This window comes from Neophocaena asiaeorientalis, unplaced genomic scaffold, assembly GCF_003031525.2.
Source record: "Neophocaena asiaeorientalis asiaeorientalis breed wild unplaced genomic scaffold, Neophocaena_asiaeorientalis_V1.1 scaffold326, whole genome shotgun sequence".
Classification (NCBI taxonomy): Eukaryota; Metazoa; Chordata; class Mammalia; order Artiodactyla; family Phocoenidae; genus Neophocaena; species Neophocaena asiaeorientalis.
This window is the reverse complement of record NW_020173654.1, coordinates 924706-996794: the sequence shown is the minus strand read 5'-3', so window position 1 is coordinate 996794 and position 72089 is coordinate 924706.

Sequence of the window (72089 nt, the reverse complement as noted above, 5' to 3'; positions counted from 1 at the left end):
ATTCTTCTTGCTCAGAAGAGGAAGAAAAACAAGCAATCCATGAAAAATTGTCTCCCCGAAATCTTGACCTCATTGTTCAATTTGTTTCACATTTTAGGGTCTTAATTAATTGTGACCTCCCCCCATTTTTGTTCTTTGTTTGTTTGTTTTGGTACATTTTAATACTGAAAGTTACACAAGTGTCATTCTAATCCCTGGAGGATGGGATCTTCCTGATGATGAACCTGGTGAAAGATGCAGAAGTTCCTGATGACTATAAACTCTATTTTATCTTTCAGAATGGTGATCTAATCTCATTACAGAAGAGCTATTGAGTAGTGAGAGGTCAACACTTTGCTCAGCACTGACAGGACCCCTCGACTGTATAATGGTGAAGAGTTACAGGCAAGAATGTATCCCTTTAGGGACCAAAGATGACCTACATAGATGATCATACCATCTACCTACTCTAAAGTGAGCCCCATCTGTCCCTGCTTTCTGTAACTACCTTGTTTTGCTGTAACCTGTCCTTCAGCCCTCATAAATCCAGAATTTAAAGCGGGAGTGTGGATGTTATCTCTTCCTAAATCAATAACTTGCCTGCCATGCAGCACTAGTCTGAGATGTGCAAACATTTTTTGGTAAACAGTGTAGAGCCATTAGAGATTCAGGCATGCTCCTAGTGACACAGAAGGATGATTCAACTATAAGCAGATATACGATTGATTGGAATATGAGAGATGATGAATTGAGAAATATTTTTATAACTTTGAATATGATATAAAAATTAACAACCTTATGTTTTCTTATATTGTTTGCCTCAAATAGAAAAAAAATTCATTTTATTTTCAAAAACAGTGATACACGCACTTATTAAAAAATTAATACCAAAAGCACTTTGTTAAAATAATGCAATTGCTTGCACCCAATGTCTCTCAGCCAATTTTGGCCTCTCAGAAGCAACGATATTCAACTCTTTCAGCTGCTTCTTTGGGGATTCTTGAAGTATAATTGACATAAATAAAATGAGTATTTTTAAAGCATAAAATCTGCAAGATTTTACATGTGTACACACTCATGAAACCATCACCATAATCAAGATAATGACCACATTAATCACCCACAAAACATTACTCATGCCCCTTTATAATCTCTTCCTTCTGTTATATCCCTTTCTCTTATATTGATATCTCTGAGGTTTTAACTTGAATTTCACCAATGATTAATGATGGTGAACATCTTTTTCTGCCCTTAATTGAAGTACATCCACCATCTTTCATGAGGATCTGTTCAAATCTTTTGCCTGTTTTTTTTTTTTTTTTTTTGCGGTACGCGGGCCTCTCACTGTTGTGGCCTCTCCCGTTGCAGAGCACAGGCTCCGGACGCGCAGGCTCAGCAGCCATGGCTCACGGGCCCAGCCGCTCCGCGGCATGTGAGATCTTCCCGGACCGGGGCACGAACCCGTGTCCCCTGCATCGGCAGGTGGACTCTCAACCACTGCGCCACCAGGGAAGCCCTTTTGCCTGTTTTTTATTGGGCTTTTTTTTTTTTTTCTATTATAGAATTTTGAGAGTCATTTACATATTTTGGGAACAGTTCCTTTGTCATATCCCAACCCATGGCTTATCTTTTCATTTTGTTAAGAGTGTCTTGCAAAGAAAAAAGTTCTTAATTTTGATGAAATCCATTTTAGTAATTTTTTTATGAATCAAACTTTTGGTGTTATATCTAAAAAACTGTTGCCTTACCCAAGGTCCAAAAGATTTTCTCCATTGTTTTCTTCTAGAAGTTTTATAGTTTTAAAATTTAGGACTATGATCTATTTTGAGTTAATTTTTGTATATAGTATGAGATATTAATTGAAGTTTATTTTTTGCTTGTCAGGTCTAATTTTTCCATCACCATTCGTTAAACAGAATTTCCTTTTTTAATTAAATTGCCTTTGTACCTATGCCAAAAATCAGTTGACCATACATTTGTGGGTCTATTTCTGGAATCCCTCTCCTGTTTCATTGATGTATTTCTCTGTCTTTTCACAAATATCTCACAGTCTCAATTATTGTAGCTTTATAATCAGTTTTTTCCTTTTACTTATTTTTATTTTATTTTAAAAATATATTTATTTTATTTTTGGCTGCTTTGGGTCTTTGTTGCTGCATGCAGGCTTTCTCTAGTTGCAGCAAGCAGGGGCTACTCTTTTTTGTGGTGTGCAGGCTTCTCACTGTGGTGGCTTCTCTTGTTGTGGAGCATGGGCTCTAGGTGTGTGGGCTTCAGTAGTTGTGGCTTGCAGGCTTTAGAGCACAGGCTCAGTAGTTGTGGTTCATGGGCTTAGTTGCTCCATGGCATGTGGGATCTTCCCAGACCAGGGCTCAAACCCGTGTCCCCTGCATTGGCAAGCAGATTCTTAACCACTGTGCCACCAGGGAGTTCCCTATTTATTTTTTAAATTGAAGTATAGTTGATTTACAATACTATATTAGTTTTAGGTATAGAGCATATTAAGTCAGTATTTTTGCAGATTATACTCCATTTCAAGTTATTATAAGACATAATCAGGGATTTCCCTGGTGGTCCAGTGGGTAAGACTCCATGCTCCCAATGCAGAGGGCCTGGGTTCAAACCCTGGTCGGGGAACTAGATCCTGCATGCATGCCGCCACTAAGAGTTCGCATGCTGCAACTAAAGATCCTGCATGCTGCAACTAAGACCCAGTGCACCCTAAATAAATAAAGATATAATCGTTTTTTTAAATTACATAGTGAAAAATCTTTCAACATTGTCCCACTTTATTAAAGTTGATCTTCCAGGTTCTTTGCATTTCCATATGAACTTTAAACTCAACTTGTCAATTTCTACAAAGTGCTAGAATCTTGATTGAGATTGCATTAAATCTATAGAAAAATTTAGGAACAATTGACATTTTAACAATATTGAGTCTTCTGATCCATGGACACAGTATATGTCTCCAGTCATTTAGATTTTCTTTAAGTACTCTCAGCACTGTCTTGTAGTTTTCAAAGTATAAGTCTCGCACATTTTTTTGTTGTATTTATTTATACGTTTTCATATTCTTGATATTATTATAATTTGTGTTGCGGAGCACAGGCTCCGGACGCGCAGGCTCAGCGGCCATGGCCCACGGGCCCAGCCGCTCTGCGGCATGCGGGATCCTCCCAGACTGGGGCACGAACCCGCGTCCCCCGCATCGGCAGGCGGACTCCCAACCACTGCGCCACCAGGGAAGCCCGTGGCATTGCTTTTTAAATTTCAGTTTCTAACTATTCATTGCTAATGTATAGAAATAGAACTCATTTTTTTATATTGACTTTCATTTGTACAACCACGCTAAACACACTTATTAGTTCTAGTAGCTATTCTGCATATTTCATCACTTTTTCTACATACATAATTATATCATCTTCCAATAATGACAATTTACTTTTTCCTTTTCAATTTGGACGCCTTTTGTTTTTCATTCTTGCTTTATTGCACTGGATAGATGACCTTCCAGTACTATGTTGGTAATAGTGGACATTCTTGTCTTCTTCCTTAGAAGAAGGAAGGTCTTCCTTCTTCCTTCCTTAGAATGCTTAGGGGAAAGCGTTCAGGCTTTCATTAAGTTTGATGTTAGCTGTAAGTTTTTGTGGATGCGCTTTATCAGGTAGAGGAAGTTCTATTCCTAGATTGCTGAATACTTTCTCAGGAATTGACTTTAATTTTTAAAAAATATTTTTCTGCATCTATGGAGAATATTAAAGGGTTTTCTTTTTTAGTTTGTTAATAAGGTGATTTGCATTTATTGACTTTTCACAAACATGAAAACAATTTTGCATTCTAGGAATGAACTTCCCCCCATTTACATAATGATGCATAATCCTTTTTACACACAATGTCAAATTAAATTTGCTAAGATTTTATTTGGAATCTTTGCAGCCATAGTCATGAGGGATATTGGTCCTTGGTTTTATTTTCTTATAGTATCTTCGGTTATGTGATCACAGTAATACTGACTTCATAGAATAAGTTGGGAAGGATTCCCTCCTCTTCAATTTTCTGGAAGAGTTAGTGTAAAATTTGTGTCATCTTTTCTTCAAAAATTTGATAAAATTTACCAGTAGAGCCATCTGGGTCTGGAGTTTCCTCTTCAGGAAGATTTTAAACTACAAATTCTTTTTTTAAAAAAAGATATAGAATTATTAGGTTATTTAGTTCTTCTTGAGTGAGTGTTGGTAGTTATCATTCAAGTAAGTTGTCATTTCATATTGTTGAAATTATTGATGTACATTTGTACATAGTATTCCCCCATCATCACTTAAATACCCGTAATTTCTGTAATGATGTTACCGGTCTTCTTCCTGGTATTGGTAATTTGTATCTTTTGTTTTCCTGATCAGTCTTGTAGAAGTTTATCAATTTTATTGATCTTCACAAAGAACCAGCTTTCAGTTCCTTTGATTTTTTTTCTTTTCTTATTTTTTTCTATTTTCTATTACTTTGGTTTCTGCTTTGATCTCTGATATATCCTTACTGCTTACTTTGGGTTTAATTCTTTTCATTTCTAGATTTTTTAAGGTTTGAAGCTGAAGGCTTTGATTTGAAGTCTTTTTTTTTTTTTTTCAGTTATAGGTGTTGAAGGCCAAAAATATCTCGCTAAGTACTGCATTAGCAGCAGCCCACGCTTTTGATATGTTGTATTTTCATTTCATTCAGCTCAAAATAGTTTTTAATTTCCATTTTAATTTCTTTTTTGACCTACACATTATTTAGAAATATGTTATTTGGCTTCCAAATAATGGGGGATATTCCAGATATATTTCTGTTATTCATTTCTAATTCAATTCCATTTTGATAGAGAACATACTTGGTATGAATGGGATCCTTTGAAATCTATTGAGCCATGATATACATTCAGAATATACTCTCTTGTAAATGTTCCATGTACACTTGAAAAAGTATGTGTATTCTCTTTTAAACTTATTTCTGTTTATAAACTTAATCAGTTCAGTTGTTTTCCCAGGGAAAAGCAAAACAAAATCTGAGTTATAATGCCCTAGTAAATAAATTTAGTCAAGTAGAAATTTACCCTACAAGTTTCCTGAAGATGATCACCACTGTTGAAACTTTACTAAATAGGACTCCATTCCAACTAACTTGGAAACTTTCAGACATGGAGCTTCTCTTTGCCTTGAGGTTTGATTTAAATCTGACTATTGAATTAAACTGGAAACTAGATATTTAAGAAGACAGAGGATGAATCAAATCTTGTTACTCCAAAGCACATATAAAATAAAAAGATTAGGACTTCCCTGGTGGTGCAGTGGTTAAGAATCCACCTGCCAATGCAGGGGACGGGTTTGAACCCTGGTCAGGGAAGATCCCATATGCCACGGAGCAACGAAGCCGGTGCACCATAACTACTGAGCCTGCGCTCTAGAGCCTGCAAGCCACAACTACTGAGCCCACGTGCCACAACTACTGAAGCCTGTGCACCTAGAGCCCGTGCTCTGCAACAAGAGAAGCCACCACAATGAGAAGTTCACGCACCGCAACGAAGAGTAGCCCCTGCTCGCTGCAACTAGAGAAAGCCTGCGTCCAGCAACAAAGACCCAATGCAGCCAAAAATAACTAAATAACTAAATTGATTTTAAAAAGATTAATTTTATTACTATCGACATGTTTGAACTGTCAACGCTTTCTCGAATCTCCTGTTTAGCATTACATAAACAGAAAATAACTTGTTAAAACATATATACATATGCATGTTTTGATCAACTAAAGCACAAGAAGATAGTCCCTTTGGGTATCCACATTCATCTCATTTCTAAATGATTATGTCAGTTAATTTACAGGGATGGAATGTGAACTTCAAGATGGTTTGCATTTTAAAGATGAGATGAACCCCAGAGATATTAAAAATCATAAATCCAAAGTTAGGACTACAAGTTTGTTCTGATAATACCAAATCTGATGTTTTTGCACTGTTATATCACAATTTCAAATTTCACAGAGCATTAGATTAAAAAGAAAAGGAACCTGACATAGGGTGTTGCTGCTTATTTATTGACAAGTAAGTACATTAAAAAAGAAAACAAAAGTGGTCACTAATGTTCTCCAATATCCACGCTTCTCTTTCATAGGAAAAGAAACTTGATTTTTATCAGACCAAAGGATTTCACTCTTACCTGGGCCCTCAGTGTTCCTCAACTATTCTTTTCTCTTTCCCCATTGGCTTCTTCTCCAATTCTCAAGGCAGTTTATCCACATCGTTCACAGCTTTCCCTAACTGTCCCTCTCATTCTGAGCCAATGCTTTTATCTTGAATTACAACTCTATCAATCAAGACTTGTGCAACCTAGGGTAATTACATCATTTCTTAAATTTTCAAATTCCTATGTGGTAGAATGGAGTCAGTAACAGTACCAACCCTGTTGGGAGGAATTAATTAAGGTAACACATTTAAAGCTCTATATTTATTTAATATAAAATGGGAAAAAGTCTCTTCAAGTGGTGCTGGGAAAGTTGGACAGCTGCATGTAAATCAATGAAGTTAGAACACACCTTCACACTATGCACAAAAATAAACTCAAAATGGCTTAAAGACTTAAACAAGAGACAAGACACCATAAAACTGCTAGAAGAGATCATAGGCAAAACATTCTCTGACGTAAATTCTACCAGGGTTTTCTTAGGTCAGTCTCCCAGGCAATAGAAATAAAAACAAAAATAAACAAACAGGACCTAATCAAACTTACAAGGTTTTGCACAGCAAAGGAAACTATAAACAAGATGAAAATTCAACCTATGGAATGGAAGAAACTATTTGCAAATGATGCGACTGACAAGGGCTTAATTGCCAAAATATATGAACTCATACAACTCAACAGCAAACAAACAAAAAAAACCCAATAGAAAATGGACAGAAGACCTAAATAGACATTTCTAAAAAGAAGACGTACAAATGGCCAATAGGCACATGAAAAGATTCTCAACATCACTAATTATTAGACAAATGAAAATCAAAACTACAATGAGGTACCACTTCACACCGGTCATAATGGCCATCATTAAAAAGTCTACAAATAACAAATGCTGGAGAGGTTGTGGAGAAAAGGGAACCCTTCTACACAGTTGGTGAAGTGTCAGTGGTACAGCCACTATGGAAAACAGTATGGAGTTTCCTCAGAAAACTAAAAATAGGATTACTATATGATCCAGCAATCCCACTCATGGGCATATATCTGGACAAAACTATAATGCAAAAAGATACATGCATTCGTATGTTCACTGTAGCACTATTCACAATAGTCAAGGCATGGAAACAACCTAAATGTCCACTGAGAGATGAATGGATAAAGAAGATGTGGTACATATGTACAACAGAATACTACTCAGCCATAAAAAAGAATGAAATAATGCCATTTGCAGCAACATGGATGGACCTAGAGATTATCATACTAAGTGAAGTAAGTCAGAAAGAGAAAGACAAGTACCATATGATACCACTTATATGTGGAATCTAAACTATGCCACAAATGAACCTATCTATGAAATAGAAACAGACTCACAGACATAGAGAACAGACTTGTAGTTAACAAGGTGGGTAGGTGGGGGAGGGATGGACTGGGAGTTTGGCGTTAGTAGATGCAAATTATTACATATAGAATGGATGGGCAACAAGGTCCTATTGTATAGCACAGGGAACTATATTCAGTATCTTGGGATGAACTATAATGGAAAAGAATATATAAAAGAATGTACATATGTGTATAACTGATTCACTTTGCTGTACAGTAGAAATTAACACAACATTGTAAAGCAATTATACTCCAATAAAGATGTTGAAAAATAAAATAAAATAAAATAAAAAATAAGAAAGAAAAAAAGAATGTAAGTCTAGATTCCTAAACTACCTTAATGTTTTGCCTTTGGACTACACATTAGTCTACAATCTCACTTAATCCCATTTAACCATTTTGTCAGTTTTCTAAGGAAGAGGCCTCCATCTCTAGTTTTAGCTAATCTGACCTTCTGCTTTTTCAATCCTTCCCTCTTTGAGATCTTGTCAATCATCCATCCCTTTTCTTCCCCACAGATTCCTTCACTTCAGTTAATGGAATATCCTCAAATCTGTCCCACAAAGAACGAATGCTCAGAGCAAGTTTCAGCTCATCCTATATTACTGTGGCTCACATACTACCTCTTCTGTTAAGATTTGTTCACCTTCCTCCGTTCTGTCTGGCTTTACCTCTTTGTTAGGCAATTCCTCTCCTTTATTCCCTTTGCATGTTTATCACTTAACTGTAATTCTTTCTACTTCCTCCCCATCCCCCCCAGTATTAACTCCAAGAAGGCAAAGACTTAGTTGAACCTTCAGCAGCTGTCAGATTCTCAGTACTTAGTGCTTGTGAAATAATTCTTGAATTAGAATGTGAGAAGTTATAGAAATCATCCTCATTTACGTCTATTTTCTTTGTCTTGTCTTTGTTCTTATAGATTCCTTTGACTTCAAAAGAGCATTATTTAACTTTTGAAAAATTTGATAAAACTGAGAAAGGGCAAAAACTCTTAATTTTCTGTAACTATAAAAAGAGCTGGAATCTAAAAGACACATGGAAGATGGATGTTTTCCCATTTTTTTTCCAGATCACCATCTGTCTGATTTTCAACAAATATTCCACTTTAAGAGAATTTTGGTAAGGCATGAACTATAAAGGGATCAGAGTTATGTATATGGAAGATATCTGAAAAAACAACCACCAATAGACACTTCTTCCTCCCAATTAAAAAGGACCCTGAGGCCAGGGAATTAAAATATGCAATAGGAGAAATCATGTTTAAAATGGTGAACTAAAGCTTACCTTATTATTCTTTCTGTCCGCGTAGTGAATGCAGATGCCAAGTTCTTCTATAGTTTAAGCAATCTGCTACGTGTTCCAGCATGAGATGGGAGTTACTCTCTTTTTTGCCCTCTCTTCACTCAAGGCATTTTTACAATTTTTGGTGCAGACTCTCTCACCTAGAAGCTATTGCAAACACTAGTACAGCAGCTTGCTGTGGACAGGGATCATGGGTTGGTAAATTGATTCTTTAATTGTTTTTAACCTCTTCACTGTGTCCTATTGTTTGTGTGACCAGATTAGGCAAGAATATGTTCCTTAGGATTTTACAGAGATCTGTAATCAAGTGCTAGAAAGGAATGTTCTGCTTCAACCACTGGAAGCCTATATCGAATCCTTTCATGTGCTTACTATCAATCCTTGCTTCCTTTGAGGGTTTAAAGCAAAAAAAAAAAAAAAAAGTAACTTTACAAACATAAAGTAGTGTAAATTAGTGTTCCCAATTTGGCATAAGATTCATCAGTTAAAAATATAGCTTTCAATTATACACCAATAAAGATGTTTAAAAATATATATATAGCTTTTCTGGCCCCCCTTTCAGACCTACTAAGTCAGATTCCCCATAGGAGAGGCCTGAGTACCTGTATTTTTACTTGATGAGTCTTAGGACAGAGAAGTTTGCGAAATTCTGTGGTAAAGGAAGCCACGGAATGGGAAGGAACAACTAGTGTGGCAATGGAACAGGCAATCAGGAAACGGTCTGTTGTTCACTGCTGAAGACTCTACCAACAGGAATAATAATGTTGCTAAGATTATGCACCAGCAATTAACACTCAAATTGACCGATAAAGAAATAGACATGGTACATTAGGTACAGACCTAAAAATATGTCAGAAAACAACTAGACTTGGCACAATGCCATAATAACAGACAAACCCCCTGGATATCAGATTATCAGAATAACATCCTGATTCCTTCTTTCCTCCTTTCCTCCCTCTCTCCCTCCCTTCCTTCCTTCCTTCCTTCCTCTTCCCTCTCTTTCTTTTGAACTGACAGTGCACTTTCACTTACTGACATAGATGTCTTCTTTAGAAGAAACATTCCTAAAATATTTTATCACAGAAAAGTAGCTGTGGCAAAGGACATGAATCATATAAGGAAACAGTTGCAAAGTAAAGCCAGTTCTCATGTTGATATTCCAACTGATGGATATTTTGTAGGCTTGGTGGATTGCAAAGGACATGAATCATATAAGGAAACAGTTGCAAAGTAAAGCCAGTTCTCATGTTGATAACTGAGATGATTTATTCCAACTGATGGATATTTTGTAGGCTTGGTGGACGGAAGGCAATCTGTCCTATTTTCATTATGTGGGAGCCAGATTTCCTGACTCTTACCATATGGCAATAAGATTTTTATTATTTTGTTTAATGTTTAATGCATATTGAAATAGTATTGTTTAGGAAGTCTCTACCTCTTTTGAAATGGAAAACACATGAATTACAGAAAAGAAAAAAACAAACTTCAAAAATGTCGCTCAAAAATATTACCTTTAATAGAAGAATTTGGTTTGGCAACAGCAGACATAGACCCAAAGAAAGAACACTAACAATATGGTGTGATAGGAATGTATTTCCTTTTGAATAATTTAATAAACTGGTGTTAATAATAATGATGATAAGTAATACTAATAATAACTTATCATTGCTGAGGGCTTATACCTACGTTGTCTCAGGCATTATGCTAAGTAATTTACATGGATTAATTTACTTCTCACAAAACCTCTATGAATTGGGAATTCTAACGATCTCCACTATTTTACAGTCAAGGAAGCTGAGGCTTACAAACTTAGAAAGCTGGCTAGTAGTAGAGCCAGCATCTGAACCCAGGCCTACATTATTAACCAGTACTCTGTAGAATTAAAGATTTGCCTTTGCTGGGAGCATTGCGTGCCTGACTGAAATCTAGTCTGAAGTGAGCAGTGGATGGGGAGATAAACTGTGTGCTCTTTTCTACAGAACTTCTTTTTATATCCATACCTCTTGGGTCTTATAACCCAGGGACATGAGGTTCTTAGTTATAAAGCGAAAGTTTAATATCTAATCCCCAAAAGAGATTGGTACAGAATCGGTCAATAAGTACTATAATTATACGTTAAAGTCAGATTAATATAATTTCCAAAAATGATGAGCTAGTAAACTGACATATTATTTCCTATTTTTGCTCTAACATATTATCACAATTTTGGTATCTTAGAACAATACAAATCCATCATTTCATAGTTTCAGGAAGTCAGGAGTCTACTGGGCTAAAATCAAATTGTCAGTATGGCTGGTTCCTCCTGGAGGCTCTAGGGGAGAATGCTTCCTTTTCTGGCTTCTAGAGGAAGATGCCTTCCTCCATCTTCGAAGCCAGCAGGATAGCATATTGAAATCTCTCTCTCTCTCAGACCTCTGATTCCACCAACACATCTCCCCTTCTCACTTTGGTCCTCCTGCCTCCCCCTTGTAAGGACCCTGTGATCATGTTAAGCCCATCAGGATCATTCAGAGTAATCTCCCATCTTAAGAGCCTCAGCTTAACCACATCAGCAAAGTCTCTTTCCCATGTAAGGTAACACGTTCACAGGTTCTGGAGTTTAGGATACAGCATCTTCAGAGGGCATTATTCAGCCTACCACAACAGGATTGATAAACTCAAAGACATTGTGTGTATATTTTATTTATCCTACAGAATTTTATTGCAGAAAAAGACTAATTTCTACTGATGGAGAAATCGAGGTCAAGAAAGAATAAGAGAGTGTTGAAAAATAGCTTAGGCTCTTCAAGTTTCTTTTAAAACCTTAAATTAGAAGAGAAAATGGAAACTACGTGACAGCATGTTTGCACACGAGCCAAGTGAAAATAAAAATAAGAGGCTGGCCTAGATAAGCAGTTGTGCAAAAAATATGCTCCCATTTCTTTTTCCATCCTAGATGCTTTTACTGATGAAACTTTTACAGTGATAAGATCATGCACCGACAATTCTTGTCTTTTGCAGAATCACTCAAAAACGGCAAATTTTATGCATGCAGTCCAATTTGCTGAAGCGTATGAATCCCTAGATTTAAAACTCACTCTGAGGGTACAGCACAGTAAATTTAAAAGACCCATGTCAAGGCATATTAGAGTAAAATTACAGACAGTAGGGCATAAAAGGAAGATCCTAGAAATATCCAGAAAGAAAAATGGCTCTCATGCAAGAATCAATCCCAGAAGGGTACCAAATTTCGCTAACACTGGAAGTCAATGGAGAAATACCTTCAAAATTCTGACGTTTCTAAACCCAGCTAAATTATCGACCAGACGAAAAACAGAATGAAGACACCTTAAAAAATACAAGAACTAAAAATAGTATCTAACTTGCACTCTCTTTGGGAAGGTACTGAAAGATGTGCTTCTGCAAAATGTAGGATAAAGAAGAGATAGAAAAAAAACATAGGATCCAGGAAATGGTGATCCAGTAAAGGCACTCTAATAAAAGGAGGTTCCAATCAGGTTCCAGAGGGTGGAATTCTGGAAAGAGATCGCAGTGCTGAGAAGGGTGAGATAAATTACAGATTATATGATGCATTTGAACTGGAAATATATTGCTTAGGTATTTGACAAATTAGTTGGGGCATTTGGGGGAAGACAGGAATGTATATATAAAACTAAGCAAGTGAAGAAATAATGGATATATAGACTCCAGCCAAAAAAAAGTACAAAGGAAGACACAAGCATAGTTTACTATTTGGCTTAAATGTGAACATTGTTTACATTGTCAAAATAATCTAAACTCTGCAGCTTTAACTAAAAGTTGCAATGTAACTATATTGAGAGCATGGATGTTGAAAAGATATAAGAAATGATGGCAGAAAGGAGTTCAATCCTCATAACATGAAACCAATAGACGATGATGGCTAAAATTGAAATATCAAGAAATAGAATTATGAGCATAATTGTTTGGAAATATGGAGGTAAATACCAGAAGGAATAGACTAAAAGTGATAAGAGGTACTTCTACAGATCAATACTGGACGAAGGTGGGGACAGGTAGGATAAGAGTCTGCTGTTATTAAATATGTTTTCAAATACAATTTGCTTTTTAACTTTATACCAGAATAACTTTGACAGAAAGGAAAACTTTAAAAGAGCACTGGAAACAAATTAGTAAAGCAACCAGCATCCTATTAAGTATACAGTAAGCACTCAATAAGTATTCTCCGCATTCTTATTGTTGCCCTTTTCTGGAGGGAGAAGACAGGAGTAGGAGGAGAGGTGAGTGCCTCGCAGACTCATTGACACTTTGGGTGCCTATGGGAGTCTTCCATCTGGTTGAGGACGACTGCCACGCTCAACCTGGCTTCGTCCTCCCTGCTCCCAAATAGTGTACCAACTTGAAAGGATGAAAAGAAAACCTACCACCATTCCAGATTCAATATACATTTACTAAGCAGCTACTGTTTTCAAGGCACTAGTGATTCAAAGATGAATATGACACCATCCTGCTTTCCAATAACTGAAGACCTACTGAGCAGTATAAAGGTGGCGAGTTTTGCTAATTGCTGAAGTGAAATATAAGCAAAGTGCCACGTGTGAACCAAAGAGAGAACAACTGGTCAAGATTTGCCTTCAAAGGTGGATTCATGGAGGAGGAGGTACATATTTTATTTAGGTCTTGAGAGTATCTTCATGGATTTCACTCAGAAATGGAGAAAAGGTACGGCCAAGAAGACAAGTTAAGCAGAGCCTCTAAAGGGAAAAAAATGTGAGAGAAGCCTCATAGTTTTTTGTATGAAGGCACAGAGAGATTTCAACAGTTCTATATCTGATTCGGTGATGATAACATGGCTGTGTCTCGATCTGACAAAACTCATTAACTGCACACTTTAATCTTTGCATTGTATTGTATAGAGAGTATACCTCAATAAGGAAAATATATTAAAAAATTAAAATGTTAAAAAATTTCAGATGTGAAAAGAGAGACAGAAAGAGAGAGAAAGGAGAAAGGAAGAAGGAGGCTGGCTTGACATTGGAGAGATTGACACCGAATCCAGAAAGAAAGCATCAAGATGAAAGCAGCAATGGAACGTAGTGGTGATATAATTGATAAGAAGAGATCTGAAACTGAGATGGGGCAGAGGTTAGGGAAGAGGAGAGACAGTGATTGGGCAGCAACAATGAACAAACCAGGAAAACACCTAACTGACCTCCAGGCCCAGTTTCCAAAGGTCTGTGGGAAAAAATAGAGGCACCTGGATCGGCTGAGGTTTAATTAGGTAAGCAGAAACACTATGAATGATGTGGAAATGAGAGAATTTATCATATGGCTTAGACCTTACACGTTGGTAAGAACTGGAAAAGAAGTCTATGGAAAGCTCTAGAGTTTGCATCTGGGATGGCTAAAAGTCGCTGTAGGTGAGCGGGGCCAACAACTGGGAGAAAAACCTTGAATGGAGGGTCACCAGAACCTGTATATTTTTCACTGTTTCCAACGTTGACAATGCAGGTGACCTGCAGAAGATGGGAAAACCCAAAACACTGGTTATTTCCAACGCTCCACCTAATCTACACTGCAACTAATCGAAGTTGGAAAAAGACAAAACCATGCTGAGTGATTTAACTTCAAATTCATGGCTAGGAGCCTCAGGAAGATTCCTTGGCCACCATACTGTAGTTTTCTGGTCTATGCACTCTCCTAGAATACTATTTCATACCTACTCTTCTCTACTCAAATCTCCAACATTTTCTTATTTTCATTTTCAACTTTTGCTCTCACTTCCTACTTCACTGAGAAAATTGAAGCGATCAGAAGAAAACTTCCACAAACTCAACACCACATCTATTTATCTATTCAGTCTCTATTCTTATGATCTCTTCCCTCTGGAAGCTGTAATCTTAAGGTTGAAACCTATACTTTCAAATAAATCTCCCCCCTTTCTCTACTCAAATGCACCATCCAGTAATTTTGCAACCCCTTTCCCAGATTACCAATTTTTCCTCATTTAATAGGTAATTTTTTATCAGCCTACAAACGTACTTTTGTCCCTTCCACCTTAAAAAAAACAAAAAGAGAAAACCTGTTTCAAGTACACTTCCCTTTTAGCTACTATCCCATCTACTGGAGCAAAACATTTCAAAAGACAATAACTATAGACCTGTAATTGTTGCCTCTAAATCCTCTCCTCTCATTCTTTCTAGAACTTAACTGCGATTAGGCTTTAAATCCCATCACTCCAACCAATTGCTCTTGTCAAGGTCTCAGTCATTGGAAGACCATTCCTTATAGGTCTACAGTGTTTCTGTAAGTTTTGTGAGAAGAGGCACTGACTCTCTTTTCTAAAATATCTTTTAAGGATGTTTGTGTAGTGAACAACCTTGGATGATAGAAATAGTGTCTTTCTCTGGGACAAAAGTCAAGCAGGATTACTACTCATTATAAAAGTTTTGGATACCCTCGTTTAGGGATTTTTCTGCAATGTAACCCACTGCCTGTGTACTCATTACCTGGCTCTCTTTACATCATCCTGTGGAAATTAGGGCTTGAGAACAAACACTGACACTCTGATTCATTTCTCCATCAAGTCTCTGCTCAAACTTAAACTTCTTAGAGATTTTTACAATGAATATCTCATCAATTTGAAAATAGCATCATCACACTTTTTTTTGTTTTTGTTTTTTGGTTTGTTTTTTTTTTGCGGTACGCGGGCCTCTCACTGTTGTGGCCTCTCCCGTTGTGGAGCAACAGGCTCCGGACGCGCAGGCTCAGCAGCCATCATGGCTCACGGGCCCCGCCGCTCCGTGGCATGTGCGATCTTCCCGGATCGGGGCACGAACCCGTGTGCCCTGCATTGGCAGGAGGACTCTCAACCACTGCGCCACCAGGGAAGCCCATCATCACACTTTTTAATCCCCCTTACCTTGCTCATTCCCCCTCCCAGCACTTATCACATTTTCCACATTATACCATTTACTTATTTATTATGTTTATTGATCAACGTCTGCCTCCCTCATCTTCCTGGGGACAGAGATCTTTTTCTCTTTTGTTCACTGATATATTCCTAGTGTCTAAAACAGGGTCTGGCACATAGTAGATGCTCAATAACTATGTTAAAACAATGAGTAAATTCACATTTATTCTTGCTAGATTTCTACTCCCAGCTTCTTTTAATTCTGCTGTGAAAATTTTCTATGCACACAAGTCAAGGTTTTGAAAATTCATTCAAAACAAAATAGTAATTCTTAGGATTTAACGTAAGACACAAACATTGAAAAGAGATTGTCAAATGAATCTTCCAGCATTGTTTTTATTTTTCTGTGATTAAATTTTACACATTTGATAGGATTTGATGTAACTGCATGGTCATGAATAGAAATTTCTACTTCCCCTCTGTTCCACTCTTTAATGAATATCCTGCCTGCTAAACTACATCTAAGAATTTGCTTCACAGGGAATCCAAACTGACCAGTGATACTTGATGCCAGGAATGTTCTGAGAAAGCAGGTGCTAAAATGGGGTTTGGAGCTGCATCGCTCACTGACTGCTGGCAAAGAGGACCCTAGAGCTGGTAGAAGGTAGAAAACAGATAGCCCCCCACACTAATTGTTAAAACTTTTACCAGTAGTGAATTGGTATAGTATGCAAATGGAAGGACTGAATTAGCTGGTGTAATGTATCACGAGTTGGAGGTTTATGGGAGAAATAATAAGTTTAAAGAAAGTAAGATGCTAAAATGGCCCAGCCCTCCCTATTCAAATGAGCCACTCCTTTTGGCTTCAAGGTAATGAGGCTTCTCCCATGCAAGATAACGTGTTCCGTCTTCAGGATCTGTTCCTATTCCCTACTTGGTCACTGGGTCAATAGCTAGGCTTAACTCACAAAACAGCTCAGCTGGGAATGTGCTGAGAATGATAAGTGTGGAAAATGATTCTATATCTAAGGACACACAAGGCCTTGCTAGAAACATGCCAACAAAAGCCAAGAAAGTATGTGTTGGCTTGAACTCAGGGTATTTGATCAAGTGGGCCAGTGCAGGGCTTCCCTGGTGGCGCAGTGGTTGAGAGTCCGCCTGCCAATGCAGGGGACACAGGTTCGTGCCCCGGTCCGGGAAGATTCCACATGCCGCTGAGCGGCTGGGCCCGTGAGCCATGGCCGCTGAGCCTGCGCGTCCGGAGCCTGTGCTCCGCAACGGGAGAGGCCACAACAGTGATAGGCCCACGTACCACAAAAAAAAAAAAAAAAAGAGGATCAGTGCATAAGGTTGGATAAAGAAAAGGTTATTAATTTGAGATCACTCTCCCAGAATACTGGATTTAACACTCTGGTGATGACCCTAGGAGATGGTGCAAATTTGCTAATAGGATGGCTCCTAGAAGCATGGGGTAATCAATGGCCTGGGCTAAGTGAGGATGAAGTGCCAGACATTGCTTTGGCAGAGAACAGAAAATGTGTTTACGGGCTCAGGGAAGTGGGCTGGCTATGTAAAGCCAAAAGGTGTACCAGGTGATTATGCGCCATAGGAAGACCCAGAGGGTACACCATTTACCAAAGCTATAAGGAATGCTGCTGAGAGTGGCACCAGCATCACTGGGATTAGTGGTGGTGGTTCTCTGTAGGACAAGGCTGGTGATAAAAGAGGGTATTAGGGAACTAGCATCACTAATAGCAACAGGACCATTGCTAGTGGATGACAGGCCTGGAGCAGTGGAGGAAACCTGGTAGGGTTACCTGTTGGAAATCAGGTGGATGAAATTTTCATATTTAATTGCAAAGTAGGAGAAGCAGAAGTTCACAAATTTAATAGAGCATGAAGACCCTAGGGACAAAATAAGTGAGAAGTAAACAAAGATACATTCAATCTGTAACAGCAAAAGAAACTAAAGGTGGATGATTATGAGTTCAAGGGCAATTTCTCCAATATAAAGCTCTAATGTTCTTCCCAGTTTCTCTACTGAGCCAGTTTTTGCATCTGGAGCCCACTGATGAAAGAAAAAGCTGCTTTCCCTGGAATAATGACCCTGAAAGATTATAGCAAGTATACTTGGTAAAGGTTCCCATCCTTACCCAATAGGGACCAATTTCTTGGGTAGAATTGTATGGTAGAGACTGGGGAATACACAAGTATATCAAGGGCTACAATATATAGAATCTAAGTTATCACTAACACCTGGAGAATGAAAGCGTCATCACAGAATCCTGCTAGAAATGGGGCATGTATGGGACAGGGGACCAGCTCCCATCCAGGCGTTCATCAAAGTCACCTCATTAGAACAAAAGACACTGCTATCACTCAGCAAATTCCAAGGGATTTAGGAGCTCTGTGTTAGAAACTGGGTCCAAAGACCAAATGTTAGAACAAAAGACGCTCTTAATGCTTTTATCACTTAGGAAATTACAAGAATTTTAGGAGGTCTGTGCCAGGAACTGGGAACAGAGACCAATACGTATATTTTCTATTATCTCACAGTTCTACTCACCTTTCTCTTCTAAGTGTCCCTCTAGGAGAGTGGTCTATTGGATTCTTGCAGGACCTTTTCACAGAATGTGTATGAATTGTGACTCCCAAGTAGCACAAGGAAAGGGCTGTAGCTGACACTGTGATGTTCTGCCCAGATCCCTCTTCAATGAAGTACTTGTTACTCCAGCTGCTAAAAAAGCTGCTGGGAAGCCCTTGGCAGCCAGACCTCTTCTGAAATTGCCTTGACCCCAGAAAGCCTCCTTGTCCAAGATCACAACACTTCCTGATTAACCCACACCCAATGACAGACCTCAGACTGACCGTGGCTACTCTGAAGAGGACCTTCTAGCCCGAGACTCCCCCATGGGCTTAGCTGAGGCTGACATTTGTCCCACATCAGAATTCAACTTATCTCTCTGTTCATTTTTTCTTCTTCTTCTCCCTTCCACAGATACCCCTTAATAAATATCCTACATGCTAAACACCATCTCAGAGTCTGCTTCCCCCCAAAAGTTAATCTGTAACAGATATCTTAAGTATCCATTGATTAAAATATGATAAAACTATATAAATTCAGTAACCGTTTGAATAAATTTGTTTTCTTAATCATACATACATGAAAATAGTAGTACATATACGCTTGCGTACATTCCTTATTCTGCCTGTGGCAGGAACATGAGTTTGAGAACTGCTTGTAATAATTCTTTAGTCCAGTAGAGATATACTGCCCATAGGTTGGAAATTGGAATAGAGGTGTCTCATTGTTCCATAGGTATCTTTCATCTACGGTACATAATTTCGTTACCTGTTAGACAGAACACTACTCCATGTCACTCATACAATTTAGACGGTAGACTCCAAATTAGACGATATGACATCCATATGACAACCATGAAGGGCTTTCAATTCAAAATTCATCGACTATATATGGCACAGGAAGACCACTTGAAGCAACACAGCCTAGTGGACACTGTGAGGACAGTAGTGGTGGCCGAGCGCAGGGCAGCTCGTGGAGCATCAGGCTGGTATGGGGGGCTATTCTTGAACAAAGATCCAAGTATGTTACGAGTCTAAAGGGAAGGACGTGCAAATAATACCATGTTGTGTAAAGAGCAGCTGGACTTGTAAATCAAAGGGCAAATTTTATGGGCACAAATTACTGAAGAGGTTATGGCATAGTTATTGGCCTTTTCAGGGAAAATCATTAGTATAGTCCTTCAGCTATGGAGAAGGGCGATATTTAGACATTTTATATCTTGGTTTCCAAACTCAATCAAAATAATGGTTGTAACTGGCTAATTGATTGGGTAAGTAACTACTAGGAAGGAAAATTATAACTTTTATATTCTAGATGTAAAATTAAGGTTGATGTGTTGCACTCATCTTTTTGATGTGATTGTTAGTTAGCCTTTAATATACAGTATTTTCTTTTCCTAACTGGATAGTTCAACTCCTAAGGGCAAGAACTACATTTTATATTTATTTAAAAATTTTATTAAACCTACCAGCACCAAGCATTCAATAAATATTTAGTGCTTCCCTTTTTTTAAAGTTGATATCTCAAAGTGGGACCCATAGAATGTAGTAAGTTAGTACAGAATCTGGAGTCAGACCAAGGTAGAATTTTTAGCTCTTTGATTCACTGTGTGACTTTGGATACGTTATTTAACCTGTTTTATTAGTCTGTTAATAATAACTACCTTGCAGAACTTTTATGAGGATTAAAGATTATGTTTACCAAGCACCTAGCACTCTGTGTGGAACACAGCAAAGGTTCAATAAATGGTAGCCACTGTAATCAGTTCTCTCTTTTTTACAATGTATTATAGGACTTGGTGAAGAGAAGAAAAATCAACTCCATTATTTTTATACGCTTGTACATTTTGAATATTTTATATATATCCATGAGGATAAAACTTCATGGATATCATAACTAATGATATATTTAAAAATTTACATAATTTATGTCTGAAGTAATCTGCAAATCACTACGTAAAATCTCCTACCCAATGCATTATCTATAATGTTCCTAGGACCACCCAGTTTCTGTTTAAACACTTCCAGAAATAGGGTTTCTACCACCTCAAGTCTTCAGTTTTGGGGCAGTTCTTAATATTAGAATACTTCATCTTTAGGGACTTCCCTGGTTAGTCCAGTGGCTAAGGCTCCTTCCAATGCAGGGGGCCCGGGTTCAATCCCTGGTCAGGGAACTAGATCCCACATGCCGCAGCTAAAGACCCCTCATGCCACAACAAATATCTCACGTGCCACAACTAAGACCCCGTGCAGCCAAATAAATAAATACATATTAAAAAAAAAAAAAGAATGCTTCATCCTTAAGGTGAAAACAAATTAGGAAGCTGGCGATCTTCCTCCTACTGGCCTTAATCCTGTCTTCTGGAACTGTGTAGAGGAGACTTTATTGCATACAAGGTCTTCAAAGAACAAAATGGAAAGAATAGTAATATGGAGAAGCTAATGTTAACTGTCATATTCATATCATTAATATGAGGGGGAGGTCAATCAGGGAAGACGTCAAAGTGTGGGCATTTCTGAAGTTGCTGCTAACTCCTATTGTCCTTCATGTCATCACTCTGCCCAGATAGGATTCACACACCTATCCTTTGTGTTCTCACAGCCCCTGCACGTACAGACCGATGAGCCCCTAGATGGTGGCAAAGAGACTTCCGTGTGGTGAGTACTCAACACATATTTTACAAATAAATGAATGAATAAGGTAGATTAGGGGTAGAGGCATTTCAGGAAGCGGGAACCATGTGGAAAAACCTGAAAGTATGAGACTGCATAGTTATTTGAGGTAACTCTAGGTAGTTATACGCAGTTATCTGCACTAATGAATATTAAAGTTGTCAATATACAAAAAAAAATCATTTAGAACGGTTAACACATGGGAACTGCTTAGAAGAGAGCCTTGCATGTTGGCCCTGTTTTCTTTAGGTCATGTCTCTGGGTTGATGGGTAGCAGCTAAATATGCCTCCGGTTCCCAGAGGATGCTTAGCCCCGGTTTCTCCACCCTCTGACTTGTGAGTCAGCTGGACAGGGTACAGCACAGAAAGGTTAGCGACTTGCTTCCTAAGGATAGTCAGCCATATTTAGCAGAGTGTGTGTAAGCAGAGAGAGAATTCAGTGTGGAAGAGGTCTGTAATTCTACCTCTTCACTAGAAATCTGGCCTTGTCTTCGGGTTTCCCAGAGACTCATTCTGATTTGTAATACAGATCTAGCTAATGAAATTCTGAGAAAAATATCTCCTGCATTGTATTGTTTTGGTGAATTTCTTTCATTTTGCTAAGTAATATGAAACGATGTACTTTCTTTGATAAATATCATCTTTATTGCAGAAAAGAGTGATTTATTTTTTATCAGATATAAAACGAATCAGCACCTCTCTCAGACAAAGGATGGACTGTTTTATAAGAGGAGGAAACCAGCATGCCTATTATGTATACTTGGGCTGTCCTGGGCTTATTGGCCCTCAGGTCCACTCCTTTCTCTTGCCCTGTAGGGCTGGCCTGTGCAGGCTGCATTTCCCAGGCTTCATGTCAGCAAGCCTTCAGCTGGGTGCAGCCAATGGGAGGCACTGCTGGAAATTGCAGGGTGATATTAAGGTTGTGGAGGGAGCGGTGAAGAAGGAGAGGAGAAAGGTGGAGTGTTTTTCCTCCTCTTTCTCCTCCCCCTGGGGCAGCTCTCTGGTGGGGGCCATATGCCTTCTCTGTGGTTCCAGCTCCCGGTGAAGTCCTGCCATGATTCTACCTTCATGCGGTTGTGATTCTGGCTCTTGCCCTTTGATAAGGGTACCTCTTTTCTTTGTCTCTCCTGCCTAGGGGTGGTGATGGTTTCATGTTGGTCCTAATATCTGACGTTACTCACCATCACCTATTTGGCTTTCTAGTCCTCCATCATCCATGTAAAAAAGAAATCTCTGTAATAGACTCCTTCTGTTGTAAATACTTTTTGAGGGCTCTTTCTTTCTCATTAAAGCCTCATTGATACAATGTCTTAGTAAAGCAACACAAAAGAAGACATCTTTTCTTCTCACGGTGTCAGCACCAACAGAATGACAATATTTTATAATATATGATCATCTAATCATAACGGAATTAATCTTTACTACCTTATATGCCTGATTTTGGGGGAATAGAATAGGTTCTGATATAATGTATTTTGAATGGCTAGGAATCTTTAGAAACAATAATTGAAACTATGGGGGGGAGGAGTCTCAAAGTTAACATACTTATATTCCTACAAGAGGTTACCATAGTGACAGAAATATTTTAGCGATAAATGCATATATTCAAAGTTGATATTGAAGGAAAATTTTAAGTGACACAGGAAAAGGAAACTTCAATCAGGATGGGATACAAAGTCAAAGAAACATACAAATTGTCTACTTTAGATCTTCCCTTCCCAAATGTGTATCATTTTACAGATAATGAAACCGATGCTCAGAAAAATTGATTTTCTAGAGGCCACACTGCTTAGATTAGAGCTAGGAGTAGAATTCAAGTCACTTGAATTCTATACCACTTTAAAAAATTTTTTTATTTATTTAATTAATTTATCTTTGGCTGCGTTGGGTCTTCTTTGCTGCATGCGGGTTTTCTCTAGTTGCGGCGAGCGGGGGCTACTCCTTGTTGCGGTGCGCGGACTTCTTATTGTGGTGGCTTCTCTTGTTGAGGAGCATGGCTCTAGGCGCACGGGCTTCAGGAGTTGTGGCACGTAGGCTCAGTAGTTGTGGCTCGTGGGCTCTAGAGCGCAGGCTCAGTAGTTGTGGCGCACGGGCTTAGTTGCTCCATGGCATGTGGGATCTTCCCAGACGAGAGATCGAACACGTGTCCCCTGCATTGGCAGGCGGATTCTTAACCACTGTGCCACCAGGGAAGTCCCAAGGTCACCTGAATTCTAGATGAGCGCGTTTTCAACAACTCCATACTGCCAATCTTCTTTTTAGTGGAAAATATCTTTGTAAGCATATTGACTAGTCTAATGACAAGAACAATAAACTAAGACTAGATAAGAAATTAGGTAAAGTTTGCTTTGAAATTTAAGGGAATGGTGCCAAAAATATGTGATTATTGGAAATATCTAACATGGAAGATAGAATTTAGGAAAAATAATAGGATAACTTGGAAAATGTTTTGTATGTAAATGTAGGAAGATAGAATTACTTAGGGAAATAAGTGCTTTAGCTTATGAAAGAAGCAAGATATGAAACAAGCTGAGAGGATTAAAATACACAAATAAAACTAAATAGATGATTAAATCAGGAAACTATTCCTCAAATATAGTAGGCAATGAAGAAAAAAAAAAGAGATAGAATTTTATTGCTCTGCCAGAGAAGAAGGGAAACTAATAACAGATAATGGTACTGAAGGTTTTCAATGTATACATTCCTGACACTTCAGTTATTTAAAAATAAAAAAAAGTTAAAAATAAAATAAAACCCAACTATATGTTACTTTAAGAAAGCAATGACTGGGTGAATCAATTGGCAGTTATATTCAAAAGATGTAAGGCATATGTAAGGCATAACTTAGTAGGAAAATATATACAGTACTTGGATATATTCCTATTATTAAGAGGCATACTTAAGGAACTACATTGTTATTAACTTCAAATTTTGAAATAAAAAATACAGAATAAATTCCTGAAAATTAATAAAAGAAAAATAATGTGTTTATCTTAAATAATTATAGAATAGGAAGAGAGGATTATTCTTGGAAATTACAGAATAATCAATCTAAAAAATATTACAACCAAGCACAGGCAGTCTCACTTTGTATAGCCTGGATGTGCACACATTTCAGTTACCACATTTTAGTTAAGTAACACCAGGCCCCTAGCAACACGGTTCAAGTTTCAGTTACCCTATATATTAACTATAAATAATTGCATAAAGGACAAAATTAGCTGATAGCTCTTCAGTCCACAAATCACCACATAAATAATAGATGTATATTATGATCAACGACCAATCACATCTCTTTTCTCAAAATCTGTGGCTAATTGATCACTGTGCATCTGTTGTTCAGTTCCTGCCCAGGCAGCAAAGTGTGTAGTTATGTTGCTTACTTGTTCCCCAATGATAAACCTATGTGACATTTTATGAAAATGGTAGTTGAAAGAGGGAATTAACCAATAAAGATGAAAGTGCAGCAAAGAAAACAAAAGTGATAACACTGGAAATGAGACTCACACTGAACAGTGGAATTATAATGGCTGGTAACGGTGATTTATAACTGCTGCCATTTGAAAGACTCTAGTTATTGAGCCAGAAGAACTTGGTGAAGGTGAAATTATAGACACAAAGGAGGAATGTGGTTGTGATAAAAGGGATAAAAGTGTCCTAGAGGAAGTGATGCTGGCAAAAAAACTTCACTTTCAAGGTTCTCTTGGAGATATTTTCTGACACTGAAAGTGCAAAAGATAAGTAAATTACCTGATCCAAACTTAGAATGGAGCGTTATGATTCTTTAAGGCATAGACAAGATGCTCACTCCAGTCATAAACTATACTGTGAGAAGAAAGCAAGTACTGTTCAAATTACTCTTGATAAGTTTTTTGCACAGAAATAAAACACGTCTCAATTTTCTAATGTTTTAAATTAGAAATTTATACATTTATAAATGTTTAAATTTATATCTAATGTTTAAATTTATACATTATAAAATGTATAAAATACACACTTATTTTACTCTTTTTTACTTCCCTCTATATTCATAGCCAACAGTAAGAGTTCTTAATATTGACAAAATTTTTAATGGTCTTTGAACAATCATAAATTTTCCCATAGATTTTTAAGATTGCTTTGCATGGTTTCAGCTTGCACAGTCATCTTCATGACTCTGCATGACTTTGCAAAGCAAGAACTGCCGACATTAAGCAACTGGTTCGTATGTACCAAGAGTAATATAGTATAATGCCTAATTATTTTTGTGAAGAACAAGGAGCTCAAGATTAATGTTGCATTTTATCTATCTCATTCCTACTATGGAATGAGAAAGGGATAGACATGTTAGATCTCATTTGACTGAACACTTAGATACATCTCTCATAAATACTGTAACACTTATGGGGTTACTGAGTATTTACTGTGTGCCCTCTATTACACCAGAAAGTGTGGAGAAAACTAAAGAAGCTTTTACTTCACTGGCTTCATAAAATAATCATAAATATAAATGAGCACAAATGAAGCAACTAGAGAACAATTAAGTGGTGAACTATGTTCATTTCTGATACAGAGTGATTGATGTGGTGTTATGCTTCCTGGGGAACTGGGCTCAGGGCAGAGTGGGGATTTGAGTTAAGATGTGAATCATGAGATGGATTTGGAAAAGTGGAGACAATTATATTCTAAGAAGGAGATGCATTACATCAGCATAAGATCATAAGTGGCTGTTGTCTCTGTCTGTGTGCCTAGTATCCCTAGGGCACAGAATAGCAAAGGAGTTTGCTAGAATACACAACTAAATACTTGGGAGTCCACAGATGAAAGAGAGCATAGATCGTCTGGAGCCAAATGTGTTACCCTCTGTAGGTCAGTGCCCAGGTCAGAACAAGAGAAGAATCAGTGTGAGAAAATAGAGGGTGAATTTACCACTTCCCAAGGACCACACAAAGTAGTTGTTGAATTCCAAAGGCTAGAAAAAGAGACAGGAATTCGAAGGATAGCAAAAACTCTAAGAATACTATTTTTGTACCTGACCTTATATTTACACTCCATCAGGAAATACATATTTCCTTTTAAGGAAGGCATCAATTCATAATTTCCAGTTGTATTTCACCCAGGACCTGAAGGTGGCAGCATTGCACTGGTGGGTTTAAATAAATGGGGGTAAGACAGATTAGAAGATTAGAAGGGGATAAGACAATTGTTGACAGAGTATGAGAAAAAGGGCCAGATAAATAATCATACTATGAAAAAGTGGATGGAATAACACTTAGTTTTCAAATGATAGCTCGTAGAAGACGATACATGATTCTCTAACGGCAAGAGTGTCAGAGATAGTTTATCTAATATATTAGAGCAAAAAGGTCTGCACAGAGCTGCTTTATGTAATCATGAATAAGATTCTAGGAAATAAAAAGAAGTCAACTCCAAACAGTGAAAATCAGACTGGTCTTAGACTTTTTCACAGCAACATTCACTGCAAGAAGGAGATGAAGCAAAGTCTACTAATGAAAGAAAATCTGACTCTAAAATAGGCATAAATGTAGAAGGCAGATTTCCTTGAACATGAAGCTCTCAGGTAACAGATCAGGGATGAGCCCCCATTAAAAAAAAAAAACAAAACTACATGATGGTAACACTCCCAGCCAACCAAGAGGATCCAGAAATGGAAAGCATGTGGCAAAGAGCTGGTGGAGAACACTGAATCCACTTAAGTCAAAAGCAAACAAACATTTTGAAAAGTTTGGGTTGCGTAACCAAATATAGATATTAAAAAATTCACTAAAGTAGACACAATGTAACATATGTGACAGGATAGTGGGAGAGAAAAGAAGGAGAACACATAGCCATGCTCATCATCTCATCTTTTACAGTGGAGAAACAGCATGTAGTTAGAAGTCACAATGGTTTCCTTTATTCTTAACTTCAGAGGATTTTTTTAAGGAAATAATAACTCATATCATTTTAAAATATGTATCTGAAAAATTAACTGTATTCAACTTATCTCCAGTTTTTCTTTTGTGAACTGTAATTAACAATAAAATTTAATAGAATTTAACTTCAAAAGAGTATATATGGTATTAACACATTTCTCCCTTCTCTCTTTTCTCTTGTTCAATATATATGAATAGAGATGGATCTTGTATGTTCTGCAAATGTTTAAAGTGGTTTTTAATCTGCGAGTGTTTGCAGTTTAAGATGATTTTTTCCTTGACATTTTTATATGATTTGAATTTCTGTGTTTTGTACTGGTACTATTTTAATTTATTAAGAGTCATGGTGTAAAGTAATATGTACCCAAGGTACAAACTTTGGAACCCAAAAGAAAGTTGAAAAAAGTCACTCATCCTATTATTTAAAGACATTGCAATTAAAATTGTGTTTCCTAGATTTTTCCAATTTTTTTCCTATTCCTAAGAATTTCAGTAGAAACAAATTTGTTATTACTTTGTGTATATTATGTATTACTCTACCACAGCATTAATTTCCCATGTCATTATAAACTCTTCATAAGCACCCCTTTAATGATTGTATAATATTTCATTGTGTATATATACCGTAATTTAGATTAAGTACATCTAATACAGTTGAAAGGGCAATTACACAAATAGCCTTGAATATGCTGTAGTGGTTCAAACATATGATTAAAGGAACAGTGACTGGCATACTAATATTCAACTTCTTTCTGAATTATATTAATTTTTAACTATGAAATCACCAGTAGAAGCTATAACTTTTCTTTACATGTCTTGAAGAACAAGGTCTTGGAGAGTGACGTTGAATGCACAAGACTCCTGGATTTAAGATGAAACATATAATTCATAAAATTTTATATATCCATTTTATTAATCAATAAATTTAATTTCTTATTTTCAGAGTCAGTGTAAACAAAACGAGGGATCAGGTACTCAATTTTTACCCTTAGGGTATAAGGAATCACAGAGGATTTAATAGGACATCAATGATGTACATATATACGAATCAAAATAAACTATATGCTACAAAAACAAATGATCCCCCGAATATTAGTGGCTTATATAAACAAAGATATATTTCTTGCTCACCATAGATATCCACAGAAGACAAGCTTCAGATAAGCTCTACATTATCTTTACTCTAGGATCCAGACTGTTAAAGAAGCATTTATCTTTAATAGTGCCCAAGGGAAAAGAGATCATGTGAGCCACAAGGTAGCCTTTAAAAGTTCTGCTTATATTTCATTGGCCAGACCAAGGACCAAGAGGTAAAGAGGTAGCAACGTATAATGACAACCGTTCCATAGGGAAGGGTACTGGAGTGAGGGAAAGTAGATTATTTGGCAGAAGAGTAGTTTAGTCATGTTATGGACTAAATTGCATACTCCTCCCACCAAATTTATGTCTTGAAATCCTAACTGCAAGTATCTTAGAATGTGTCTGCCTGGAGACAGGGCCAAAGAAGTAATTAAGCTTAAATGAGGTTGAATGGATGGGCTCTCATCCAACTGATAGGTGTCTTTATGAGAAGAGGAGATTAGGACACACGGACAGACACGAGGGGTGTGTGTGACAGCCCTAGCAAACCAAGGCATGTCAAGTATAACATATCTTCATGAAAGCTTCTGTGGGTATTTTACTGATCTGTGTAGCGTTATGGAGCCTAATTCGGAAATAGGCAAGAAGGAGAAAAATAAGAAAAAAAATAAAGCAGGAAAGCAAGGAGATAATTTAGCCATCATGTGATTTAGGACCTACAATTCTTTGACAATTTATATGAAAACACCATAGTGTATAACATACATTTCTCACTATACTTAGTTCTTGTAAACTGTCCAATGTGAAAAGTGAGATTGATTTTCGAAGTTAGTTAATTGATTGCAACTCGCTATTTGCAGAAGTAAACTATCTTTACAATAAGAATTTGATGTTAGTTGTAGGTTTTTTGAGTCTCCATCCCAGGAAACTTAAAAAAAGGTGAGCTTGTGGGTGTGGGTGGTATAACCTCATAGACAACTAAATGGAGGCTTTCTGGGCAATAGAATTGGAAAATTCCAATTTTTGAGCACAACACAGAATAAATTCCTTTGTAAATAACATTTTATGAATATAAGTGAGCCCTGTGTTAAACCTTAATCTCTGAGGATTTACTGGCTTTGGTGATATAGCTACTGTGCTCCATAGAGGGGAAAAAAATCACTTTAATCAATCAGTAAAAAGACCACAGTGTGTTAAAGTCAAAACACTCTGTAAACTTCTGAACTATTCAAAAAAGATAAGCTATAATAGAACATAAATGAATATAATACATTAAGAAATAAGACACATATTTTGGGTAACTAAATATATTTCCTAGGATTTACTGTAGGTTTTCAAATTATTATACTCTGCTCAGCATTCACACTGAATTAGACATTACTAACTTTTTTTTTCTTTAAATGGATTCTTTTCTTACATAAGAATATAAAACCTATTTGAAAAATCACACAATTACATAGTCATTCCTTGGGTACAGGCTGCACTTTGGTATGTTAAAAAAATTCACTTTATTCAGAATGAAATTTCTAAGTTGTAGCAAACAAGTATTGTAGGAATAATTTTAAAGATATTTTTGAAAGCTTGATGCACAGAAAGCCAAAAAATACCTCATTATGTTGTTAAAATTCTAGAAGTTCTACGCTATTGAGTTCTAAATGTTCATCAAACTGAGTTATCCTTGTTAGAACAATCTCATTAGAAAGGAATATATTCCAGAATCACTTAAACCTATCAGGGAAGAGAATTAATGCAACTATATCACCTAGACTTTCAGAGTGCATACATCCTGTTAATGCTAATTATGTTTATAAAATGCAAATTACTTACTTCCCTTTGCTCTGTGTATTTAGGTTAACGTGAACAATTTAAACGAAGGCAAAAACACACAAGCTGATAATGTTCATGTAAAACTAAAGTGATTCGTTTATTTAAAAAAAATAACTATTGTAATGGTGCATATCCCCCAGTACTCTAAAGCTCCAATTTTCCAGTTTATTTATTTATACTGTTTCTTTTGACCCTATAAAAATGAAAGTATCTGTACAGGGTTAAATAGTTTCTGGTCTCTAAGTTTATCTAGGGGAATGTAAGTATCACTTTTGGGATTTGGCTAAGAGGCTGAGAGATAAACAGAAAACTGACAGATGGGAAGAATAATATTGGTACTAATTAACTGAATCCGAAGATGATACAACCTAAAAATTATCTCAAATGCTGCCTTAACTAATAGGTAAGCACCATACAAGAGCACAGGGTAATAGTGCCCACCTCTGGGGACAGACTGATTTAGATTCTGCTCTTAGCTCTGTCCTTCATCAGTTCTATAACTTTAGGCAAGTTTCTTAACATCTCTAGACTCATCTATAAAAGGATCTAATAATCATATAAACCTCTCAGGGTTGTTGTGAAGATGACAGAGGATAATTTAAGCCCTCAGGGCTTAGCAGCAGTGCCTGGCAATATAATAATTGCTCAGTAAAATTAGCTATTATTATCACGTAGCAGCAAACCACATAAAAAGGGGACACATAAATGCAGTAGCTAGATCATATCAGTGGACAATTATCCAAACATTTAAGTAGCTAATAGCAAAATAAAGTAAATGAATCTCTGTATCAACACATGACACAGAAGAGAGGGGTGGCTTGAAGATAGAAGAATGCCTTCTTGAACAGAGTGAACAGAGTCTGGCAGTGATGCTCAGGGTTGGAGTGGGATGAAAATGGAATGTGGGTGTGTGAGTACAGGGGAAGAATACAGCAGGTGAGATTATGAAATAAACCCCAAGTTCTAAACTACCCAAAATTCCTAGTTATTTCACTTATATTTAAATGTATTCTCATTTCTTTGAACATTCAGTTTTAAGTTTTTTCTACTATGAAGAAACAAACATACATAGTTACTAGTTTAAAAATATCACCACAAACCCACAGCTGTAAATTGATGCATTATTTTTTTCCCTGAATTTTCAATAAAGAAGTCAAATTCCAGGATGCATGCAGCTTTTCTTATGCCTGTTCCATTTGTTACTCCTAGTGAAACTCAATGACTTTGTCAATGAAATTAGGTAACTTTGCTCAGTAGAACTGCAGGTTTTTTCTTGTTCTGTGAACCTATTAACTCTAAACCAATGCTTTGAGTGACAATGCCAACAAGACTTCAACTTGAAGAACAATTTCAGATGAAGCAAGCTTTTTTCATATAACGTTTCATATTAAAGTGATGCATTATAAGAAGCCCCACTACTGGTTTTATGGATCCTGATCTGTATATCAAAACACCTGAGATATCAGTAGCCACCACAGGAAAGTTTGATTATTTTCAGAGATAACGTCAATGTTGAAATTATACCGTATACTGAAAATACCTATTTTCCAGATTGGTATAGAGAGTCATACAATTGCCGTCCAAATTACAACACAGGTTTTCAAATTCGCAACCTGATTCTAAAGGCTACATGGTAGAGCCAAGTTATAATACTAGGCATAACAACCTCACACCTGTCAGAATGGCTATCATCAAAAAGACCAGAGATAACGAATGTTGGAGAGGATGTAGAGAAAAGGGAGTCCTCCTTCACTATTGGTGGGAATATAGTTTGGTACAGTCACTGTGAAAAACAGTATGGAAGCTTCTCAAAAAAACTAAAGATATAAGTACCATATGACCAAGCAATTCCACTCCTGGGTATATATCCAAAAAACCAAATACACTAATTCGAAGAGATATGTGCAATAGCAGCATTATTTACCATAGACAAGATATAGAAGCAACCTAAGTGTCCATCAACAGATGAATGGATAAAGATGTGGTATACATATACAACAGAATACTACTCAGCCATAAAAAAGAATGAAATTTTGCCCTTTGTAACGACATGGATGGCCTTGGAAGGCATTACGCTAAGTGAAATGTCAGACAAAGACAAATACTCTGTGTTATTACCTATATATGGAATCTAAAAAATAAAACAAATGAAAGAATATAACAAAACAAATATACTCACAGATACAGAGAACAAACTAGAGGTTACCAGTGGGAGGAGGTGAGAGGGAAGGGGCAGGACAGGGGTCTGGGGTTAAGAAATACAAACTACTATGTATGAAATACATAAGCTACAAGGATATAATGTATAGCTCAGGGAATATAGTCGCTATTTTATAATATCTATATATGGAATATAATCTTTAAAAATTGTGAATCACGATGTCGTACATCTGAAACTTATATAATACAGTACATCAACTATACCTCAATTTAAAAAAAGAATAGTCATAATACTCTTGAATGAGAAGATAAAACCAGAGGAATTTCCCAGGGAGACATCCAGGCATATGATAAAGCTGTACTAACTCAGATAATGAGACCTCGCCTCATATTGATCAGTATATTAGAGCTCGTCTAAATAGGCTCGTACATATAGAGACATTTTCAACATCATGGAGTGGAGGCCACGAATCACTAGGATAAAATAGCAGACCTGAACAACCCGTACTACACGAGAAAAAGAAAAATCAATTGGATTTCTACTTCAATTCAGATAGGGTGCTACAAAACACCACACAAACCTTTAAAAAAATGATGTGGCAGAACTTCATTGGTGCTTTCTCTAACAGTAGCTAATCGTTTGGCCAATTATAGTAATATTTCAGACATTCAGGGAGGGCCCGTGTGACCCAATTCAAAACTTAAAATAACATTATTTGCACCCTGTGTAAATACCAATATTCCTGGTAAGGGTAACATTTTAATCCACTGAGTAACATTTATATCAATCATAGTGGGAGTGAAGTATATGAAAGTGGGTTTTTATTGAGATAGGAGCAACAAAGACATCAAATAACCACATACTTTCTTGAAGGTCACTAAGAAATCAGTCCATTTTGTTTATAGCTCTGTCTTTTCCAGAAGACTTTTAAACAAATCTGCCTGTTAAGACAGTATTACTTTTTGGTTTCTTCCTTTGCAAGTTTAAACTATATGGGCTTAGTTTTTTTTCATCCCTGACTGATAAACATGTTCAGGCAAATATTTCTGAAAACCAACTGTATAGATTAGTTCTTAGTAAGTCTAGGAAGTTGTGTTATTGATGCTATACCCAAGAAAAGGCTCAGTAATTTTTTGTCTCTTGAAATCTTTTTCTGTATTTGAAGAATTTATAGAATTAAAACATTATTTCTCACATCAACCTGAGACTCAAATGATGTAATTTATTCAAGTTCACATCTCTCGTGAGGCTCACAGCTGAGATTAGAATCCACGTCTGCCTGATTCCAAAGTTGGAATTTTTTCTACCATGTTTATCATTCATACACAGAAGGAATGAAATAGTGAAACAGAGTCATGCAGTTGATATAAATAACATTAATGTGAAAATGTGGTAAATTATTTCAGATTTTGCTTTAGGTATAGATCCAGAGTTCATGAATAATTTCAGATACAGCTTCAGGGAACATAACCACAAACTAATGTATGTGTCTGATCAGTGAATATATGTCATTCTAGGCATAGGCATTCTGCCTAATTATATCTGTAATGCATTTATCATTTTATTGCATAAAATATTTGACCATATTTATGCAGCATAATAGATTTGACCTTGATGTTTAGTAGTAGAAATGTGGATAACTGGCTACGTGGAGTAAAAAATTTTAAATTGACATCATTTCCAGTTTACAACTTGAGTCCCAGGACACTACCTTCTTGGCTACGTCCTTGTGTCATACTCAGTATCACTAAAGTGAGCTTTATTTCAGAAGAAAATAATATGATTCACTTTGATGTCCCACTTGAAACAGAAACTTGGGGCTTGCTGAATACTTAGGAAGGACATTAAGATGATGAGAGAGGTTTTGACTACTTCGAATGTACTTTTGTCCATAATGGAAGGCATGGCCAGAGACAAAATTCAGACCTTCAAATATCACTTTCAAAAATGATTTGTTCATGGTAATATCACAAATTGATGTAAGTATGATATTGAATCTTTCGTTCAACCTCATGGATGACAAAGTTTTAGGAATTTATTTAATGTTCGTTTTTGTGGCCAATTATCCTTGATCTAAAAATATTTCACCATCTCTTAGGCTTTGAATTACAGAAATCATTTGAGGCAGACATTTTGGACGTTTACCACAGAAAAGCAAGTCAAGTTTTAGGCGTAAGTTGGAGAGACCTTTATTTTGCTTTCTCTATATGGTATTTGAAACAACCTAGTTCCAATTTGGAAAATTCCTCATAAATATTCCCATCAGAAATACACCAAAGATATTTTCTCAAAGCTAAGAATTATTTTATATATTTCTCATGTATTATTGAATAATTACAAATCTGTTCACTATAACTTGATTGAATAGGGTAGCCTATTTTAATTAATTTTTCCTTGCGCACATAGCCAGAAGACACATTGAAATTACGAATTATGTTATTCAATTATGATATTAAATCAGTGGAACTAGAACGAAATTTCACAGTTGTAAATTTATAACGCTATGATTCATGAGGTCTTTTATGTGAATGTCCACTTCTTCCCTAAAAAAATGAGTAAATTTAAGATAGTTTCTCTCAGAGGTGAAGTGAAGAAAAAATTTTCATGGTACTAAATAGATAGAAAATATCTTCTTCCAGGGAAAATAATACATTCTTTCAGAACAGCGTTTTTCAGTTTGGAAGTAGCCAGAAAATGCAAGTAACAACAATTGTTATAATGAATGAGCACCGGGGAGCAAATTTCATGCAAATTATTTTGCATCCGTTTCTCAATGAAACAGATAACACTACACTTGAGAGGCAATGTGATATTGTGAAAAGAGTATGCTTTGGGAGTAATATAGAAGGTCTTTGGACTTCAAGGGCAGTAAATATTTTCTTATTGTTATGTTCCATCTTGCTGTTATTCAATCAATCTTTTTCCATTAAGCAAATTTGATGTTATAGAAATTTTGACACTATTAAAACAATTTGCCACTTAAAATTGATAAGAGAATATAGGAAATGGGCAAATTTTAAAAAATTATTGGTTTGCCATTATCTTAAAGTTTGAAGAAAAATTAGCCTTTAGAGATAAAATATTAAAATAATCTCTAAAACTGCAGTAACTGAAAAGTTCTATGTTTTCATTGAAACGCTGTACTAAGCATTAGTACCATTGTTATTGTATTAATTATATTATGTGAAAAAAATAGTAGATCACTGCAAAGTTCAAAGGGCAAAACTTTTCCAGCAGTTGATGTGTTCCTCTTATTTCATCAGATAAAAGCAAAAGAGGTTGGAAGCTTGAGGCCGTTTGGTCTAGTCAGTACACACGTCTGTCCACCACATTTCTAAGCAGCTTTTATTTTTCCTAATGTATCTTGCATGTTTCTTAATTTTTCGTGGCTAATGTCATCCTGAAAGAGTTTCACAATTTTATTCTGTGGCTATTATAAGCGCTCAGAGCTCAGCTATTTAGCTTGAATTTGAAGGATGTAGTAATGATAAGGATTTTTAACTTACCCTTGCACTATTGTAGAATTCTGAAAGCATTAAGAAAATGTAATACAGACGAAAGACATTAGGACAATCATCTTATATTAAGAAATAAGCTCTACTCAGATATTAAAAGGTATATGTATAGCTCAAAACAGGACAGGCTTTGAGATCACAGAAAGAGGCAAAGCTTGTCTCTGCATCCTTTCGGCCATGCCCTTTGGACATGCCCAGAAACAAGACACCTTATTTCTTCATGGAAACCAGTAACCATATTTCTAGTTTCATATTTTCTTCTACAGATATATCCTCAAGAACTCAGGACACAAACACCTTCTCTGCATACTAATCTATTTAATTCAGGTCTGCTGATGCATAAAATGAACACACTCTATTCAGAGAATAGGATAGTTCCAACTTGAATAGTAATGCCAGAATGGTAGTGTGAGAAGTAGACAGGATAATGGCTTCACAACCAGCTAGATCTATGTTTTAAACTCCCTCTAGCCATTACTAGCAAGCTGTTCACTTTTTATGAATATCAGTTTTCTCATCTGTGAAATGGAGTTGTTTTGTGGACTAGAGAGCACATGGGGTATATATCGAAGCAGTGATGAAAGCTCTCATGAATTGCCCTGTGTGGTCCACAATGAATGACTCGACAGTGTGGATGACTTAGAGCTTTTTGATTGTGCTTCTCTAAGCAAAATGTAGAGTAAACAAAGGATCTTCATAGATACCAACCATACTAATGGATATTTTGATGATCTGAAAGCAGAGCCCTAGGAGAGATTTCTATCCAGTATCATTTCCTAAATAGTTGCTATTTTCCTGAGAACTTGCTTTTTTGTTGTTTATTTGTTTGTTTGTTTTTTGGTTTGTCTCCTTTTGTCTTGTGGGAACTTGAATTGATCAGGTTTCCCTTTTTTGGGGAAAAGTTTAGTATCAGAACTGACATAAAACTATTAAATATGAATGTTGTTTGACTCTTTCATGGATTTAGTTTTTCTTCTATTCCTGTTTACTTTTCTTCTTTTGTCATAAATATATATATTTATATACATTTATATATACACACATATGTATGTATTCACATGCACACATATATATGATTTTTTCAATGATCTCTCTACCTAAATTTATACTATCTATATTATTTATACCATCACGTTGTATTTTAATTACAGTTTTAAGTTACATAATTTTTTCTGTAGGACAGTAATTAAAAGTAACTTGAAGTATTTTAAAAAGTAAAGTATTTATTTATTTCACAAAATTATAGGGAAGAGTAAAGAACAGAAAAAAGGATAAAGTTTATTAGAAGGGCTGATTTAAAATATTGAGTGCATTACTGAGCACTGAATTCTTATTCCTCTTTCTATTTTAAATTCCAGTGAAAGAAATATGGTGCTGACTGTGAACTTGTTACCTTCTAATAAAACTGGTAGAGTTCTGTGGGAAAGGATACCTGATTATCTGTTCCCAGTGGATTATTTGTTTATATTCTTACTAAAATTCCATAAAAATGTAGTACAGGATGAACATGTACAATATGGGAAAGTAGGACTGATAAATAGCCCGATGAAATGATCTAGAAGGAATTAATGACATTAGTGACAAAGACTCCTCTTTGACCAAACTTTGGTCAAGATCCTGTGAGCCCTCATCTAGACTAGACCTCAACCTTGGTCTTCTGTGTCTATGCCTGGTTTTGGTGTGAATCCCCTGATCCTTGATATGTGATCAAGTTCTTCATCCCCAATCCTTGATATGTAAGTTTTTTGGTCTGTCTTTAGCAAGAAACAAATTAAACCAGTTTAGCAAGAATTCCACCATGCATGATGTCTCCTTTTAGTAATTTTTCATCCACTGATCCCTTCACTCTGCTTGTGGGTATAAATCTGTCTTTGTTTTATTCAGAGATGAGCTTGGTTCTCAGCTGAGTTCAACTGAACTGAAGTCTCTCTCCTCTACTACAACAGTTTGAATAAAATCTGTCTTGCCATTTTTAACCAACATCTGGGGAAAAATTTTTCTTTATACTAGTAAGCAATTAATTGATGCAATCACACACACACACATTATCCAGGCTATAGCATACAATACATTGCATCTTTGCCTTATAAAATAGACCACTTAAAAGTAAGAAGAGGCTCCATATTGTTAAAGAAAAAATTATTCATGAAACTTGTTAATGAACAGTGAGGCTGACTTTATATAGGAGGGCTACTGCAATAGATACAGAGTCTACTGTATGGGGTTTTACAGTAGGGGGAGAGATTGGGCTCAACTACAAAGACAACAGGAAAAATGGAAAATTACAGCCAAGGAGCAGGGTGTGTGTGTGTGTGTGTGTGTGTGTGGCAGGGGGTGATCAGTGAATGGAAAATTACTAAGAGGAAACACCGGGAGTAAGGGGGGATTCTGGCTGAAATGACCTAACAGAATTTTTGCTGTAGGCAAGCTGGGGTGATTAGACACCACCTGGGGATGGTGGAAGGTGAGAAACCTGATCAGATACTGAGATTGATCAGATATTGAGAGGGGGGAAATCTGGCTGAACTGACTCAGCAGGATTCCTGCTAAAATTCGACAACACAGAGATGAACATTGAAGCCCCAAATCCAGGACCAAGTTGAGAAGAGAGTTCAGAGGATCCTCATTAGAGTTGGGTCAAGAAGAGAATCTTTGTCAGTAGCTCCCAAATATCTGTTCTCTGACTCAGAAATTTAGAATTTATGATATATAAAGAGAATGATAAATGTTTTCCTGTATCCTTAAAAGAGTACCAAGTGAGGCAGGTAGATACAATTTCCTGTACCTCATCTCTCCATTTGTCAGTATTCTTCATCTTGAGAGAAACACAAAAATCCCAGCAAACTACTGGAAAGGAAGTAGAAGGAGAGCGCTGACAGAGAACATTCTGGGAACTTCAGACCCAGGAGAAGGGTAAGCTGGGAAATGTATTGTTTTCCTCTGCTATGTCAGTTTATATACCAGAAAACTGGGCAGTGGAGGAAAGCAGCAGATTAACTAGCAGAAAGCACAGTAGAAACAAGAAATTTGAAATGAAGCTATTAACATCAACAGCCCTTCCAGTGCAGGTCTGAGGATGGAGAGGAGGAACAGGGAATGAGGAAAATTAAATGATCTCATGTCTGTATAGACTTCCTTGACTTAAGGGTGAGTAAGAATAAAAACTAACTGTAGGCTATTAAAATCATTGCAGAATAAGGAGAAAATGTCTCTCCTGGTGGGGAAAAGCAAAACGCTAAAAATGATCTATTCCAGGATCTATTAAAAAATTCCAGGGAAATGTTTGTGATAATCTACAGACTGAAAAAAGATAATGGCCTGTTTAGAAAAGACATAACAGGTCACATGGAGAGAACAAATTGAGATGAAAAGTGAACAAAATGGAAGTGTAGGTAACAGAATAGGACAAAAAAAGGAGGTAAATAAAGTAAAATAAGGATCTGAAGTAAATAGCAACACTATTCAAACGGAAATTCAGACTTAAAGAATGGAAGTGTTTCTGAAGAAAATTCAGTTGGTGATATGGAGAGCAACTTCAACACTATTTCCTAACTGAAGAGGAAGAAACATACAATTAAAATAATGAGATGAGATAACAGAGAATGTAGAGTGTTCTCTGCATAACAGATGTTCCTAAATTTAGTTCAAGACAAAGTATAAGGAGAAATCTGAAGAGCATCTATATTACTCTGTTAGGACTGACAAGGTTATTTCTGGTGAGGCCTCTCTTCCTAGCTTGCAGACAGCTGCCTTCTCACCGTGTCCTTACGGCATCTCTCTTTACAGGTTATAAGAATCTCTGGATCTTTTCCTCTTATAAGGACACCGGTCTTACTGGATTAGAGCCCACCCTTACGACCTCATTTAACCTAACACCTCCAGAAAGGCCTTGTCTCCAAATATAGTCACATTGAGGGTTAGGGCCCCAACCTATGAAGTTTGGAGGAGACACAATTCAGTCCATAACAATATCTATTCAGGAAAGAAAAAAAAATTTTAATAAACCCCCCAAACAACCAGTATCATACTTCAAGAGATACATACTTAAAATCCAGAAGACAACAGAACAAGATCTGAGGAGTTTTTTTTTTTTTTTTTTGCGGTACGTGGGCCTCTCACTGTTGCGGCCTCTCCCGTTGCGGAGCACAGGCTCCGGATGCGCAGGCTCAGCGGCCATGGCTCACGGGCCCAGCTGCTCCGCGGCACATGGGATCTTCCCGGACCGGGGCATGAACCCGTGTCCCCTGCATCGGCAGGCGGACTCTCAACCACTGTACCACCAGGGAAGCCCCAACAGAACAAGATCTGAGGAGTTTTGATGAGAAAATGCTATAACTCAATTTATACACTTGATAGTACTTCATGTGCTAGAAAAACAGAGATAAAAATTGAAAATAAATAAAAGCATATGAATGAGGAAGAAATGGCATTAATGGAGATTAAAGATGCAAATTTAAATTACTGTTAGATACCTCATTATAAAACTAAAAATAAAGATTAAAAAGTTTTCTAAGAAGAAATTTTAAATATAATAGAATATTTCTAAATTAAAATGCTCAAAAACTGAAAAGTTTATGGTACAGGAGTAAGAAAAGAAGCAGTAAAAATGTAGCAAATGCTTCATTTAAAATAGATTTGACACACAGGTTCTGTCACTTTGACACTCTTGATATTAACGTGCTTCAGAAATATAGGCTAATGATTACCTTTGAAAAACATAAAGGCAATTATGTCACTTGTTCAGTTATTTTTATTTTTCCTATTTAGAGGACATTATGTTCGCTTCTCTGCAGGAAATCAAATGTATGTGATGTAAAATGTCAAAAAATTATTACCAATACAAGAAACATTAAAGGGGGCTTCCCTGGTGGTGCAGTGGTTAAGAATCGGCCTGCCAATGCAGGGGACATGGGTTCGAGCCCTGGTCCGGGAGGATCCCACATGCAGCAGAGCAACTAAGCCCATGCGCCACAACTGCTGAACCTGTGCTCTAGAGCCTGTGAGCCGCAACTACTGAGCCCGAGTGCCACAACTACTGAGCCCGAGTGCGACAACTACTGAAGCCTGCGTGCCTAGAGCCCATGCTCTGCAACAAGAGAAGCCACTGCAATGAGAAGCCCGTGCACAGCAACGAGGAATAGCCCCCGCTCGCGGCAACAAAGACTTAATGCAGCCAAAGGAAAAAAAAGTACCAATGTCATTAAAGGCCAAAGGAAACTAATTAAAAAAAAATAAAAGAAAGAAACGTTAAGGGATTTCACACAAGAACATACAAAACCAGAGATAGCCTCATAATGTTATAACGTATAGTTCAAAAAACAGTCATAAAAGATGAAGAGCTGCATTATTTGACATGGTAGCCCCTGGATACATGTGCTATCTAAATTTTAAAACATTTAAATTAATTAAAAATTAAAAGTGCAGTTCCTCAATTACACTACATCAAGCAATCAACAGCCATGCATGGTTAATGGTTACTGTATTGTATGGCATAGACACAGAACATTTCCATCATGGCAGAAAATCCAACTGAACAGTACTATTCTAAAGGGTATTATGCTGAAGGAAATAAGTCAGACAGAAAATGACACATCAGATGATTTTATTCAACTGTGGAGTACAAAAAACAAACAAAAAACCAAAATTAATGAACAAACCGAACCGAACCGAACTGAACCAAACACACAGATACAAAGAACAAAGTAATGGTTACCAGAGAGCAAGAGGCAGGGAGAGAGGCAAATGGGTCAAGATGATCAACTGTATGGGAATGGATGGAAACTAAATTTCTGGTGGTGAGCACGCTGCAGTGTACAGAGAAGTAGAAACATAATGCTGTACACATGAAACATACCATGTTATAAACCAGTGTTACCTCAAAACAAATATCTAAAAAGAAAAGTAAATAAATATTGATACCAGCTAAAAGGCACGTATCAGAATCACCTTTGGAACTTTCTCCTATTTTAAGATGGACCTACTCAGTCCTTCACATGTTCTATTATTTGAAGAAAACAGTAGGGCAGATGTGAAAACAATGTACATAGAATAGAGTAGTGTCCATTATAGTATTATTTACAAGCTTGAAAGAGTCGATATAAAGCTTTGCCCACTAATACTACAGTGCTGGTTAAATAATGAGCATAACACTATCAGGCAAATACTAAAATGATTTAGACTTTTTAATTGAAGTGGAAGGATACTTATGATGCATTGTAAAAAAGAAAGAAAAGAGTAGTGCTAAAATGGATATATGACATAAATATATATATATATACACACACACACACATAAACACACACACAAACTCATATAGAAAAGCTTAGGAGGATTTACTCTTAACAATATTTATCTCTGGGTAGTGGAATTTTAAAGTTTGTGTGTGTGTGTGTTTACATGCTTATCAGTATTCTTTTTTTTTTTTAAAGTAAGAATCAGGGTTTTTTTGTGTAACGAGTTTAAAAATTATTATTAAAAGATAATTTAGAAAACTGCTGCTTTATACGTATTTGATACATACTTTATTTGGTGAACTGAGTATTTAGGGCTCTTTTTTCCCACTGAAAGGATTTTTTTTTTAAATCACACAATGAATACATTCTTCTGGAGAGAGTTTCAATAACACTAAAATTCTATCACATACCTTAATTACACGTAAACAGAAATTGACTCTGGCTGACTGTTTTAAGCAGGCAGGAAACTAATTAAAAGGATACTTACGTAGCTCATAGACCCTCCAGGGAGCTACGCAGGCGTACTTAGAACCTCCAAAGCCGGAAGAAATGCCTGCATGGCCTATTGGGAGGACACTGCTGGAGTCTGCACGGGCGGCTTGGTTTGCGGACCCTGCAGGTAATGGACTGGGCACCAGTTCTAGCATCTGCCACTCCAGGTTGAGAAATGCATCTGCCAGAGAGGACTCGCTACATACCCCTTTCCTGGACATCATTAACTCTTGATTCAAAACTCACTTGATGACGTTTGGTCATGAGTCCGTGTCCTCCCTGCAAAGGAAGGCTTGAGGAGCAAGCACGTGGCATTTTCAGCTTCTATAATGTGAGAAGGTTCTAGATCATGGGCAGCTCCAAAAGGTGATGCTGTCTCACATGAATGATTAGAGTAAAACAGGAACGCACTCAACAACATCACCATTGTCTCCTTCTAACTCCTTCCCGCGCCTGTAGTAATTACGATAGGAACTTAACGGTAACAGTACTTTGTAGGAATTGAACCATGAAATTGAGGGTTTGCTATGTGCATAAAAAACACTTTAAAAAGTGTTTTAACTGTAAAATCACATTTAATTTCTACAAACGACCACATCAAGTAGTTCTTATTAGTATCCCTATAAATTTAGCAACAGAGAAATTGGGAAAATTGACCAGGGTCACAGCGCTGATGAGAAATATGACAAGATTTTAATCCAGGAAATTTGGTGCCAGAGCTCACACGCCGAAGTCTGAGGTTATGCTGCCTCCCATATCTTCAAAGAACTCTGCTGTGGTGGTGATTTATATTTCCCTTAACCAGATTTATTAGAATATCTTTCCACGCCAGTAATAAAGTGAGAAAAAACGATCATTTTCCCATCAGTGTTAGCTGCTTTATTTTACCTTGCTCAGGGTGAACCTGGGGATGTTTTTGGTTTATCTTGGACATGAGGCTGTGATAGGCAGGTAAAATGTTAGGTTTTTTTTTTGTTTTTTTTTTTTCAGGAAAGAAAACATTTTCCAACAATGGAACATTTTGTTTGCTGACTTTCTTCTCACTTCCCCTTCTTTCCAAACCTGTTTAAAAACGTTTTGAGCTCTTGGTTTAAATACTACATTTTCAAAGTCAAAAAGAAATTTGGATGAACTTGTAAATTAAATATCAGAAGATCCATCAGTGAAGACAAAGGGGCAATGATTACCAATTCCTTTAATTATATGCATGTAGAAATTATTCTTTCCCTACCAGAGTAATAGTTTGCTAGTTGTAGATATCTACTTAAGTTCTACAACTTTCCCGAACTTTAAGAAAAGACAAAACATATTACTAGGACTCCTTTTCAAATAGAGATACCATAGTATACAGGTGAACTACGTAACTAGAATTAGAAGCTAGGATAGAACATAACATACACATAAGCTGGTGATTTTAGTATGCATACATGGGTGACCACGTCCACCCATTTTGCTTTCTGTAAAGGTCAATGCATGGCTTATACAGGTGATTGCAGAAAAACTGCCAACTGGAATAATTTTTTTGAAGAATGCCTGTGTGTGTGACTTTACATTAGTATGCTAATAATTATAATTATTTCAAATTTTAATAATGTCCACAAACCATGAAAGCAATAGACTTCTTTCCCAATCATTCAAATAAATTGAATAAGTATGTATATTTATTCAATGTTCATTTCTCTCTCAATGACATTGCCTGTTTACTTTTATGGCATCAGCAAAATAGCATGTAGCTCCTTTCCTGTCAGCATCTTTCAAGAAAAAGTGATTTTCCATCAGACCTTTGACTTGTCAACTTGAGCAAAATGACTCCATGCAGCTGCTGTGAAGCATTTAACAAATCACTTTCTTTTCCCATCCAGTTGCAGATTCATTAGCTACGGTAGCCACATTTTCAACACATGCATAAATGCATGGATTTCTTGAATCACCAAGAGGTAGACAAACAGGATTTAAATATATTCATAGAACATTCTACTTGGGGCAATCACTTGGGACTTTATAAAATTACACAGAGGACTAATTCTCAGGAATAGGGTAACTATTTATTCCCAATGTGGAGCCTATAGATTATGTATAGATTATTTTAGCTACAGGATTCTGTTTTGTCTTTCCAGATTTTCTGTCAGGCATTGACGCTCTAACTAGCCTCCAGCCAGCTATTTGACTCAATTCTGTCATCTATCAGGAACACAACTTTCTCTAACTAGCTGTTCCTTTCTTCTTTTAGGGTTCCTTTTACTTTGTAAAATCACTCAAATATTGCTGTAACTCAGAGGGAGCCCTTATTTTGTATGTTATGTAACCAGAAATAACTTTGAGAAGGAGGTATGGAACTTGCCTGCCCAATTCTTACAGTTAAGTAGGCAGAGTTGATTTGGAAAATTATATCCTAAGCCTGTCAGGATATAACTTAATCAATGATTCAATAAGCACGTTAATTGCCTTGTGTGTATTTTTCATACTAAATATAAACTTTTTTTCTGTATTATTTCCAACGTTGTGTAAAGCATATCAATTTAAAATGTTAGCATATTCTCTTAGCTGCTAGTACTAGTTCCCTCTTTCAAGATGAATCCTTAAGGAATTAAAGAGGAAAAAGACCAAGAATACCATGGGCAACGGGTGGTGGGAGCAAGCAGGGTGTTTTGAGATAACTGGAAGGTGATGACTTTGACCTGGGGGAGGAGACAGCCTCAAAGGGCTAAGGCAGAATAGAATGGTAAAGGAGACATTTGTCCTGTTTCTGCCTCTCTCCACTACCGCCTTGAGATAGACACCTGTGAATGAAGATCCCAGAAAAATAAGTTAATACTAACTGATCACTAGCATTTGCTTCCCATCGCTTTTTCTCCAAAGTCCCAGGGCTGGCAAATCATGATCTAAGGAGAATGCAATGTGGCTTCTCTCTGGGAAGTGAAGAGAAAATTCCTAATCTGTAGATCTGTTTTATAGACTGAGGAGCCAGTGACTGGCTTTCTGATGCCTGGGTTTCTTCATCATAGGACCAACAGGTTAAAATGATAAGATATTTGAGAAGTATAACTATTTAAAAGAGGAAAAAAGGCATATCGGACTATGGACTTTCATTAGGAGCAGACATATTAGAAAGATGAATTGAGAATATGTTCACTGCAGCACTATTTACAATAGCCAGGACATGGAAAGCAACCTAAATGTCCATCAACAGAGGAATGGATAAAGAAGATGTGGTACATATATACAATGGAATATTACTCAGCCATAAAAAAGAACAAAATTGGGTCATTTGTAGAGATATGGATGGACCTAGAGAGTGTCATACAGAGTGAAGTAAATCAGAAAGAGAAAAAGACATACCGTATATTAACGCATATATGTGGAATCTAGAAAAATGGTATAGATTACCTTATTTGCAAAGCAGAAATAGAGACACAGATGTAGAGAATGTATGGACACCAAGAGGAAAAGGAGGGTGGTGGGAGGAATTGGGAGACAGGGATGACATATATACACTATTGATACTCTGTATTAAATAGATAACTATTGAGAACAGACTGTATAGCACAGGGAACTCTACTTAATGCTCTGTGGTGACCTAAATGGGAAGAAAATCCAAAAAAGAGGGGATATATGTATATGTATAGCTGATTCATTTTGCTGTACAGTAGAAACTAACACAACATTGTAAAGCAACTATACTCCAATAAAAATTAATAAAAAAAACTAGCCAAATGAAATGTTCTAAAAGTTATTAGGAAGGGATTAGCCATAAGTCTATGAACAAGAAAACATAAGAAAAGACCAAACATAAATATCAGGCCTAATTTTTTTGAACAATTGAACAACATATATGAACTAAATACCAAAAACATAAAATAATTGAAGAATGAAATAATGCGTTGGAAGTCTAAATTGAGAAAATCTTCTAGAATGAGTTGGGAGATTGTTTTTCAGTATAGAGCCAGAGAGTAGACTTTACGTTTTGTGGCCACAGATGGTCTCTGTCATATATAGGCATGCCTCATTCCATTGTGCTTTGCTTTATTGTGCTTTACATTTTTTACAAAACGAAGGTTTGTGGCAACCTTACATGGAGCAAGTCTATTGGCACCAGTTTTTCAACAGCATTTGCTTACTTTGTGTCTCTGTGTCACATTTTGGTAATTCTCACAATATTTTAAACTTTTCCATTATTATTATATTTGTTACGGTGATCTGTGATCAGTGATCGCTGATATTACTATTGTTTTTGGGTGCTGTGAACAGCATCCATGTAAAATGGCAAACTTGATCCATAAATGTTGCCTGTATTCTGACTGCTCCACCAACTAGCCATTCTCCCATCTCTCTCCTTCTCCTTAGGCCTCCCTATTCCCTGAAACATAGCAATATTGAAATTAAGCCAAGTAATAACCCTACAATGTCCTCTAAGTGCTCAAGTGAAAGGAAGAGTCATGTGTCTCCCACCTTAAATCAAAATCTAGAAATGACTAAGCTTCGGGGGAAGGCAGGCTGAAAGCTAAGATAGGCCAAAAGCTAGGCCTCTTTTGCAAACAATTAGCTAAGTTGTGAATGAAAAGGAAAAGTTCTTGAAGGAAATTAAAAGTGCAACTCCAGTAAACACAGGAATGATAAGAAAGTGAAACAGCCTTAATGCTGATATGGAGACCGTTGTAGTGATCTGGACAAAAGATCAAAACAGTCACAACATTGCCTTAAACCAAAGCCCAATCCAGAGCAAGGACCTAACTCTCTTCAATTCTATGAAGGCTGAGAGAGGTGCGGAAGCTGCAGAAGAAGAGTCTGGAGGTTTAAGAAAAGAATCTGTCTCCATGAGAAAAAAGCAAAATGTGAAGCAGCAAGTGCTGATGTAGAAGTTGCAGCAAGTCATCCAGAAGATCTAGCTAAAATAACTAATGAAGGGGGTTACACTAAACCACAGATCTTCAATGTAGACGAAACAGACTTTTATTAGAAGACAATGCCACCTAAGACTCTAGGAATTTCATAGCTAGAAAGCAGAAGTCAATGCCTGACTTCAAACCTTCAAAGGACAAGCTGACTCTTTTGTCAGGGGCTAATGTAGCTGGTGAGTTTAAGTTGAAGCCAATGCTCATCTATCACTCTGAAAATCCTAGAGCCCTTAAGAATTATGCTAAATCGATTCTGCCTGTGCTTTATAAAGGGAACAACAAAGTCTGGATGATAACACATCTATTTACAACATGGTTTACCAAATATTTTAAGCCCGATATTGAGAACTACTTCTCAGAAAAAAAGATTCCTTTCAAAATATTACTGCTCATTGGCAATGCACCTGGTCACCCAACAACTCTGAGGGAGATGTATAAGATGAATGTTGTCATGCCTGCTAACAAAATACCCGTTCTTCAGTCCATGGATCAAGGAGTCATTTTGACTTTCAAGCTTTATTATTTAAGAAATACATTTCAAAAGGCTATAGCTGACATAGGTAGTGATTCCTCTGAGGAATCTGGGCAAAGTCAATAGAAAACCTTCTGAAAAGGATTCACCATTCTAGATGCCATTAAGAAGATTTGTGATTCATGGGAAAAGATCAAAATATCCACATTCACTGGAGTTTGGAACCCACATTCATGAGGGTTGGAAGGTGATTCCAACCCTCATGGATAACTTTGAGGGATGCTAGACTTCAGTGGAGGAAGTAACTGCAGATGTGGTGGAAATAGCAAGAGAACTAGAATTAGAAGTAGAGCCTGAAGATGTGACTGAATTGCTGCAATCTCATGAACTTTAACAGATGAGGAGCTGCTTCTTAGGGATGAGCAAAGAAAGTGGTTCTTGAGATGAAATCAACTTCTGGTGAAGATGCTGTGAAGACTGTTGAAATGACAACAAAAGATTTAGAATGTTACGTAAACTTAGTTGATAAAGCAGCAGCAGAGTCTGAGAGAACTGAATGCAAGTTTGAAACAAGCTCTACTGTGGGTAAAACACTATCAAACAGCACGGCACGCTACAGAGAAATTGCTTCATGAAAGGAAGAGTCAAACAATGCAGCAAACTTCGTTGTTGCTCTTTTTTTTTTAAACTTTTTATTTTATGTTGGAATATACTTGGTTAACAATGTTGTGATAGTTTCAGGTGTACAGCAAAGTGGTTCAGTTATACATATACATGTATTTATTCTTTTTCAAATTCTTGTCCCATTTAAGTTGCTGCATAACACTGAGCAAAGTTCCCTGTGCTAAACAGTAGGTTCTTGTTGGTTATCTACTTTAAACATAGCAGTGTGTACATGTCAATCCCAAAGTCGCTAACTGTCCCTTCCCCCACCCTTCCCCCCGGCCCGCCCCGTAACTATAAGTTCGTTCTCTAAGTCTGTGAGTCTGTTTCTGTTTTGTAAATAAGTTCACTTGTATCATTTCTTTTTAGATTCTGCATATAAGTGATATCATACAATATTTCTCTTTCTCTGTCTGACTGACTTCACTCAGTATGACAATCTCTGGGTCCATCCATGTTGCTGCAAATGGCATTATTTCATTCCTTTTTATGGCTGAGTAGTATTCCATTGTATATATGTACCACATCTGCTTTATCCACTCCTCTGTCGATGGACATTTAGGTTGCTCCCATGTCATGGCTACTGTGAAGAGTACTGCAGTGAACATTGGGGTGCGTGCATCCTTGCCTTATTATAAGAAATTGTCACAGCTGCCCCAACCTTCAGCAACTATGACCCTGACCAGTCAGCAGCCATCAACACTGAGGCAAGACTCTTCAGTGGCAAAAGGATTACAACTCACTGAAGGCTCATATGATGCTTAGCATCTTTTTTTAGCAATAATGTATTTTTAAATTAAGGTATGTACTTTGTTTTTTAGACATAATATTATTTTACCCCTAACAGACTATAGTATAGTGTAAACATAACTTTTATCAAAAAAAATTTGTGACTCTCTTTATTGCAATAGTGGTCTGGAACCAAACCCACAATATCTCTGAGGTACGTCCATATATATTAAAAAAAAACTATTTAAAAATGTAAAAACCATTCTTAGCCTCTGGTTACACAGAAACAGGCTTTATGTCAATTTGGCCCATAGTCTGATAACCTTTCAACCAGAAGGAAGAAGAAAAGTAAACCAAAGAGAAAACAGAAAAGACCATTCTAAAATATACATGGAAATGTAAGTTAATAATAGCCAGATACCACAGAAGAATAAGGGCACTGATGGTCAGTTAATCTATGACAAAGGAGGCAAGAATATAAAATGGGAGAAAGACAGTCTCTTCAATAAATGGTGCTGGGGAAACTGGAGAGCTACATGTAAAAGAGTGAAATTAGAACACCATATACAAAGTAAACTCAAAATGGATTAAAGCCCTAATGTAAGCTTGGATACTATAAACCTCCTAGAGGAAAACAGGCAGAACACTCTCTGATATAAATTGCAGAAATATTTTTTTGGATTCATCTCCTAGAGTAATGGAAATAAAAACAAAAAGAAACATATGGGACCGAATTAAATGTAAAAGCTTTTGCACAGCAAAGGAAACCATAAAGAAAACAAAAAGACAGCCTACAGAATGGGAGAAAACATTTGCAAACAATGTTACTGACAAGGGATTAATTTCAAACATATACATACAGCTTAATATTAAAACAACAAACAACCCAATCAAAAAAATGGGCAGAAGACCTAAATAGACATTTCTCCAAAGAAGACATACAGATGGTCAACAGCACATGAAAAGATGCTCAATATCGCTACTTGTTACAGAAATGCAAATCAAACTACAATAAGGTATCACCTCACACCAGTCAGAATGGCCATCATTAAAAAGTCTACAAATAATAAATGTTGGAGAGGGTATGGAGAAAAAGGAACCCTCCTAACACTATTGGTGGGAATGTAAATGGATACAGCCACTGTGAAGAACAGTTTGGAGGTTCCTTAAAAAACTAAAAATAGGGCTTCCCTGGTGGTGCAGTGGTTGAGAGTCTGCCTGCCGATACAGGGGACATGGGTTCGTGCCCCGGTCCGGGAAGATCCCACATGCCGCGGAGCGGCTGGGCCCGTGAGCCATGGCCGCTGAGCCTGCGCGTCCGGATCCTGTGTTCCGCAACGGGAGAGGCCACAACATTGAGAGGCCCGTGTACCGCAAAATAAAAAACAACAACAATGACAACAAAAAACACTAAAAATAGAGCTACCATATGATCCTGCAATCCCACTCCTGGGCATATATCCAGAGGAAACTCTAATTTGAAAATACACATGCACCCCAATGTTCACTACAGCATTATTTACAATAGCCAATACATGGAAGCAACCTAAATGTCCATCGACAGTTGAATGGATAAAGAAGATGTGATATATATGTACAACGGAATATACTCAGCCATAATGAAGAATGAAATAGTGCCATTTGCAGCAACATGAATGGACCTAGAGATTGTCATGGTGAGTGAAGTAAGTCATACAAAGATAAATATCATATAATATCACTTATATGCAGAATATAAGAAATGAACTTATTTACAAAATAGAAATAGAGTCATAGACATAGAAAACACACTTATGGTTACCAAAGGTATATATATATATATATATATAACTGAATCATTTTGCTGTACACTTGAAACTAACACAATGTTGTAAACTAACTATACTTCAATAAATAAAAGAACATGCACACCCAAAAAGAAAGTGTGCTGCTTGGGTAGAAAACACAGTTGTCTGTGGAACAAAATAGCGAGCCATTTGTCTATGAAAGGTTGATATAGACAGAGGTAGGGAAAAGAGGAATTCTTCAAGAAATAAAACTGGAAAAAAGAGTTGTCCATATAGATAAAGACAAAATAGCATTCCTGTCTCAGAGGTGGGTTTAGGAGAAGTAAACCAAAACAAAGGAGAACAAGAAAAAGGAAGAGGAAGAAGAGAAGGAGAGAAATCAACGTCTTTAAAATTCTTAAAAGAAAATGTGTTGTGTATCTTTAAGATCTAGTGGCAGAAAAATATTTCTAAATAAGATTCAAAAGACATTGTCTCAAATAAGAAAATAGACATAATTAATTCTATTAAAACAAAACATTTATTTACATTTATCACTTTTATGAGAGTGATAAGACAATTATGAGTTGACAGAAGATATTCATGATTCAGAAAACCAGCAAAGGGGCCGGGGGAAGATGGTGGAAGAGTAAGATGCGGAGATCACCTTCCTCCCCACAGATACATCAGGAATACATCTACACGTGGAACAGCTCCTACAGAACACCTACTGAACGCTGGCAGAAGACCTCAGACCTCCTAAAAGGCAAGAAACTCCCCACGCACCTGGGGAGAGTAAAAGAAAAAAAAATAAACAGAGACAAAAGAATAGGGACAGGACCTGCACCAGTGGGAGGGAGCTGTGAAGGAGGAAAGGTTTCCACACACTAGGAGCGCCTTTGTGGGCGGAGACTGCGGGTGGCGGAGGAGGGGAGCTTCAGAGCCGCGGAGGAGAGCGCAGCCACAGGGGTGCGGAGGGCAAAGCGGAGAGATTCCCACACAGAGGATCGGTGCTGACCAGCACTCACCAGCCCGCGAGAGGGTTTTCTGCTCACCCGCCGGGGTGGGTGAGGCTGGGAGCTGAGGCTTGGGCTTCGGTCGGATCGCAGGGAGAGGACTGGAGTTAGCAGCGTGAACACAGCCTGCAGGAAGTTAGTGCACCACGGCTAGCCGGGAGGGAGTCCGGGAAAAAGTTTGGACCTGCTGAAGAGGCAAGAGACATTTTCTTCCCTCTTTGTTTCCTGGTGCGTGAGGAGAGGGGATTAAGAGCGCTGCTTAAAGGAGCTCCAGAGACGGGCGCGAGCCGCGGCTAACAGCGCGGACCCCAGAGACGGGCATGAGACGCTAAGGCTGCTGCTGCCGCCACCAAGAAGCCCGTGAGCAAACACAGGTCACTCGCCACACCTCCCCTCCCGGGAGCCTGTGCAGCTCGCCACTGCCAGGGTCCTGGGATCCAGGGACAACTCCCCCGGGAGAACGCATGGCGTGCCTCAGGCTGGTGCAATATCCCACTGGCCTCTGCCGCCGCAGGCTCGCCCCGCACTCCGTACCCCTCCCTCCTCCCGGCCTGAGTGAGCCGGAGCCACCGAATCAGCGGCTCCTTTAACCCCGTCCTGTCTGAGCGAAGAACAGAGGCCCTCAGGCGACCTACACGCAGAGGCAGGGCCAAATCCAAAGCTGAACCCCGGGAGCTGTGCGAACAAAGAAGTGAAAGGGAAATCTTGCCCAGCAGCCTCAGGAGCAGCGGATTAAATCTCCACAGTCAACTTGATGTACCTGCATCTGTGGAATAACTGAATATACAACAAATCATCCCAAATTGAGGAGGTGGACATTGAGAGCAAGATTTATGATTTTTTCCCCTTTTCCTCTTTTTGTGAGTGTGTATGTGTACGCTTCTGTATGAGATTTTGTCTGTATAGCTTTGCTTTCACCATTTGTCCTAGGGTCCTATCTGTCCGTTTTTTGTTTTTTACTTAAAAATAATTTATTTTTCTTAATAATTATTTTTGATTTTATTTTACCTTACTTTATTTTATTTTCTTTTGCCTTTCTTTCTTTCTTTCTTTCTGTCTCTCTCTCTCTTTCTGTAATAGAAACATGGAGGCTAAACAATACACTACTTAATAATGAACTGATCACTGAAGAAATCAAAGAGCAAATCCAAAAATACCTAGAAACAAACGACAATGGTGACAAGACGGCTCAAAACCTATGGGATGCAGCAAAAGCAGTTCTAAGAGAGAAGTTTATAGCAATACAATCCTACCTTAAGAAACAGGAAACATCTCGAATAAACAACCTAACCTTGCACCTAAAGCAATTAGAGAAAGAAGAACAAAAAAACCCCAAGGTTAGCGGAAGGAAAGAAATCATAAAGATCAGATAAGAAATAACTGAAAAAGAAATGAAGGAAACAATAGCAAAGATCAATAAAAGTAAACGCTGGTTCTTTGAGAAGATAAACAAAATTGATAAACCATTAGCCAGACTCATCAAGAAAAGAAGGGAGAAGACTCAAATCAATAGAATTAGAAATGAAAAAGGAGAAGTAACAACTGACACTGCAGAAATATAAAAGATCATGAGAGGTTACTACAAGCAAGTCTATGCCAATAAAATGGACAACTTGGAAGAAATGGACAAATTCTTAGAAATGCATAACCTGCCAAGACTGAATCAGGAAGAAATAATGAACAGAACAATCACAAGCACTGAAATTGAAATCATGATTATGCTAACACATATATATGGAATTTAAGAAAAAAAAAGTCATAAAAAACGCAGGGGTAAGACAGGAATAAAGACACAGACCTACTAGAGAATGGACTTGAGGATATGGGGAGGGGGAAGGGTAAGCTGTGACAAAGTGAGAGAATGGCATGGACATATATACACTACCAAACGTAAAATAGATAGCTAGTGGGAAGCAGCCACATAGCACAGGGAGATCAGCTCGGTGCTTTGTGACCACCTAGAGGGGTGGGATAGGGAGGGTGGGAGGGAGGGAGACACAAGAGGGAAGAGATATGGCAACATATGTATATGTATAACTGATTCACTTTGTTATAAAGCAGAAACTAACACAGCATTGTTAAGCAATTATACTCCAATAAAGATGTTAAAAAAAAAAGAGAGAACCAGCAAAGGATTCATATCAAGGATATGTAAAGAACTCCATAAACTATTAAGAAAAGCACAAAGAAATATAAAAGTAGATTTCCCTGAAGAGAAAAACATTTGGCCAGTAATAATACGTAATCAGGAAAATGCAAAAGAAGCCCATGATCTCTTCTATGGTCAAAATTTAAAAGCTGCACAAAACCAAGTTTGGGGGATCATATGTATTTACATGTACACACCCTATGACCCAGTAGTAATTTCTGCAACCAAGAGACATTTTTGCACCCATGCATCAATAGAGATGTACAGAAAATTCACAGCAGAGTTGTTCACAATAGCAAAACCCTGGGACCAATTCAAAAGTCCATTACAGGAAAGTGAAAAACAAATCGCATTATATTCACAAACCAGAATAATTTACAACATTCGAGTTATGGATGAATCTTAACTATATAATATTAATTAAAAAACAGGTTTCAGATAATAACATACAGCCTGACACAGTTTCTATAAAATTTATAAAAATGCTAATGTTTAGCAGCACATGGTACGCGGGCCCCTCACTGCCGTGGCCTCTCCTGTTGCGGAGCATAGGCTCCGGACGCGTAGGCTCAGCGGCCATGGCTCACGGGCCCAGCCGCTCCGCGGCATGTGGTATTCTCCCGGACCAGGACAGGAACTCGTGTCCCCTGCATCGGCAGGCGGACTGTCAACCACTGCGTGACCAGGGAAGCCCTTAACAGCACACTTTTAAGGAATACATCTAGATGCATTAACACCATGTAAAATGGAAAGCAAGGGAATGGGGAGTATGGAATTCAGGATGGGGGTTACCTGTAGTGGGGGAAGTACAGGGATGGGTTGGGGTCGAAATCATGCGGCAAAGTGTAGGCTAAAGGTCAAGGTCCTCACTTTTGTTTGGGATGATGTACTTGCAGGTGCTTATTTTGTCATTACAAATAGCCAGTTAAATAAAATCAGGCCATGTAGGGGCCAATGATGAGTGTGCCATGTATCAGTAATTAAGATGAATCTATAACCCAACTCTTACACTGGAGGTCCAATTTAAAAGAGTTAGAGTGCATATCCTTCCTCCCAATTTTTTAAATAAGAACTAATTTTCTATAGAATTGAGTGATAATTAACTTGGGACTGAAAACTAACCATCTGTAGGAAAGAATCATCAGTTTGTATTTGCTAGGACAAAAGCCAATTCCTTCTAGGTAATATTTTTTAAATGTCTTAGCTTTGCAGAAGACAAAGCATTAATAGGTAAGTTCCTGTACTTCGGAAAGCTTGTTCTGAGACTACTAGTTCCATAAGCCCAAGGACACTAAATGGGTTTAAGCTCAAGAGTGACTCTTGGAAAGTGTTAAAACCAGACCTAGTCTTGCTTTTCCTGATATAAATTTAACTTGAATTTTTTCACCAAATAAACCAGATTCATTTTTATTAAATACATACTGGGGTAACTAACCTTCTTTTGTGATTTCCCCAAATGTTCTACATGTGATATTTCCTTAAGTATCTACATTCATAGCCTTATCACTCAGTTTTATGTTTTGTAGATTTGAAAAAAGCTCTGGAAATATCCCTGACATGACAAAATTCCATCAGTATGATATTTATCATACTTAGCTTTAAGCTGTCAACAAACTCCTAGTTGAATTAGCATTAGTTTGCATTCAGTAATGGTGTTGACTTTCTAGTTCTGAAAATTCTTCAGTTCTAAAGTGATAACAGAAATAGTTTCACATATTTATTTTGTTGCTATTAATGACTCAGTATTCTTGCTCTGTTGGGAATGGAAAAAACTCTTTTTTTTAATAACCAATTAAAATAGACATTTGTTTGTATGTCAAATTAAAGGATGCAAAAAAATAACAGGTGTGTATATATGCTCAGATTAAAAGATTAAAATTATATAAGGTTTTATTGTAAAAATAAATTTACTTACTTCAATATAAAGAAAAGGGTTGTGAAAATATAACCCAGGTACTTGGAAGTTATAGTGAAATCATGAAGGTAAAAAGTGAATGGGTGGCTGAAGTGTGGCTAACATTCCTTCAGGCGATGGTACCGGCATCAGATCTTTGGCCGTAATTGTTTTCTTTCTTCACTTTCTTTTGAGAAAATTGTATTATAAGACACCAAGATTCTATGTAACATCAATGTTTCTTTAACAGATGAAAAGTGTTTAAGGGCCATGGCTATTAGGTTACTAAGAGAACCTGGTCCAAACTGCACAATCATAAATATTTAGTGCATGCCCAATGTCAGGCCTAATTCTGAGCACTCTGCATGTTTTAATAATTTCATCCTCACATCAATTCTATGAGGCAGAACATTTTTGCAAATTATATATCTGATAAGTGACTTGTATCTAAAATATATAAATAACTATTACAACTCAACAATAAAAAGACAACTCTAGAAACTGGGCAAAGGATCTGAGTAGACATTTTTGTGAAGAATATATGCAAATGACCAGCTGCTGTTTTCACTTTTTAGATGAGGAAAGTGAGATGCAGCAGGGCTAAAGGGATTGGCCATGTTGACAAAGTCAGGATTTGAATCTATGCAAACTGGATCATAATCTTTACATGATGACTACCTTTTGAAGTTATCTCCTTTATGTTATTAAATTCATTTTCAGAATTCAGAATGCTGTTTCTCCAGAAGAATCTAAGTATTGCTGCCTTAACAAACTGCATTATTTTGAATAGAAGCCAACACTGTGTTTAAACTAGGATTTTTTCTTAACAGACATGGCAAAAAGTTGGGTTAGAGGCCTTTCCTTCTTAAAGTTCTGTCTATTTTACTGGCCTGTGGTGGTACTGATATCTCTTTCCCTGCTTGACAATTTACCTTTGCACCTGTACAAAGCTGTTAATGCTCTGGTTTCAGAAATACAATCCAACAATGAGCAGAAGGGATGCTGTTCTCTTATCGATAATTCTGAGTCACCAACTCCTTGGATCAGAGAAGCCAAGGAAAAGACAATTTACTTCTTTTCTAGCAAGTGTGAAACAAGTCCAAAACCAATTTCTCAACTGTAAATGGGTAGTAAAGGGAGACAATAAAAAGAATGTCTTTGGTAGTAACTTCAATTCTTTTCTTTTTTTTTCTCTTCCTTTTCTTTTCCTTTCCTCTCTCCCTCTCTCTGGTTTACAGACATTTAGGAGACTACTGTTTTGATCCATCAACACATAAGTATTGCAACTCAGTAGCAACTGTATAAAATATTTTATCAGGAGACCAGTTGACTACAAATCATTTAGCCTGAATTTTAAAATACCTTATACATATTGGTAAGAATAAAAATACATGCTGTTATTTTAGCTACACTTAGAGAGGGCTTCAACTCCATGATCCAGATAATAAACTAGGCTCAGAGGAGATTTTTTTCATGGGCTTAGAATAGCGGCAATGTGAATATTAGTAATTGTCTTGGTCAAAATTATAATAAAAGCATTTATTTTTGGCACCAAAATTGGACTGGACAAACGTATCCGATTGTACACACATGTTATTCCCCTTTTATATGCTCTTAATTAGGAAGCAGCTGGTGAATGAACACCTGAGTGGCAGGAAGGTAGTAGGATGGGATAATAGCGCTTCATATTGTTTAATGGGCTGTACTGAAACAACTTTTTCAGATCATGAAACCTTTTGATTATTACCAAATAATTAGTGCTGCAAAGCACCATTAAGTTATCTTTTTCATTCACCTGCATTAAAGAGGATATCAAGGCAAAACTCACATGGCTTGGCTTATCTTCTGGTGTCAGAGATGGTTATCAGTTTATAGTTTCTCTAAAACCATGATGATTATGTTGCTGCGGTTTATACTCGTTATCAAGTACCCCAGAGTTTGCTATGACATCACTTCTTTTCAAAACTACACATAAAGTTCTATTATTTCCTTCCCATTAAGCTCTACTTGCCTTTTTGATCATTAGAGCACTTGGGCATTTCTTTAGTAGTGTACAGTTTTATGAATGAAGGAACTGTTGGTCTTGTGAAAAGGATTCCTGAAGTTGCTATAAGATGCTATTTAGTAAGAATCTATCAAACTGTACTCTAAAATCCTCAGCGTTAATCAAGCCGTAAGTGTATACAGTCAGCTGGTGCATGGCAAATTGGTCAATGTGATTTACTGGTTACCAAGATTATTGATTCTTCCAGATAAGAACTGGAGTTTATTTAACTACTGTGTATCTCAACAGAGCAGATATGGAGCGACTAATGTCAGCCAGGTTGATGGTTCCGCTTACAGAGTTGAGTCTCATTAAATAGGCCCAAGAATGAAATAAACATAGACTCAAGCTTCAAGCACTTGATAATTCAGGAGGGACCATAATATGTATACAAATAGCTATGCACCACAGGATGTGATTTGATCCATTAATTAACTAACTCCACAAATATTTCTTGAGTGCTTATTATGTGTCAAACAATATTCTAAATCTAGGCATAACAGCACTAAACAGTGAGAGAAAAATCTTTGTTTTCATGATGCTTTCTCTCAAGTGATCTATTTGAAGCATGAAAAAAATATATGTGTTAAGATAAAGTTAGCCAATATTTAAATATGATTGCATATTTATTAATATACAATTTTTTTCAACAAATAAATTTTAATCTACCTCCTTTTACCAGTAAGTTTTACTTTTTCAGTTGAAGATTTGGAACCTTCACATTTAACCAAAGCAAGTGTATAATAGAGTTCTAAACTTTGATTTTCTGCAAAGCAGATGGGCTTATAACCCATTTTATCTGTAGGCAGTTTCTTATCCCTCAGTGATACCTTCATGAGGCATACAATGGCTCTTTTCTCTGCCCGAAACTTGGTCATGATTGATATCTTCTAGGAATTCTTGAAAATTTGTAAGACAAGTTTCAGTTTTACATTGAATGTAAGAAATCTTCCATTGTCAGATGGGTTGTTATTTTTGCATAGTATTATGAAAGCAGAAACACCCAAGGTAGGATATCAAAGGGCCGCACAATTAAGTGTAAGAGCAAAAATAGATGAAACCAATATGAGGAAAGAGAGAGCAAGGAAACGTACATGTCTCAATCCTAGTACCAGGTAGTAGGAGGAAAAAAAGTGTATCTCCTCTGAGAATTTGAACCACAACCAGATTTGTGTTCTGAATTCACACCACCAACGTGGTCCAAAATCTCATGAAGAAGTTTTAATTTAAATTGGTCTCAGTGTATTCCAACAATGATGGAAGGACACTGCAGATTATAAAATGCAAACTGATTTAACAAATGTTAAAATGTTTTAAAAATACACCTTATATTCAATAAAATATGATCAAAGTGTTGCTGCATAAAACTGCATTTAGTGTCCCTGATAGTGAGTTATTAAAGGCTTATTTTTCAGATCAGGAAGTCAAGATCATGGAGAAGTTTCACTTGCAAACATCTTTCATCAACACATGCTTAAAATAAGCCATAACATTTTGAAATTAAAGCTCAAACATAGGGACTTCCCTGGCGGTCCAGTGGTTAAGACTCTGCACTTCCACTGCAGGGGACTTGGGTTCAATCCCCGGCTGTGGAACTAAGATCTGGCATGAAGCGCTGTGTGGTCAAAAAAATAAATAAAGCTCAAACATAAAGGTCCTTTATGAAATAGTTACTTCTCTGCAGTGCATATCTATTCATTTGTCTTAAATGGCTTGTATGCTGAATTGGTTAGTTTTCTCTTGGGCCTGCTTTACGTTCTAGGTGCCCTCAAAGTTAACAAGCATTTGTTCATTTTTTGTCACAATCCACTTAGTGGCCCCTAGTTCAGTACGGAATACTCAGGGAACACTCAACAGATATTAAAATGAATTAAATCTGTGTTTTGTAATGTTTTGGTTTATAGTACAAATCTCTCAAAAAATACATTATTAGAGTAACTTGATAAAAACTCCAATTCAAAATTTTTTGTCTGGGGGAACATTTGAATTTGTAAACTTTAGTATATACTTCTTTTACTGCCTGGGAACAATACCTCACATTATAAATAGTCAAATGGTGTTACATTAGTTTACTGAAACAAACTGTAATGAAATCATTATTTTTCTGAAAGGTGCATTTTTAAAGTTGTTTTTCTCTTCAAGGTAACATCTTTTCTACCAGGGCCTAATTGTAGCAGACACATTCCTTTGGAACAATTTCAGTACACCTAAAGAACGCTTTACATCAAGAGGAAATCACTTAAAAATTATCCTTCTCTAGAGAATCTCTTTGGGACTGAAACAGCTTTTTATATTGCACAAAATCTTAATATTCAAAGTAATTATATGACTTTATTTACTTTAGAACCTTATATGAGTTGACTCAGTATTTCAGAATTATAAAAGCCTAAATTTACAGTCAAACAGGTGCATCCGATATAGGGAAAATGTTTATATAAAAATTTAAAAACTGGTTCTTAGCTAATTTTTTCAGTAAAATTCAATACTGCATGCACAATTAAGCTATTAAGAATCTTGAAAGAGTTTTTATCCTTAACGTTTGAGTTGAGACTTCCAGTCTTGTTTCAACTCACATACTAGTTATCTAACTTAAACAACTAAACTAGTTATCTAACTTAAACAGGGCATTTCTCAAATGTTCTTTTGAACTTGTGAATAGTGGAAGAAAGCAAGTGTTACTCACTTTTCTATGTTTCCTTTTGTTGTTGTTTTGCTTTCAAATGAGTCATTCTTTTTAAATTCACTGTTTCCTTTTCTGGTTTTCCTACAGGGGAGTGTACTTTTCCCTGTCATGATGGAATTCTCAATTGTTCCACTTTTGATTTGTCACTGCAAGGGGCATTGATCATTGAACATGGCTGCTCTTGTCTCCTTATGTAAAAGACTTCTTCCCTTTAGTTAAAGGACTTAGTTTCTAATATTTAAATTCATGACTTCACCTTCCTTTTGATTGTAACTTCATTGACATTTGTGAAATGCTTTTCCCTTTATATGCAGGAAAGAATAGACAAGGATACGTGTACAATTTTGGCTACACAGTTTAAGAGCTTAGAATATTTGGAAAGGATTCAGAAAAAACATAAATTTGATGAAGAAGTAGTGAAATAAAATCTATGGGGAAATGATTAAAAGGCAACATTGATAGGTTTTTTTTTTTTAAGGGTAGTCAACAATATTTAATGTGCATTACGATGATATTCTACTTGGGATTCATTCTTATCTCATTCTAAGGTACCAAATAGAAAAGTTTTCTAGTCAAAAAATTGTGAGTCTGAACACTTCTCTATTGATTTTCTTCTCTCATAATAACCTTTCTCTCTTAGATGCAGTCAACAGCTTGGTTTGAAAGCATGATGTGAAGGAATTTGAGTGAACCCATTCTAATCAGAATCAATTACAGGAAACTACAAATACAGCCCTATAGCATAACTCTGCTTTAGGCTAGGATACTTTCTAATTCCCAAGTCTTGTGGTTACAGTTCTTTGCACTAATTTACCTTGCTTTCACCTCCCTAGTCCTTAAAAAATAAAGTCTTTTCTTCTTTGCACCTTAAGAACACACCTATTTGGCTTCTCATGGAAACTGCTGCCAGTATGGTAAGTTCCTTCATCAAAATCAGCACGTGGTCCACGGCTTTGACTTTATTCCTCCTTGACGTCTTTCACCCGCTAAAGTCCTTGTATGTGTAATTAATCATCTGGAATTATATTTCTTCTCTGTCTCTCTGTCTCTTTTTTTTTATTGCTCTACTGTTTTTCAGTACCCTGCATTTTATTTTAGATAAATCTGCTTCTTACTTAGGACTTATTATCTGAAATATCTTCCTACAATATTCCTTAGAGTCCAAAAATATAACTTATGCTCTTTGCCATGGAAAAAGCTTGTAATTTCATGTTATACAAATTAAAACACTTGAATCTAGATTTGCTGGCAAGATGGTGGTGTCAATATAAGAATGTATTACAAAAAAGAAAATAATTCATAAATAGGTAATATATAATGTAAATATAGTAAATATAGATAATTAACATAGATTAGTAATTAAAAAGATGATGAATATCATGTGCCTATCATATATATATTAAAAAAACTTTTTTTATACAGCAGGTTCTTATCAGTCATCAATTTTATACACATCAGTGTGTACATGTCAATCCCAATCACCCAATTCATCACACCACCACCACCACCCCTCCGCCGCTTTCCCCCCTTGGTGTCCCTACCTTTGTTCTCTACATCTGTGTGTTGATTTCTGACCTGCAAACCAGTTCATCTGTACCATATTTCTAGGTTCTGCACATATGCATTAATATAAGATATTTGTTTTTCTCTTTCTGACTTACTTCACTCTGTATGACAGTCTCTAGATCCATCCATGTCTCAACAAATGACCCAATTTCGTTCCTTTTTATGGCTGAGTAATATTCCATTGTATATATGTACCACATCTTCTTTATCCATGGGCATTTAGGTTGCTTCCATGACCTGGCTATTGTAAATAGCACTGCAATGAACATTGGGGTGCATGTGTCTTTTTGAATTATGGTTTTCTCAAAATATATGCCCAGTAGTGGGATTGCTGGGTCATATGGTAATTCTATTTTTAGGTTTTTAAGGAACCTCCATACTGTTCTCCATAGTGGCTGTATCAATTTACATTCACACCAACAGTGTAAGGGGGGTCCCTTTTATCCACACCCTCTCCAGCATTTGTTGTTTGTAGATTTTCTGATGATGCCCATTCTAACTGGTGTGAGGTGATACCTCATTGTAGTTTAGATTTGCATTTCTCTAATAATTAGTGATGTTGAGCAGCTTTTCATGTGCTTCTTGGCCATCTGTATGTCTTCTTTGGAGAAATGCCTATTTAGGTGTTGTGCCCATTTTTGGATTAGGTTGTTTGTTTTTTTAATATTGAGGTGCATGAGCTATTTATATATTTTGGAGATTAATCCTTTGTCCATTGATTCGATTGCAAACATTTTCTCCCTTTCTGAGGGTTGTCTTTTTGTCTTATTTATGGTTTCCTTTGCTGTGCAAAAGCTTTGAAGTTTCATTAGGTCCCACTTGTTTTTGTTTTTATTTCTATTACTCTAGGAGGTGGATCAAAAAAGATCTTGCTGTGATTTATGTCAAAGAGTGTTCCTCCTATGTTTTCCTCTAAGGGTTTTATAGTGTCTGGTCTTACATTTAGGTCTCTAATCCATTTTGAGTTTATTTTTGTGTATGGTGTTAGGGAGTGTTCTAATTTCTTTCTTTTGCGTGTAGCTGTTCATTTTTCCCAGCACCATTTATTGAAGAGACTGTCTTTTCTCCATTTTATATCCTTGCCTCCTTTGTCATAGATTAGTTGACCATAGGTGTGTGGGTTTATCTCTGGGCTTTCTATCTTGTGCCATTGATCTATGTTTCTGTTTTTGTGCCAGTACCATATTGTCTTGATTACTGTAGCTTTGTAGTATAGTCCCTGATCTTTGTCCCAGAGGTCTCTTAGGCTGTCTCCATTTCTTTTCATTCTTTTTTCTTTATTGTGTTCTGCAGCAGTGAATTCCACCATTCTAACTTCCAGGTCACTTATCCGTTCTTCTGCCTCAGTTATTCTGCTATTGATTCCTTCTAGTATAGTTTTCATTTCAGTTATTGTATTGTTCATCTCTGTTTGTTTGTTCTTTAATTCTTGTAGGTCTTTGTTAAAGATTTCTTGCATCTTCTCGACCTTTGCCTCCATTCTTTTTCCGAGGTCCTGGATCATCTTCACTATCATTATTCTGAATTCTTTTTCTGGAAGGTTGCCCACCTCCACTTCATTTAGTTGTTTTTCTGGGGTTTTATCTTGTTCCTTCATCTGGTACGTAGCCCTCTGCCTTTTCATCTTGTCTATCTGTCTGTGAATGTGGGTTTTTTTCCACAGGCTGCAGGATTGTAGTTCTTCTTGCTTATGCTGTCTGCCCTCTCATGTGCCTATCATAAATTTGAAGTATTTCTCCTAAATGTATGAGACCATGTGGAAAAGCAAAACTGAAGACCATTGTGTAATTATCTTCCTGAGAGAAGCAGAATGTTCCCCCTCCCTCCTCCATGCAGGAGAGAAGAAGACAAATGCCCTGGTAAATCCCACAGAAGACCCTTTTTTCTCAGAGTTAAAAATTGTGTTTTCCTAAGAGATGGAAGCCCACAGGGAATTGAGAGGCTAATGAAGCATCTCCATTTCACTACCTAGCACCTCTGTGGACAAAAACATTGCATCAGGTGCATTAAGAGTGAACTACTTCAAAAACAAAAAGACCAGGGATTGCCATGGACCTTTCTCCAACAGTACTATCTATATTTATGCAGAGAGATGACTCATGATCATAGCTGTGCCAGTGATGAGCGGTTCATTTTCCTTCCCACTCTTTCAAATTAGTAAGGGTATGTACTGTCAAACTTTTTTCCCCTTAAATTCAGATCTGATGTTTTCTCTAGGAAATATTTGAGTTTTGAAGTAACGCTCATCTTGGTGATAAGTAATTCAATTCTTGCCAGCCTATACCACAACCCTGGACCAGCATGGGAGCTTCTTAGAAAAGAGTGAAGAAACAAAGAAAAGTGACAGTGCGTGTGCAAAAGATCTTTCATATCAGTAGAAGGGTTTCAAGAGATTTATCTCTTCTGAATATATACTTTAGGAAATATTCACAAAATATTTTAACTCTGTTTTCAAATATAATACAAAATTAAATGCTGGAAAGGGTGTGGAGAAAAGGGAACCCTCCTACACTGTTGGTGAGAATGTAAATTGGTACAACCATTTTGGAGAACAGTACAGAGGTTCCTAAAAGACTAAATATCGAACTACCATATAATCCAGCAATCTGACTCCTGAGCATGTATCTGGAAAAAACCATAATTTGAAAAGATACATGCACCCCAGTGTTCATTGCAGCACTATTCACAATAGCCAAGACATGGAAGCAACCTAAATGTCCATCAACAGATGAATGGATAAAGAAGATGTGGTACATATATACAATGGAATATTACTCAGCCATAGAAAGAAATGAGATAGTGCCATTTGCAGCAACATGGATGGACCTAGAGATTAGCATATTAAGTGAAGGAAGTCAGACAGAGAAAGACAAATATCATATCATATCACTTATATGCAGAATATAAGAAATGATACCAATGAGCTTATTTACAAAACAGAAATAGACTCACAGACATAGGAAACAAACTTATGGTTACCAAAGGGGATAGCAAGGAGTGGGGGATAAATAAGGAGTTTGGGATTAACATAAACACACTACTATATATAAAATAGGTAAACAGCAAGGATCTACTATATAGCACAGGGAACTATATTCAATATCTTGTAATAACCTATAATGGAAAAAAATCTAAAAAAAGTTGACATGGATATGTATAACTGATTCACTTTGCTGGACACCTGAAACTAACACAACATTGTAAATCAACTATATTCCAAAAAAAGAAAAAAGAAAAGAAAAGACTAAAGAAATTAGTCTCCATGAAAGTCTTCAGTGTAAAGGGAATAATCTGAGTTGAGTAAAGAATGCAGAAAGATGAAAGACCCAGATGCTGAATAAAAAATAATGAAGGAGGCAGATGAATAGATTTGAGCCAGAAGAAAAGTAATTAATAAAAGGTAAAGACAAGCCACACAGATTCTCCTAGAACAAAGAGGGAAAAATGAGACTCAGGATCAGAAGATAATAACAAAATACACATCTGATACTGTAGATTATAAGCTTCTCAAGAGATAAACAGTTGGAACCACAAAGTCATGATCCATGAAAAAAAATTGAAAACCTGGACTTCATTAAAATTAAAAATTTCTGCCTTGTGAAAGACTCTGTCAAAAGAATCAGAAGCTAAGCTACAGACTGGGAGAAAATATTTGCAAAAGACACATCTGAAAAAGGACTGTTATCCAAAATATACACAGAAGTCTTAAAACTCAATAAGAAAATGAACAACCTGATTCAAAAATGAACAAAAGACCTGAAATGACACCTCACCAAAGAAGATATACAGATGCAAATAAATTTATGGAAAGATGTTCAATATCACATGTCATTAGGGAGTTGCAAATTTAAACAGTCAGATACCACTACACATCTATTGGAATGGCCAACATCAAAAACCCTGTCAACATCAAATGCTGGAGAGAATGTGGAGCAACAGCATTCATTGCGTGTGGAAATGCAAATTGGTACAGCCTCTTTGGAAGGCAGTTTGACAGCTTCCTATAAAATTAAACATATTCTTACCATATGATGCTCCTTGATATTTCTCCAAATGACTTGAAAATTTATGTCCACATAAAAACATGTGCAAGGATATTTATAGCAGCTTTATTCATAATTGTCAAAGGTGGAAGCAACCAAGATGTCCTTCAGTAAGTGAATGGATAAACGGTGGCATATTCAGACAACAGAATATTAGTCAGTACTTAAAAAGAAGTGGGTTATCAAGCCATGAAAAGACATAGAGGAATCTTAAATTCATATTACTATGTGAAAGAACCCAGCCTGAAAAGGCTACATACTGTATGATTCCAATCATATGACATTTTGGAAAAGGCAACTATGAAGACAGAAAAAAGATCAGCTGTTTTCAGGGGTTAGGGAGGAGGGAGGAACGAGTAGGCAGAAAGCAAAGGATTTTCAGGGTGAAGCCATTCTCTATGATACTAGAATGGTGGAACATGTCACTATACATTTGTCCAAACTCATAGAATGTACAACACCAAGAGTGAACTCTAATGTAATCTATGGGCCTTGGGTGATGACGTGTCAGTGTAGGTTCATCGATTTTATAAATGTTGGTGGTGGGGAGGTCGTGTGTGTGAGGGGACAGGGGTAAGTGGGAATTCTCTTTACTTTCTCCTCCATTTTGCTGTGAATCTAAAACTGCTCTCAAGTCTATTAATTTAAAAATATAGAAGAAACCATTTCTAACCTATAAATTTCAGTGGAGCTTACTGCTATGTAAGGATGATAGTTGTATAACTCGACTACCTGTATTTTATCTCTTCTCTGTCAATATCAGCAGCAAATTGCTAAAGAACAACCAAAAAATGTTCCAGTTTTCCGACACTAAGCACATAATAAGCAGAACTGACCACCTAGATGAGGTACATATCCTTGAGAGAGGTAGAGGTATCACAGTGGAGAACACCCAGGGACAATGATGTTGGTGATTTCTGGATGGCTGGAATGAGTAAGAGAGGATCATTTAATCTGAATATTTAAAGGAATATATTTGCATATCTTGACTGTGATTTGTGATGCAGAATAAACTGATCTTTGTGGGAGGGTATTGGTGACCAGGCAACCTGGCATAACCCCTGTCCTTTTACAGGCACAGATAACTACTGCAGAATTTTCTAGCCACAAGAACAAGGCGATAAGAGATTTGTCTGAATAAAAGGTAGAGACTAATATAATCTTTGGCTTTGGTCCACAGGGCCTCAGCATTTAGGCTCTTGAATTTCAAGCCCTGATGGCACAGACTCAGCACCACTTTGAACTTATACACAAACATCTGTTCCCCAAGGTCTCCCCACAGTGCCTGAGGGATGAGTTTTCCAGGCAACATGTATTCTCTACTTGAAAAACCATCTCTCTTGTCTTCTGCATCTTCTATCCCCCAAGTAAAGAAATCTCCCCTTCTCTCAGTCCAGAAGTCTTCCCTTAATTTTTGTCATAGGATTCTGGCACTTCTTTGATGAGGAAATTTCACCTTGCTGCATATCCACCTGTCCTTACGAATCAGAGGCTGCTCAAGCGCTCTTAAGGAAAGAAGAATCACACAGCTGTGAAGGTTGGTAGCATAACAAATTTATAGTTTCCAAACTCAACCAGGCCCTGAATATGGCTTAGCAATTTTTTCGCTGGTTTCCTTCTGACATTCCTCATTGCAAATTAAAAACTTTACTACTCCATTTAATCCCCATCTCCTCGCTAGCAGGAGATGATCTTTCATTTTAATCATGCTATTCCTTTGCCTACCTTGGCAAAGCTTAATTACTCATAAAGAGATCTCAGTTTTGCCTCTTTTTCCAAGCAAACTTTTTGACCTCCACAAGTGGAATTGAGCACTTCTAGCCCTAAGGAAATAGCATGTTTTTAATACCTTTGTTAAAGCACCATCATTGATATAATCGCTTTGCACATGTCTACTCACCCCAGAAGCTAGTAACAAAGGGGGTGCACTGACTATTTTTTATTCAGCTTTGCATCCCTAAGGCTGAACACCGCAGTGCTGGGCACATGGAGAGCTGGAATAGGCAGATGGCACTTTTGTTTGCCCAGAAAATTTGATTTGGGAAATCACATTTATTCCACTTCCTATTGGTTTTCTAGGTTATTATTTAGAGTATTGTAGTTTTTCCTCCCTCCCTCCCTTTAGACATAGTCCGATTTGGTTAGTCATGTCTTATTTTGAGACTGATAAACAAATATTGGGAGAGGGAAGAAACCTTCCCATTTGCTAGACTTGCTAAGTTGAGATGATGTCTTCCTGGAGCTGCCAGTGACCGTCGTCTCTGATGGGGTAAGAAAGAGAAAAACGAAGATATTCCCAGAAACATCTGGGGTTAATAAGAAGTCCTAAACACCCTCTCCCAACAGGGATCAAAAATGACCTCAGAAATGGCAATTTCTAGTCCTTTCCCTATTATGAGGGCTCATGAGGGCAGGAAGGTCTGCGGAGCTCAGAAACATACCCATTTATCTCAGGCAGACTTCATAAAGGAGACGGTAAAGGTAAACCTCTGACTTGTCCTTTCACTTGGAGTGGGTCTACCTACTCCTCTGGGAGGGTCCAGAGTGGACACTTGGAGGGACTTGCACTCCTAGTGATGGTCAGTAGCTACATCAGACCTACTCTCCTATTGAGGACAATTGGAAAATCAGACTAAAATTTAACAAACACTGGGAGCAAACAAGGAGTTGAAAAATTATTGGGTCAAGATTCAGATACAGATGGATATTGAGAGAAGCAAATTTAGAATTTAAAGATAACAAATAATAATTACACGTGTCATTATAAGAAAAAATAAAATCAAACTAGTTAAAACTAAATTGGAATTTTTTGGATGATATAACTCTGGGCATGTGTCACCCTATCATAATGCCAAATATGCCCATATTTCACGGTTTCAGGTGATGTGCAGACCTCATTCTCTGCCTTTCAGCTCTGTTTAGTGAACAGGTACCTATAGAGTTCAGTACCTGCTATGTTCTTTGTTCGTTGTCTCATGAGTGCACAGAACAGACAAAAATCCCCTTCTGTATGGAGCTTGCATTCCAGTTGGGAAATAGAGACAATAACAAATAAATATAATAAATAAATTAACTTCACAGTTGATTAGACGGAAATAAGTGATACCAAAAGATAGAATGAGGTAAGGGGACTGGGGGTGCAGGTTGTTATTTTAAATAGTTTGGTTGGGGATACTTTTTTGAGCAGGTGATACTTGAGCAAAGACTTGAAGAAGGTGAAGGAATTGGCAATTAGGATAGCCGAAAGATCGTTTCAGAGAATAATGGCCCTAACATAGTGGGTGCTTTATGTCTTCTTTGAATAAATAGAGATTAGTAGAAATTCAATCAGAAGGTAATAAAGCGTCAGATGTCCTTGTAGGTCCTTGTCGGCTGTTGTGAGGACCTTGGCTTTTACTTTCAATGAGATGGGGGCTACTGGAGGGGCAGAGGAGTGACAAGATCTAACTTTTGTTTTAAAAGGATCACTCTGGCTGCTGTTGAGAACAGGCTGTAGAGGAGTCAATGTTGGAAGTAGCAAGACCACTCTGAAAATCACTGGGGAGGAATCCAGCTAATTGATGATGGTATCTCCAACCATGCGTGGAGATGATGACAAGAGATACTTAGTCCACATAGGATTTGAAGGCCATCAGGATTCTATTATTGATCAGATAGTAAATCTATGAAGAACCAAGGAAGACTCTCAGAATTTTAGCTTGAGTAACTGGAAGGATAGACTTGCTATCAAGTAAGATAGGGAAGAATATAAACGGAATACTTTGGGAAAGGGAGCCAAAACTAGTAGTTCCGTTTCGGACATATTAATTTGGATACAGCTATGCCACATCCTAGCAGATGTTGAGTAGACAGTTGGATATACAAGTCTAGAGTTCAGGATAGAAATCTTGGCAGGAGATTAAAAAAAAATTAGAGTCATTTGCATATAAAGGGTATGAAATCAAAGAGACTAGATGAAATCACCAAGAGATTGTGTGTTGTTAAAGAAGAATAGAAGTTAAAAGACTGAACCCTAGGCCAATCCAAAGTTAGGACACTAGGGAGATAAGCAAGCATCCATGGAAGAGACAGAATTAGTGACCCATAAGGTCAGCTGAAGGAGGGTTTATAGGGCCAGGGGAAGAAAGTGTATCAGTGAAGAGGGAGTGGACACCATTGTTAAAATCTGCTGAACAATGAGGTCACTGGTCACCTTGACAAAGGCACTGTTTGGAAGCGTGCAAGAGAAGCCTGACTGGACATGGTTGGAGAGACAATAGAAAGAAGTGAGGTAAAGAGAAGTTATAATCTTTCGAGGAGTTTTGTAGGGAAGAGGAGCGGACAAATGGGGTGGTAGCTGGTGGGAAAAATGAGGTCAGAGGATACAGAAACAGATCCCACATTACTTTTACTTAATGTGACCTTTTTAAAAGCCAAAGATTTATCACTAAAATATAACTTTCCAAAGGTGAATTTTCAAAGGTCAGGACAAAACTCCATTTAGTGTGTATAAGCTTGGTTAAAATGTTATCTTTTGCCACATTACATTAAAAAAAAAACCTAATAGATTGATTACAAGCTACCTACTGATATATTTTATTTTTTGATGAAAAAAAACTGCAATATATTGACCTTTACCTGGTGATTTTAATTGAATATGTGGAACACTTCGAGAGATCCAAGAAAATGGATTTATAAAAGATAGTATAAATGCTCTGCAAAAACGTAAATTTTCTCAATGTATTTACAATGCATTGTGCTAAATGATCTTTTTCTCCATTGTACTTTGCACAAAATTGAATATATACGATATTAAACACATACCCTCACTTATTAGATGAGGAAAGTGATGCTTAGTTACATACAAAAGGCAAGTTGTAGAAGACTGTACATATACTATAGTCTCCTTTCTAAAACTTCAGCTTAAATTCTAGATGTTACGGACGAAAATCTTTGGCATTTATGTTTATATTAGTTCTTTACATTCATTGCTTTGCATTATTTCATGCATATACATCCCTAGACTGGAAACTTTTTGAAAGGAAGAACTTTTGTATTGCTATTTCTTTTCCATATGCACATCACACCAAACTTGGTACCATATGTGTTCAACAAATATTTGCAAAATTTATGAATAAACATCCTAAAATATTATGACTGCTATCTCCTAATTAAAGCAAAGAGTAAAAATCAGAAGATAACTGACTTTAGTCATAAGATATAAAAAACTCAAACTGTCTTTCTAGACATTTAGTGCATCAAAAGTTACAGAGTGGCTAAGATAATACAACGGCTCAATCGTCTCCATCAGCTGCTTTTCTCCCTCTTACAATTAAATCACTGTGATGCTTGACAATTTTTGAAAGTATTTTTAATCTTTTTTTTGCCATATCTTTTATCATGAGACAGAAAGCTTTTTTCCTTTCTCAAAGTTACCCTTCAGAGCCTTTGTTCACTGGGATAAGACAGAAGGACTTCTTTACACAAGGAGGTCAAAGGAAATATTTGGAAAAAGGGAAATGTATAATCATTCTCTCTTAGGATGCTAGAATGAAATTTAGCAGCAAAGTACTTTTCATGTTTAGTTGTTAATTTTACCTCTTTAGTATTGGCCAAAACCCAGCACTGAGCTCTTAAACTTACTGTCTTTACTCTCATTATACCCACTCCTTTCCTGCTATTTCACATTCCTTCTCATTGCCTTTTGGTGCCAAATTTATTAATTTTTATTTTCTGACATAAAAGCTGCCGATTCCTAACTGTTCCCCTTCCCTATCTGTCAGTAGTGTTTCTTGACAGTCCTGTGGGGCTAATGACAGCTTTGGAAAATAAACTTGTCCCACGTAGCAGTAGTTGGAGAAATAATACTTGAAGTAAATACTTGTAAAGACCTAAAACTTTCAGGACTCTGGCAGATGAAAATGGTTTTGTTTGGAAAACAGTATAATCTGAGTCAGAAAATGT